The following is a 60,948-nucleotide window of genomic DNA, read 5'->3' on the forward strand; positions in this document are numbered from 1 at the left end:
CATGCCTGGTGATGGCTGAGGCAAACTAAATATTCTGATCGTCCCAGCATCCCCCTGCAAAGGCAACACAAAGACGTTGCAGCCGGTCACGAGGAGCCGCTGTCACCTGCCACAATCGCGCGAATATCGCTTAAATTTCGGTCAGACCTGAAAGTGATAGCGTTTTCGCATCGGCCAACCCCCTCCTCCTCCTCCTCCGACCCCCACACACCCCGGCCTCGGATGGATGGATGGATGGCGAGTCTAGCTGAAATTGGGGTGGGGGGCAGGGGGGTGGGGGGTTCCATTTTCAGTCCACGACCAGTGCAACCCCACCACAGCCCTTAAGCGCATCATAATAAAAAAACCCAATCCACACCACACCTCGGAATAAACTGACATAAAACAGCAAAAACATCTGGCAACACACACACTCCGACAAACAAAATACAACAGCCAGCCATATTCCCTGCAGGCTGCCACATTCTAGCATTTTTTAAGCGTTTGCACAGATGGGAGGTGTGAGACGAGCGGAATGAGGAAACTGGAATGACATTGCGCCTGCTTACTGTAAAATAAATTCCCTCGGGGGGGGATGGAGAGCCTCCGTTTCCCTCTTGACTCCCCTCCTTTCCGACGTGCGAATTTCCCGAAATTCAGACCATGCAAAACAGGTTAGTCAGTCATTCCGCCCTCCGAAGTATTTGGTCCAGCGCCGCGTGTGAAAGGGAGAAGGCGAGCCAGCAGCATCCGAGAGGAGAGAGCCAGCTGTGGGGAGGAAATGAGGAAGGAAGGAGCGGCCGGGCCGGAGCTCTGCGCACAGGAGAGGAGGCAGGGAGAGCGGCAGAGGTGCTCTCTCTCTCTCTCTCTCTCTCTCTCTCTCTCTCTCTCTCTCTCTCTCTCTCTCTCTCTAGTTCACAATACAACATCCCCCCAATCCCGCCAGACAGACTGACAGACTACTTGGGTACCAGTGTCAGCAGCGACACCCACCGGTGATGAGAGGAATTACGGTATGGGGGGTGATAAATGCCACAGAGCAGCAGCAGCAGCAGCAGCTGAGAAACTGAATGTGTTACTGCAGGTGCTTAAGCTCCAAACTAAAATCACTCTTTTTGCTGACAGAAATCACGTCAAACTGATTTTCAAATGCAATGTTTTGTTATTACTGAAAGGATGAATCAGGGTTTTTTAGGAGTACATTAACTAGGCTATGCTCTTTTAGCCTTTAAGCCTCTGAGTCAGCAGGCCAGTGGACATCTTTGATTGACAGAGGTGTTACACCAAATTCTGTGAGCCATCAGAGTATGTGAATCAAATTTGAATTTCAGCTATGTTGCTACAGAAAATGTTTTCCTCATACTGTATCACATTTATCTATAGCCCTCAGCAGCAATGACTTCATGAGCTTCATTACAGATAAAATTATTATTATAATTATTGTCACTATTAGAGAAAAAAATAATCACTGCCTGCCCTCAACAGGTACCAATGTCTCCTCACACAGGAATCTTAACAACTGTTATGCAAAAAGAAGTCTTACCCTTAGTTGGCACTTCTTTACTGGATATGATCAATCTGTCTTTATTGTCAGGCTATGTACCACAGTCCTTTAAAGTAGCAGTAATTAACCCATTTTAAAAAGCCCACCTTTGACCCAGGGGTGCCAACTATAGACCTATTTCTAACCTCTGCTTCCTCTCTAAGATTCTTGAGAAACATAGCAACAGCTTATTTGAGGATTTCACCAGTAAGGATTTAGAGTTCATCACAGCGCAGAGACAGCACTAGTGAAAGTTACTAACAACCTTTTAATTGCATCAGACAATAGACTTGTCTCATGCAGTAGTCTATTACAGAGACTTGAGCATCTAATTGGCATTAAAGGAACCGCACTAAGCTGGTTGAAGTCCTATTTATCAGTTCAATCTCAGTTTGTGCATGTTAACAATGAATACTCCATGCACACTAACGTCATGAAGTTCCACAAAGTTCTGTGCTTGGACCACTTCTATTCACTTTATATATTCTTCGCTTAGGCAACATTATTAGGAATCACTCCATTAACTTAATTAAGTACAATCATACCTTAAGGACATAAAAACCTGGGGATACCAGGCAATACCCGGGTCAATGTGCAATACACTTGATTATTATGTTATATTATAACACCATAATCTTAAAACTCATTACTATTTATTTAATTTCTGTCAGCAATACGGTGGAATATGTTTACACCTATGCTTGGATTTACATTTACTTTGTATATAGGCTCTTATTATCTTATTATATCTCTTAGGCTCTTATTATATTTCTATTTTCCATTTCTATTTTTCCATTTTACTATATGTATATAATTACTATTCTTTACCGTTATGTGAGTGGAACAACTGTAGAAAACAAATTTCACCCCAGGGCTCAATAAAGTATTTCTGATTTCTGAACCTGGATGAGCTGCAATTTTCTGATGTTAAACTCAGACAAAACTGAAGTTCTTGTACTTGGCCCCAAACACCTCAGAAACTCATTATCTAAAGATATAGTTACTCTAGATGGCACTACCGTGGCCTCTAGCTCCACCGGAATCTTGGAGTTATCTTTGATCAGGATATGTCCTTTAACTCCCACATAAAGCAAACCTCTGGGACTGCCTTATTTTTTCACTTACGTAACATTGTGAAAATCCAACACATCCTGTCACACACAGATGCAGAAAAACAAGTTCATGCATCTGTTACTTCTATGCTGGATTACTGCAATTCCTTATTATCAGGCTGCCCCCCTATGGTAAATGATAAATGGACCTGTACTTGTATAGGGCCTTTCTAGTCTTCCGACCACTCAAAGCGCTTTTACACTATGTGCCACATTCACCCTTTCACTCAGTGATGGCAAAGTCCATTGAACAGAAACTAACATTCATACACACTCCTGTGCATCAGGAGCAATTTGGGGTTCAGTATCTTGCTTAAGGACACTTCGACATGTGGTAACAGGAGCTGGGGATCGAACCCACAACCTTCCAATTAAGGAGCGACCCGCTCTGCCTCTGAGCCACAGCCGCCCCCTTATTGTTATTCATTCACCATTGTTGTGGATATTGGCGTTGTCGTCCATTGTCTCTGTCCCCTCCTTCCCTCTTTAGCACCCATCCCCTCACCCCTCTACGCCCCTTCACCTAAATTACAAAATAATAATAATCATTAATAATAATTTTGTTTGTGATGCCCACAGCTTTGAAGACCAGATATTTATGGAGTGGGCTTTCTTTAGGTGAGTCTCCTTTAACCAGCAACAGTGTCTATCAGCTATGTTGAATTGCAAAAGTCAACCTTTTTCAGCAAACTTTTCTTTTTAACACTCCTGATGGGAGCGATGTTTTAGCAAGCAAATGTTAGTTGTTTTCAAAATGAACCTTCTCTGCCTCCTGAACATATTCCACCCCACTCTGTGTCACACCCACCCAAACCTTCCCCCTTTGTGAAACTGACTAGAATAGAAGATACATATATATGCACAGACACACATGCCAAATCAGGACAAAGCCTTCACTAGAGGGAGTTAGGACACCAACAGAGACTGGAAAAAGTTTTTAACCCAGTTGAACTGAGCTCTGACTCTTTTCTATCTCTGGCTCTATCTATATTTGTCTCCCTCTCTTTCTGTGTCTGTCTTTCTTTCAGTTCCTCTTTGTCTAACATTTCTTTGTTCAGTCAACTGTAAGCTATTTCCAAATGCCACACTCAGTGGCATCAATGGCAGACTAAATCTTGCACACATTGTTCTCGCATGCACTGTTCGCTTCATTGCACAAGAAATGACTTTGGATGTTCAGATTATCTACACACATTGCAGCCAAAATGTCATACTTCAATTCAAGAATCAATTGTTTTGAAAATGTGACTATATAAAAACACATGCACGCACTCATGGTGTAACAATGCCCAATTTTAAGTTCCTTAATGTGTACTGTTAAAATGAAATTTGTGTTACCCTGTAAATCTGTGACTGTTTATTCATTTATTTGCTGTATCATACCCAGTATGCCCTGCTTGCACTGTTTCTGGCAGTAGAGTTCTATTCTTATCTGTAGCCTATCCTCTGCGGCTCTAATGACCTGACATCTCCACAGGGATCATTAAAGTTTCATCTGACCTAATCTAAAAATTTAAGTCCCCTTAAGCAAGGCACTTGTCTGCTCCAGTGAAGCTGCTCAGTGTCCATCAGTAGAAAATGTGTGTTGTACTGAGAAGCTGCTTGCAGGTGTCAGTGTGTGTGTATGTGTGTGTGTGTGTGTGTGTGTGTGTGTGTGTGTGCGTGTGTGCGTGTGTGTGTGTGTGTGTGTGTGTGTGTGTGTGTGCGTGCGTGTGTGTGTGTGTGCGTGTGTGTGAGTGTGAAGCACGATGCTGCAAGGAGGAACACATGCTCATTTAGGCCCATGTTAACACAAAGGAATATGTCAACCCGTGGCTACTGGATTGAAAGCAGCGAGTGGTGATGAGACAATGAGGTGATTATGCAGCAGTGGTGAGTTGTTATCTGCACAGTGCTGTCTGGCTTTTGCAACTGGCAACAAAAACAAACACAGCACCCACCTATTACACTGGTGCATGGTGATAAAAAAAGAAAGAGACAGAAAGAAAGAAAGAAGAGAGAGAGAGAGAGAGAGAGAGAGAGAGAGAGAGAGAGAGAGAGAGAGAAGCTGTGAAGTCAGGAGCTACAGCATCTGTCTGCACATCTATGAAACAAAGGCTGGGGATTAGGGTTTCATTTCTCTGTCATCCATTCATCTGTCCATTTACATCCATTGAGTGTAACCTAAGGAGATGAGAACCAAGGAAGTTAGCTGTGTGAAAGTAAGAAAGCATGGGCGTGGGTGCTAATGAAGCATGCACAAGCAAGGACACGCAAGACACGGATGTTAAACACTGTCCAGCCACAACTTAGCAACAACTCAGTGAGGTCTAAGTTAATCACAGCAGAAAGTCTTTTTGTCTGCGTTATCTTCCAAAGAGAAAAGAAATACTTGGGATTCCCTGGTATTTAATAAAATATATGTATTTGAAGGAAAGTAATGTAACTTTTATAGAAGTGGCTAATTTTTATTTAGAATGGAAAATATTAAGAACTGTATCAGATTGCATAAAAATCGCATCGAATTGTATCGAATCGCACCGTATTGTTTCATATTGAAATATATCGTCCCTAAATCGTATCGTAGCCCATGTGTCTAGATACGTATGAGATCGTCTTAGAAGAGAGAGATGCACACCCTTAGTATCTGGGTAATGATGTCTGATCACAGGCCTTTGCATTTCCTTGGTATTAATAAGCATGCTTGTTACCTCATTTATTAGCCACATTGTGATTGGATCTTAATCTGTAAATTAAGAGGACTAAAAACATGACACTAACCAGGTCAAGGGGAGGAGACTGCTGTATCGGCTCTGTTTATTTTACTTTTTTCAGCCATGCAAGCAGCTCAGCTCAAAGGATGAAATGTTGGTTGCTCAGTCCACCACTTTGGTCCAGACTGAAATAACTCAACAACTACTGGATGGATTGCCGTGGAGTTTTGTACAGAAATTAATGATCTCCAGAAGACGAATTACACTGACTTTTCTTATACCTGACTTTTCCTCTAGTGCCACCATGAGGTTTGCATGTATGGCATTGAGTGAAATGTCTCAACATGGATGGCTGGATTGCCATAAAATTCCATACACACATTCATGTCTACCTCCGGAGTAACTTTCAACTAGCATAGTAATAGTAATAATAGTAGCAACTACTTTGGTTTATGACAAAAATATCTACAAAGCTAATGACTAATTCCCATCAGCCTCAGCTGTACTTTTTGTTTAGTGCTAATTATCAAATGATAGCAGCTAACACGCTAAACTAAGATGGTGAACATGGTAAACAATATGCTGCTTATACCTGCATTGTCATTGTGATGATGCTGACAGTTGGCTTAATGTCAAAATCAATGCGGATGTCATTTATAATTAAAACGTTTTTGTATTAGATGAAGCTCCTAAAAACATAATGGAAGGAAAGACAGGGCATCATTTTGAGGCCGAGTAGAGGGGGAACTTTTCAGCCAATTACAACCGGCAAGCTTTGGTCCAAAATGTCACTCCATGTCCCTGATAACGCTGACTCCCAACTCTTGCCCAAATGCCTCTTGCATCTTAATAATCTCGAGCACTGGAGCTATGCTGCTGGTATCAGTAAGATTCCTTATGTATGAATATATATGTGTGTAAAAACCACTGTGCCTTTTGTGAGTTTGTCAGTTCCCACTGTAACATTTCAAAAACTGTGTCTGGTTTTATTGCAAGCTTTAGGAATATTTCTGATGTGATGAAATAAGAAAGCCTGTAGTGTTTGTCTGTGTTTTTAAAAATACGTCAATCAAATTTTTATCAAAAAAATCAGTTTTGAGCAGCAGGTTCCAGTCATGTGTACTGACACACCCTTTCATTTAAATTTTGATTACAGATTGCCAAATTAGCTGATCTGTTAACCTGCATCTGATATATTACTACATTATCTCTTGAGTTATAGTCCAACTTCACCATCCAACATTCCCTGTAAACTAACTGCTATAAAAAGTACAGCTTTTGGTCTTAATGAAACCTTGATAGACAAAGCCAGTCAGATTAATGCTGAGATTATTTCTTATCTCCGGAGCAGCTCCTCCTCTGATAAATTCTTGTGTAGACTCAGGTCTGCTCAGGTTACAGTTAACCACATCTTCTGTAGTGAATAAAACATAACACAGCCTTCACTGAGGTCTGAATCACGTTCTTTTCTGAAGAAGCTACTTGTTAAGAAATTCCTCCCTCTGACTGTTAATCTTCATCTAAAATCAGAGAAACAGGAAGAAGCTCTGGAGAGTGAAAACTGTTTATTGAAGATACTCTAGGAAGACAGTGCAGGTTTTATTGATCCACTTCTAACTGCCACAAACCATACCTCTATAACGAGATGTACAGCACTGTCAGCACAGGAACTACAGATCACCCTTGAAACCAGTGCATCCATACAGCTGCTTACATTCGCTGTCAGAAAAACATCCGGTGTCTCTTGTTCCCTTGAGTATCAGGTATTTTATCCATTGTTTGGGCGTGATCAGTCCAAACTGAACACATCTTTATAATTCACAGAGGAGCCTGTTAAAAAAAACGAAAACCAGTGGTGGAAGAAGTATTCAGATATTTTACCAAAGTAAAAGTTCAACTACAAGAATATAAAAAAGTCATGCATTGAGAGTACAGCAAAAGGTTCTTAGAGTATGGAAAGTAAAATGTCTTTTTCTGCAGTAAAATATGATATATGATATTTTTAATACTGATGCATTAGTGTGTAAGCAGCATTTCACTGTTGAATCTGGTCAAGGTGAAGCTAGTTTGCAGTGTTGCCCAGTGGATCTCTGACTGCTTCATCCTTACTTTATTGCTGCCGACATGGATTGCAGTGTTGCTAAAGCTAGTGGTGGTGTGTGTCTGGGTTCTCCCCGTGTGACACCAGTTTCCTCAGATTAGCCTCTAAGACAGAAGTTCTGCCCTCAGGCAACAGTGGCTATGCTAATCTAATGTTATGTAATGGCGTCCCCAATTGCTAGCTGGTGTTGTTTAACCCTGTCATTGGAGGTATAGGCCAACATGATCACCAGTGAGGCAGGCAAGATAAAAACGGGAACACGTGAACTGTGTTTTTTTTATGTAATACCTTAATCCGAATAGTAACTACTAACTACATAAGCCACACGAATACAGTGAAGTAAAAAGTACATAACAAAGCTATGAAATGTAGTGGAGTAGAAGTAGATAATAGTAGAGAGAAAGGGGGAAAAAACACTTGAAAGTGCTCTTTAACTACCTGATACATTTTAACAACAACTGCAATATAGAGTATGTTTAATTTATGACTAATAGTTAATATAATTTCATAATTCTGCCGCATTTATGGAGCAGTAATTGCAGTCTGTCTGATTGTGTGGAGCAGCCAATAGTGAAGAAATCAGTTACAGAGACAAAGTTGCAACTGGAAAAAAATAAAATAAAGGAAGATTACATAGAAGTGAAGCACAGCAGTACAGACAGCCAGTGAATAAGTGAGCTGTGCCTCTGTGGATCCTGTCACCAGCACAGATCTGAAGGTAAAGTGGCACTGCACGGCTTCTTAAGCTGGTGGGAGTGAGCTGATCTCAACTTGGCACTAATAATCAGATTCCTTTTTAAAACTTCCCGAGTGTGTCCTGCTGAAACCCTGTACAAAGAGGAGAGGATGTTTCCACAGCAACAGTCTAAGACGCTCATACTGGCCACTGTTGGAGCTGGAGTCGTGGGTGTTTAAATGTCAACACAGATAACATTTTTGTTTCTATATTGTACCTCTACCTGTTTTATATGCTTTTTTAATTCATGAGAAGGAAACTGAAATCATCTTTATTTTGTCTTTACAAGAGACAGGTGGATCTATCAGGAGGAAACTCTCACATTGTTGTTTTATATTTAATACACTCCCATAATCAAGTAGCTTTGTTGACTCACTCCAGCAGTGGAATAACAATTATTTCATTTATCTGAGTTGCTTTCTTTTTTTTTTTTCCAGATGCTTGCTGTCGACTATTTGACAGCAGCGCCATCTGGTGGTATGAAAAAGCATTTCAGCAGCACACAATCTCCTGGCACTATCTCGCTTCCAATCTGATTTCACATCACTCCACACTAATGCACTGTGTGTCACTGAGCACACAGCATCTCTTTTTATGCTATCACTCAATTTATAATGGGTATTTATAAAGAAATTCGGTCATGAAGCATGACAAAACATGTTTTCATCAGCCATTTTCTCCTTTATATTACGGAGCCAGACTTCTCACATTTAGTGCAATCCTTGGATGATGAATAAATGTACTTAAGAAAGAGTGCATATCAAAGTTAATTAATTCTATTCTCAATGTAAATTGTATTATAGATTATTTAACCTCCACGCCATCACATGATACTGTCAGGCATAACATACAAAAACATGAACTACAAACAATGATTGATGTTATTGTAGTTACCCGCAATGTTATATATATATATATATATATATATATATATATATCTAACGTAATGCAGTTGTTTGTATTATTATATTAATTACATTTTATTAATTTTGTCATTTTTTAATCTCTATTTCATCTTTTCAATATGTCATCTTCCCTGCTTTTATTTTTTCTTTTTCTTTTAGCCTCCACTGTAAAGCACATTGTGTTGCATGTTCTCAAATGTGTTATGTCTACATTAATTGACACTTATTGATTAACTAATTAATTAATGTGGACTTTGCCTGTCCCATATTTTCCAGCTACAGTCATGGTAATCCGCATTAGTCTGCTCACTGGGTGTATTTCTATCTGTATTAAGACTTATCTTAATGCCCAGTGACAACAGAGATGTTCAACCCAACAGAGGGAAGGTTTACTATGAGTACATGCAAGACATTTATAGTAAAGAATATTCACTTTCCTTTATGACACTGTTAGTGCATAAAGAAATCCCAAAAAACAGATTTGGATGATAGAATTAAACATTTCTTTAATTACAGATTATATTGTTAACAGATATAATAAAAAGAAGACTGTTACTGACTCCATTAAAGGTCCAGTGTGTAACATTTAGGAGGCTCTATTAGCAGAAACGGAATATAATATTCATAACCGTGTTTATAATAGTATAATGACATGAACATAAGCACAGTTGTGTTTTTATTACCTTAGAATGAGCCAGTTTTATCTACAAATGCCTCGGGTTGTCTTCCACAGAGACAGCCATGTGTCTACAGTAGGCCAGAACGGACAAACCAAACACTGGCTGTAGAGAGCGCCTTTTGTGTTTTTGTGAGTTTTTTGGGCACTGTAGTTTCTCCTCAGCCCATTCTCATTCTCAGGTCGTCAGATATAGACACCAGCAGTGTTTAATTTGTTGCAATGGACAACTTTACCGCCAGATACCACTAAATCCTACACACTGGTCCTTTGACTGAAAACCCATTTAAGCCAAACACATAAATATCCCAAATCTTCTACACACAGACATATGAATCTGAGCTTGAGCTGCTGTAGCTTAAAAAACAACCTGTAAACCTCAAAATCAAGTCTGAATTCTTCAGTTGGAAGATGATTTAAAGAAGTTAACAAAAGTTAAATTGTCTTTTCCTTTAAAATCCAAGTCCCGTGTTCTAAACTGAACTAATACACATCAATAACATCCTGAAATTAGATGAAATAAAGAATTTCATTTAACAAAGGTAAATTAAAATAGAAATGGCTTAGCACACAAAACACACAAACATTACTCACATTGATGAATAAAAACAAAACAATTGAATTGTCAGTCGTCCAAAACTGAAAATGATCTCATAAGATTTTTGTAATCTGCAGGCTTAAACTACTTATGTAAATGTGATGTTATTTAACTGCAGTGAGTTGTTTCTCTGATGAGCTGATGTTGATTTGGAAGTTCTTGATCAGTGCAGTCTGACAGAGGTGGAAGTTTCTCCGCAGTTTTCATAGTTCACCACGCCATCATTGTCATCATTATTCACCTGTGAAACACAACACCAACCACTCTTAACTGACAACTTTTACATCATTGACCAACATTTAACACAAGGGAATACAGACAACATCTGAACGCACCATCAGTCACTGTCTATCTGGATTCTTGGCTAATGGACAGCGACAGTTGAAGAAAGACGGGAAATGAGGGGCGAGAGAGAGGGGATAACACGCAGCAAAGGACCGGACCACAGGTGGATTCTGGGCTTCTCAACTGGCTGTCTTTTTACACATTTGCTACATTTCTGCCATGGCAGAGATCTGCAGATGTATGGAGTCACTTTAAATCATCTCGGTACTGTATTCCCTATCGCCAAACTCCATTGGTCTCAGTGGCCCCAGTCCTGGTCCTCATTCATATTTCAAGCTACTGTAACTGCTAATGAAGGAGTCATGTGTAAAAAGACAGCCAATTAAGAAGCCCACCTGAGTGCTGACTGATAACTTGTCTGTATTTCCAGCTCTTGGAAATTCTCTAACATACTTAGAGTTTTCAGCCAGTAATATGTATGTATACATTTACAGATTTCTCTACACATTACAAATCTCAATACACTTGCATGTTTGAATACAGATTTGGAGATCCTTTTACACATTTATAAATCTGATTACACACACAGGAACTGAGAGACAGTTGCACAACTTGCACTCACATCGGTAAATAGTTTTGCTACAATTATAGCCCCATAGTTCGGCATCTTACTGAGTTTAAAACCTGCACAAACACAGTGACATTCACAGTCCTGCATTACAGTAACAGTTATCAGCAGTTTATCACCATTTACACTTACAGTCCCTGATCATTCATATACATTAACTTCAGTTTTTATGTTCAACTCACAGACTTGTCATCAGGTGGTCTCTGGTTCCCTGGAAAATAAACCAGAGTAACATTTCAGCTCCAAATTCACAGTTTGTGTAAATCAATCTGACCAAATGTTGGTCTGAATGTTCTCACCTCGAGCTCTGATGAGAAGAACAGTAATCACAGTAATTAGGAGGAGTTCAGCCACGCGCATAACAAACATTATGCTGGTCAGAACAGAGCAATCTGTAAGAGTTGTGGAAAAGACATATAAAATATAGCTATTCTCAATACATGAATGAATCTGCCATTAAATGCACAGCTGACCCCATGACACATTTTGAATGACAACCCCCTGAAATGTACTGAAGTACGTTTGGGGAAATACATTTTTTAATTCTTACCTTCTTGTGTTGTTGATCTTGTTGCATCTACATCTGAAAAATTTTAAAAGAAAACCAACAAACTGTTAAGGGAGAAAACACTGTCATCCTAAAATTTTAAATCCATCAAATAATCAAAGGCAGTTTGTACAATGTCCCTGATGCATGTTCCATCTACGCACAAAGAGCTGTCAAACAGGATTCAGAGAAAGACAAACATGGGAGTTAAGTTATGGTGTTTGAGTCCTCTTTACTCTTCTTTTTTCTTTGTAAAACTGATATAAATACTGTTTTTGCACATTGTCTGTCATCCAGAACTGTTCATAAATTGTTTTTCTTTGTACTTTATTGAATATTTTAATGTTTTTGGATGAGTATTACCGTGGTTGGGATTATTAACTACACATAATGTATAAATACGGGTGTGTTTTTTTCATTTTTTTTTTCAGCTAATATCATGGAGTAAATAGACCTGCACAATGAATTGCAATATTATTGAAATTGCAATACAGCCAGTGCAATGTCCAAATGGTTAAATGTGTATTAAAATAGCCTTATGATTAAGTGTTGTAGTGCTGCAGTTCTATGGCCTACAGATCTTGTTCTCTAGATGTAGGAAAACATTTCTGTTTTGTTTTATTTATTTGTTTGGTATAGAACCCAACAAATTAACAAATCATCACAACTTTTAAATCTTTTTTTCGGTGAAACTTAAAATTGTGATGCAAAAATGATAATTCCTACTAACCCTGAATCATATGGCAATTGCAGTATTCGTCAAAATAATGGCAATGTGATTATTTTAACCATATCACGCAGCCCTAGGAAGAAAACACCTCTACCCAGGAACAAATAGGTGATGCATACCTCTACAAGACTTTTGGATTCACAGAGGATGACTATGAACGCATTATTGTAAGAGACTCTCTGTTTGACAATGGGACAGAATCAACAGATGGCCAATAGAAAAACCTTCAGCATCTTTACAACTGCAAAATTCACATTCATTTACACAACAAGCAGCAGGGGTTAAAGAAGAAAGGGTGAGGCACGGCCCCCAGCCTAGAAAGGTGTGCAGCTTGATTGGTGGGTTGTGAATTTATCTGAAACACATATTCCCAGCTGTGGCAGAATGACAACAGCATTGTTATAAAACCTTCTGATAAAGGCATAGTCAGATGTGAATTTCCATCAGAGAAACTGAACGGCAATTGTAAGATTTACTATGAAAACTTAGAAGAAGACCCAACTCTCAATTATAAGAAAGAACCTGATGAGAAATTCAGGAGAAATTACAAAAAAAGAATGTGAATGTATGAAGGTATCACATCCTATCAGTCCACTTGGTAGACCAATTGTTTCTGATACTTACTCACTAACTGAAAACATTTCTAGTTATGTAGGTTTCTTTATAAAGCCCTTTGTCATTACTCTTCCATGCCATGAGCAGGACTCGATGGACATGATTAACATCTTAAAGACAGTGCATGATCTGAGCAGTGATGCAGGCTTTACTATGTTTTTATTATGTTTTCATTGATGCTTTTTCTGACATCTTTACACCTATGTGATTTTCATATAATTACTTTCCTTATACTTAAATTCAGTAATCATCTTACAGTTACTGATCAAACAATTATGTTATTACTTGCGGTACATAACTTCATCAATAATCTACATAATGGGGTCCCAAAGAACAGGAATTTGAAGGCCACAGAATGTGTGCCATGACACCCTTTAATGTGTGTATGAGGCCAGAAAGCCTTTCTACCATGTGGCTAACATTGTGAAACAGTCGCAGTTTGGTTAGTTTTAGGCACCAAAACTACTTGGTTAGATTTAGGCACCACCTTTTTAGGTTTGGGAATAGATGATGGTTTTAGTTAGAATAACTACGTTACATAAATCCAGAGCTGGACCTAACACACACCCCACATTGTAGACCAACTGATAATTTTTTCCCTTATGTTAAATTTTTTAAAATATAAAAAAATAAAAAGTTGTCTATAGGAACCCCTGCGTAAGTCAGGTGATGTACGTCATGTAGCTTACATAACGTTAAAATTCAACTCAGCGTTAACTTAATGGTTTATGGTTTCACACGGGACACAAACCCTGGCCTCCTGGGTGAAAGTCCTCTGTTTGATTCCTCCTTCCTACGCGGAAAGCCCGGTGCATTGAGCGGAGTGTCAAAATGTTGGTATTTGATGAACTGGGAAAGGACTGGACTGTGATATTATAACATCTGAGTGATTTGTATCCACATATTTACCACTTCACTGTGTGTCTACACTGTCCAACTGTGCAGTTTATGTGTTTATATGTTGTGTTGATTATTCTCAACATTCTTATTCCATGTCAAAAACTGGCACCTACATTACCCACAATTCAACTCCACTGCAGACAGTGGTGGTTGGACGTTCAGGGTGTTATGCTAGTTGTGGTTTCCAGCACATCTAAACAAGTTGTTGTTGTGCATGCATGGCTGAAAATAAATGAATAAAATATTTGATAATTAGTTACAAAAAGTAAAATGTATGAATGCTTCTTCAGCTAAACCAGTGCAACCATTACTGCTTTCACTACTACGCTGATAGATAGTGACAGTGCTTCTGCTGTTACTACTATAATACTTGGATTGGACTGGTTTTCTTACCTGTAGCATTGACAGAAACATTTCCCATCTCTATTGTGCTCTCCACAATTTTTATCCATTCCCCTCCGGTTTCATGAGTCCATTCAGCTCCGTTGCATGCATAAACCCCTTCATCAGATGAATTCACTCTGGAAATCACTAATTCATACAATCCATAACTCACAGGAACCAATCGGATGCCTCCGTTGGCGAAGCGCCAAGCAAACTTCTGCCCCACAACTACGTCTAACTGTGGGCCAAATGTCAGAATTTCCTCTGGTGTTGCTCCCTTCTTCACCAACCAGGTGATGGACAGGTAGGTGTTATGGGTGAGTTCTTGCGTGACCTTGCAGGGCAGTGTGATGTCACTTCCTTCCAGGACAAATGAGGGTGGGGTCTGGGGGGAGACCCTGAGGGTGTTGGGCTTGACTGATGGGAAAAGCGACAAAACAAACATGCTTGGATTACATTAATAACACTGTAACACGGTGAATGTTACTCAATACAAATGTCAAAGCAACAACTTCAAGCTCAAGACACACACACACACACACACACACACACACACACACACACACACACACACAGAAAAAAATTTATTCATTAAATCATTAATTATTATGGAAGTCAACACTTACTTCAAGCACAAGACAGGGCATTTCTTTTCAGTATCTAACTACAACTGTGACATTTGCTCTATCTTAACAATAATGCTAGTGTAGAAGATGTGCAGTATCAGCACTGGGGTTAGGCAGGGTGGTATATTATCTCTGTACTTGTTTGACTGGTTGTGTTTTGGGGTAATCTTATTATCATTCATGCTTTGTATGCAGATGTTTTAGTTTAGTCTCTCTCTAGTCTCTTTGCTGTGCTGGTCTTACTCCCATTATGGTGCTGTATATTCAGATTTAATGTCATTTAATGTAAAGTGTTTTCTACTTAAAGGGTAAGGCAAGCAATTCCAGGTTATGTGATTCTTATGCAATACACTTCTTTTCAAAATTCACTGAATATCTCCTCACAGTCGGCTAGCTTTCCGGTCTGTGTGTCCGCTGACAAAAATCTGCTGTTTGTGATGTTTGGCTCTGTAAATGGGAAACAAATAAAGTGGCTTGGACTGAGCCATACAACACTAACTTTTTATGTCAGCCAGGATTTGTGTGTCAGGTAATATTACATTACTTTTCCATGGACACTCACTTTCTTTGGCAATAATGCAAAAAACATTAAATAATTAGTCCATAATTCCATTGTCTTATTATTATTTTAATAATAATAATAATCAATAAATAGTTTGAGTCCTTTTTAAAATAAAAATGTACTGCATTCACTTGATAAAAAGAAATCTGATCAGTTTTTCTGAATTAACAAGCTATCTGAATTGTTAAATTCCAACCAAAGCCAAGACCTGCACACCCAGGTGTGTGTAGACATGGGAGGACTGATTAGTTCAGAAAACTGTTTTAATGGACTGGATCTCTAGCCAATCTGCCTAATGAGGTCATTACTGTCACAGATACTGAAGCAGATCTGACACGTGCAACCCCAGTTACAAACAGCATACCATAAAACTTCAATTAATAGTCAATAGTTCAGTCACTGACCCTATTTGGGATATGGGACAGGCATTTAATTCCATTCTCACAAAACTCTTGCTCAGCAAAGGCGGGAAATACTTTATAATAATATAATTGTTTATTTATAACCAGTATGAATATTATTTTATTATTATTTACTTAAAAATGAGGGTACTGATTAACATATCGAGTATGAATTTGATTTAGCTCTGAGAGACAGCGCATCTAGGCCAATCTCATGCACATAGTGTGGGGGGGGGAATCAAAGACAGTCTACCTGAGAAAGGAAGAAAGCCAAAGGAAAGGGGGTGAAAACTGAGGGAGAACTGAGAAAGATGGGAAATATTTTATTTTGTAGCCAGCAAGGTAACGAAAGTATTGACTATTGGATATTTTTATCATTTTCAACAACAGACTTAAAAGGCTTCTATTTTGACAGGTTCAGTGTTTTCCTAAGACTGTTCTATTAGCTCTTTGGTCGTTGTTGTTTTCTAATGCAGGCTGTGGCTGTTTAGCAGGGAGTGAAGGCTCTGTGAATATAGCTTGTGCTCAGCTCTTCAAACTTTAAAAATAACAATTTACTTTTGTTTTCTTCACAGAAAGGAAGGAACTGCTGAGCTACTGTGTAGATTTCTAAAGTTTTCTTACACCCCTTAAAATCAAGAAGGCCTTGTTAAATTAAAATATTAAACGTGTCATATTCACATGCTAGTTAAACAGCTCTGTAATTGAAGGGAATTCTGAAACCTAAAAGCGAGATCATCGTGTAGAAAAGGTTGAGAAACCCTTAGTGGCCCAATCAGTCATAAAGTCAGAGTATAGCCCTAGTCAGAAGTTACAAATATTAGATAGTGGAAGATATTTCATTAAAAATGCAGATGTTTATTTTTGATAGGATGGAAGCCTCTGAATATAATGTATAAAGAGATATAAAGTCTGAATTGAAGCAGACACACACTTCTCCCATACCAATGAGTTGGACCTGAGCCTTATAATTGCCACTGATGAAGGAGTCAGTACTTGGCGTTTCACACCAGTAGAAACCAGAATCCAGCACCTTCACCTCCGCTATCTTCAGCTCCACCATGTTCTCCTGGAGCCGCACCATTGAGATGTTACCTATTTCAACTCTACTCTTGAGCAAGCTCGAGGTAAAACTGGCGTCAAAGGTGGAGATTATTTTTATCATCTTCCCGTTTGCATCCCTGGACATCATCCATTCAAAATCCTGCAGGACAAAGTCAAAAAGTAGTGCCATGCTGCTCATTGAGTAAATTAGAAATTCTTTTTGTATGTTTAATACAACAGGCTTGAGGTATAACTATTTTATGATCCATTTGGAGTTCCCTCCATGTTCTTTAAAGCAAAATAAAAAATAAAAAAGCCACATGACAACTCATATTGACATAACAATTAAACAGCTCTGTAATTACAGGGAATTCTGGGACCTAAAAGCAGAATGAGATGAGATGAGAGAGATGGACTAACGCATTGTTGGTTGGATCCTTTGAACATCTTCTTGTTTAAACTTCATACCACATGCACCCACATGTGATGAAGGTTTAAAGACACTTACCTGCTCACGAGGCCCACTGTACTCCTTAACTTCACATCTGATGGAGACCGGCTGACCCTCCACCCGAATTAATGGACCAGGAGACACTGTCACCACCCGTGCCATGCACCCACCTTCAGGGATGGAAAGAATATTAAAAAATACAAGAAAATAACTCAGTTCATTAAGGTTAACTAATGCAGCTAAACTGTGAGTTTCTATTGTTTTACAATCAGCGTTACGGGCTGAAACAAACCAGTGGACTGAGGCTGAATTTTTATGACTTCATGATTATTTTACAGACTTATTACATCCACACCCACATGAGAACAGCATAGCACCTCTACTGCAAATGCCAAATTGCATCTGCAAGAAAAATAAGCACCATCTATATTTCGACCACGATGCAATGGTGAGGGAGATAAACTCAGAACAAGAGGCAGCTTCCAACAGCAATCCCTGCTGCCTCATATGGCGACACTACCTAAAAAGAGCTCAGTAGAGTTGGTCAGTTTAGTGACATTTTCTTCCAGCAGGCCTCCACATTTCAACTTTGACCCTGACATGTGCAATTGGCTCAGCTAAAGATGAAGTGGGGATGCTACCTGCAGCTGGGATTGTATGTAAGAATGTAGTGTGAAGAATGTAAGTGATTGTAGCTATGGTTGTTATGATGCTGTACTACAGAAGCACTAATCCCGGTAAAGATTCTGATATTTCAATTCTGGTGCCAAATGCCGATACCAAAAAACAATGAGATAATACTAGTGCTCTCTTTCTACCCAAATTTAAAACCCTCACAGCAATTGGAATCCATTTTATGACAAGCTCTGGGGATTGTTGCGGCATGAAAAACTGAGTCAGCAGGCCATAGTGGTTGAACTGTATGAATGTCACTTCTATTTTTTTCATGTGTGTGACATATTCTACAGATATAGACACTGAAACTGTAGTGAAAGGTGTATCTGTTGTTGGTGCAATGTCGATATGACTCTGAACAAATCCGCTGGTGGAAGAAGTAGGCAAGACCTCGACTCTCTAGTGAATCGACACTGGAGCCGCCGCTGAGACATGCGTAAGACACACGGCTCATGTGGGCAGTATGGCTGCTCTAATCTGAAATAAAAAGCAAGACTTATTTCTAGAAGTCTGCAAAAAATAAAAATTAAATAAAGCACCTTAGGTTTAAGGTGCTTCATAAACATTTCCTGTGCTCTAGCTGTGGTGAGCCTTTTCTGCTTTAGAAAAAAAAACATAAAACCAACTTTATGTATCAATTCCTGTTTATTATTTCTGTCTGATGGGGTCCAGAATTTACTTAACCTTTAACTTCCTTTCAGACACGCCAGGGGCTTTGATAAAAAATGATATGGAAATGTTATTGTAAAAATGTGTTGCCATTACACATCAAATTATTATTTTTTTAAATGTGACGCCTTTCCTCTATACATTTTGAGATAAGTTTAGGAAATCCTCTCAGACAGATGCTTCTAAGCAGGATGTGGGAGTGGAGGAGGTGACAGAGTTTAAAATACTAAAAAGTGCCCTGGGATTATGGCACTTTTTGTGAGTGAAATATGAGATGTATTGAGCCCTGGCATTTTTGACAAGCAGCTGCTATTAATGCAAGAAATCCTTCAGAATTTGAAATGAGATCTGCAATTTATCTTGCTTCCAGCTCCGCTCTCCTTATTCCTATAGTACTGTTATTAAGCCACTGTGATCGTCCCTTTGTTGCTCCTATCCCCAGTTTCCCCTAAATACTCACTGATAATAACATACAGCTGAACATGAGAGTCTTCACTGTGTTTTTGTGTTGTTTTAAGCTGTCTGCATTAACGTCTTCAATTGTGACCAACTTTATAACCAGTAAACAGTTCTCTGTAACATGTCTGATTTCGATTTAGTGTTGTCACCAATCTGAAAGTACAACCACCTCTACTGCTGCTGTGCTGCCTGAACCACAGGAGGGTCCACTGGCACTGTCACAATGATCCTATTTATGTATTTATATAACCTGCTTACACAAGGCAAAGTGACTCCATCTTTAACTCTGGCAGTGACAAGAAGACAAACCTCCACTAACAGCTGTGGAGCAAGGGGGAAATCTTTTGAAATGATTTCAAATACGTTAAAATTAAGAATCTCATTTTCAAGGGAGACTTGGCCAAGGCGGTTAGCAGCATAAATAGAAACACATACGGAGACTAAATAGGGAGGTCACATTACAAAAAGTTTCTAAATATATACACCTCCTATGAGGAATCTGCCTCTTAATTATTTAATTCTGGATTTGAAAGTATTTAACAAAGTACATTAATTCAGTTTCAAGCTCTTCCGCAATCAACTCCATGCCGAAGGTGCAGAACTAATGCCCTGGTTCTGATTTCCTCATGGGCATTTGGGACAAGGAGCAGAAAAAAGTTCTGAGTTATAAAAACATGTAGGTAGTGTGTGAGCATATGTGCATTTCATTTGATATAAAGGAGTACCAATGTAAGTGTCTATGAGTGGCCAGAACAGGCCATCCTACCCAGCTCACATGACACTGTGCTACTAAAGTTTTAGATAGAAACTACAAAAATTCGGAACAGAAACATTCACAAAACTGTATTATTTTTTATGTTGTCCTACCTGTCATATGAAGCAGCAGTATCAGAAATATGGACATTTGAATGCATCTTAAATCAGACATCGTGCTCTCTCTGTCAGTGTCTAATGAACTAGGCTGCTCTTCCTCACGAATGCTTAAGCAGTGTTTCAGGAAGTGGTTTTGCAGTAACGTGCAAAAATTTAAAGATACATAAAAAAAAATCTGTGGTGTGCCAGTGGCTAGTGAGGTCTTAGTTACTTCTACCAGCTTTCCTTTGCATAGAGAGATTCATGTGAAGACATGTAAAGTGTGAATGGTATGGAGCCAGAACAGTCTCATAATGGACAAATGCACACAGAAATGAATAAATGCACGGAAAAGGACTCACAAATGTATTTGGGGAGTTGTATATATATATGACTCGATACACAAATGCATTTTCAATGCACACACAAATATGCTTATATATAAGTAAAAAAAAAATTCACATATAAAAATAAGATTTGTAAACATATTTGTCAATCAGCCAATCAGATGTCTCTAAGTGTAACAAAACCTTATGTTTCACTTACACTTAAATTGTCGCGGTTGCCGCTTCCAGACGCCATGTTTCCTTTTTTCGTGAGGCACTCATGTGATTGGCTGTAAAGGAGTGAGACATCTGATTGGCTGCAGACGACCCCCTTGTATATGTACCCCCATTTGTGTATCGGAGTCACTCTAGAAGAGTCTCAGAATTCCACACACAAATGCAGGGAGGTTTACAAATTAAAAGCACTGAGACAAATGCGCGTTTGACAATTCATATCTCAATGTCTCAGTGTGCATTTATCCATTATGAGACTGTTCTGGCTCCATAGGAATGGTGGTTTGTTCTTCTCATGATAAAAACTTCAACATCCGAAAGCATGCAAATATGCAAAGAAGTTGGCAAACAGTCAAACATGTCAAGATCACTGAAAAATAATATATTTACTTAAATGTGCCTTCTGCCTCATCTCAACTTTCTCACGGGCTTCATGTGTTGTAAGTGGAGCTGGTTCTGTATAAGGTGATCCTCAACTAGTTTCAGCTTCTCTAAAGCTGGATCTGTGTTCACCGGACATTTTTTCCACAAGGCTGAATCAAATCTTTAAGAGCTTGTATCTATTATGATAATCAATTGTCAGCCGATTATAATGCATTGTTTCAATATTTTGTAACTGTGTTCTCACTTTGCCACAATTAAGCTCATCATTCTATTCTAACTCTGCTTGCTTTGACCTCAAAATTCTAAATCTATCATTCAGATCCGGTCGGCCCTATACGCACACTACACAATCTGCATAGGGCATAGTTCAATGAGAAGATGAACGGAACAATCGGTCATGAAAAGAGAAAAAACATGAGAGTGAATTGTGGGAACAGGAATCAGTTTGATAAACGTCAACAGGCAACAGTGTTTATAGTCTGCATATGCACATGCACAAAATGAAACTCAGCTCAGCAGCAATGGTACTCCTCATAGCCACACATCCACTCTGTCAAGCATTCAGCCTGGCCACAGTAGTATTCAATGGTGTGACCATAGAATAGGCATCTCCAAATGAGAGTCATTAAACCGATTTTTTAAAGTGCATTTCCCACAATTCTATGATATTTAGGAAAATGTGCACATGTAGAATGTAGTTTTGAGGACTACATTGACATTTGAATTCACATTTAAAGGTATAGTCTCTGATGAGATAGTGGCTGGCCCTCCACTTCATTTCGTTTCGGTCAGGTGCTTACTGTGTTTACTGACTTTACCTACCAACTAGAATTATACATCTTCCAGTAGGAGCGAATGGGATAGCTTCCAGTGGGGGAAAATGATACAGTTTTGCCACTGGTGGCCTGAATGAGGTTGCTAGGAGAGTCTGAAAAGTCACCATGCTGGCAACACTCGAAGATTCTGGGTGCAACCAAGTCTCGTTCTCGAAATAAAGCGCTCAAAAAAAGAATAACATATTTCCTACTGTATATCGATTGGTACCTTTTTCAGTCTTGGTTGAGACATGTTCCCCCCTAAGAATGCATGGTTACGCCCTAGAGTATTTCATATTTGAAAATGTATAAAATGAAATATGAGGGATCCAGTTTGAACGGGCCTGTTGTAGCTGTTTTGAGACTTAAAGCTGCAGCCAGAGCCTATAGGCTTATGTTTACATCATATAGCCAAAGATAATTGTATAATACTGTGAGGACTGGACTAATTACCAGTTAGCAGAGCCAACACTCTGTGTTTGATTTTATTATATTTTAGATTTCACATTTTCTACAATTTCTACTTATGTTAATGTTAATATTCACTTATCTTAAGATTCTATAGGAGGACTGTAGTGGGAGCACTGGGGGGTCAGGTGTGTCGGACAATGGCAAATGGTCACAGTCTGATGCACCTGACACCCCAATGGCTTATGGGTCAGATAGGAGACCCTTTAGCAGAATTTTACTGAGGGCCCCAGGGAAGTCAGAACTGGCTCTGACACTTGCTGTGGTATCTATCTTTACCTATTTAATTTTATTTCTTACTTTTTATTTGTGCCATACATTCCTTCAGTTAGTAAGTAAATATCTCAACATTGGCTTTGGTGAATGGCATCGTATGTGAATTTCATAAGGTAGACATCTTAATAAGAAAGAAGAATTAACAACAGACATTTGGAAAAACAAACAACAACAAAAACAAAATAAACAAACAAACACAGACATAGCAACTTTATGTTTTAGATCCTTTTTTGACATGGCTCTTGGTTCCCATACGTCCATAACCCTGTCCATTTTTTGCTGCATTTTTGCTGTGACCGTTTCCATAATAAGAATCTCATCCACCTTTTGTTGCAGTTGTTTTATGTTTTATATGGGTTATGGCTGCCACCATAAGATTGTAATTGTAGTAACAGCCAACGACGCCGATAGATTGATAAATCAATATCTCAGTCTCGTCGTTGAGATTTACGAGGTTATCACGAATGCAGCATGAGCACTGGTGCTTCTCTCCTCTCATCCTTTTGTGTCTCCCGTCCAATCAGCGCTCGGATGCGGTTTGTTGGCTTCTCATTGGTCGGGAAGGAGGAAGATGCGACGGCCATGGAGAATGGACTGGGGACTTTTCAAACCATCCTACTGATGTGATTGATGTTCTGATGTGATTTGCAGGCATTGACTCGTCGCGGTATGTAGTGTGAGAGCCGCGGGTTGTTACGCACCGGACGCCGCTCGGTTTCGGGGTTTTTCTCTTGGGTCTTGTTTGTTTTGTTGGATCGTTTGATGTGATGTCGGGCCTGTCGCCCTGCCTTGAAGTCACTCCCTAGAAATGTAGCTTGGGGTTACAACACTGGTAAAGCTGTCACTGAAGGTAAGAAAGGGCTCAATGCGACATAGACATCATAAATGGCGTCGGTAGTTGTTATGGGAATCTCATTTGGCTTGTGGTCCCGGTTTTAGACCTGAGTCTTGACTTGTGGGCCTATCTGTGGACGGCCTGCCTTATTTAGCATGAGGGACTTCAGCCTGTAAAGCTGAAAATGAATGAACAGCAGAACTGTTCAGACTTGAGACATTAGAGTCATTCAGTTTGTAATAGTGGGTTAAAAAGGGTTCAAATGTAAAAATGTGCTCATATATATATATATATATATATATACATGCATGTATATAGAGAGAGTACCATGTAGCCTATAATAAATATAATAATATGTGTATGACATGTTCAATGTCATAGGAACTTGCAAGCAGCTTTAATGTCATATCACCAGTTTCACACTGTTTACAGAATACATCTAAAATTGATTTGCACTCTGATAGATGGAGCTTGTGTGTTGAGATGAAGCCTCATCTGCTCTTCTTGTAGGTATTGCTGTGTGGACGATGCACGAGCGATGTCTGATGTTGAGGCCACGTATGCAGACTTCATCGCCTCCGGCAGGACGGGACGCAGGAACGCCATGCACGACATCCTGCAGAGTCCCACCGATCCCGAGGGACGAGAGATGCCCCTCACCCTGTCTCTGTCCCAGCTGCACATCAACGCAGGAGGGGGAGGTAAACTGCTGCACTGGACTACTTCACTTTAGCTCTCATGTTAATCATTTATGTGTTGTACAAGCAGCAGAGAGGGCGAGGTATCCAAGACTGCTCTCCACAAACACGTCAAACTACCTCGTCTGAGAGGAGGGCCATTGTGTGTTTCACATTGTAATTTTAATCATAATAGTGTACTCTGAACCAAAATTGTGGTCCAATCTCAATCTCCTTCTCCTACTGTATGTGATATTAGAAGATGCTGCATGGTAGAATAGCTCTGTATAAAAAAAAATATTTACAGACAAGTAGTTCATTAAGGAAAATGTTCCTGACATAAAAAAAAGTTTTAGAAAGTAGTAAAAATATGCTCTCCAGGTTGCATCAACCATCATGTGGCCGTTTGCAAATTAGTGAGCTACAGTAGCAATAAATGCTTTACCGTCCATGCTCCAAAGTAACAGTAACTTAACACTGAATCCACTTTTTTTAGCTATTAAATTACATATACAGTCACGGTTGGACCATCTACTAATCCTGGTCCAATTTTGTTGGGTTTATCATTTCCCCCAGTAATTCTGTCCACTTTGTCAGGATTCAGAATACATTTTTGAATTTGAAATGGGTGCATGTCAAGTTGCTCTTTAACAGGGTTCCCAAGGCTGGAAATTCAGAGACTAGTTTTCCAGTCATGGAAGCGCCTGCAAATGGATTCAAATGAGCAAATATCCTAGAAACAATTGATATTGTCCTACAAATGTTTGTATTTTAGCCCCTCAATCAGATCGCCTATGTAAACCTATGTGCATATTTTGTTTGAAACTGGACTTTTGGTTGGATAAACTGTATGACACTTCAAAGAGGGTTCATCAGACGCAACGTGAGACAGACTTTCAGTGATGTATTTGGTATCGATTGGTAGTCTATTTCTTCCAGAGCTGCGAGCATAATTCTCTATTCTTCTATCTACATACATACAGTTTATAAATGATTACATTGCATCTTGTTGCTGTGGTTGATAAATACATGCACAGTGATGTTAATTGTACACGTAATGAACAATTAACTTGAAGAAAAATAAAATAAATTGTACTTAATTTGTGCTGTAACTTATGGGCTTTGGCCACATTAATGTAATCAATTTGCCTGAAACCGCAGCTTATGAGACCCTTTGCAATGCTGTCCTGTATCATCAAGAAAAAATCCTGGTAAATGTCCTGGAAAGGTCCTGGAAAATGATTTGTTAAAAAGAGCAGACCAAAAACAGAATATGAAAGTCTAAGCTGGCAGTGTTACCCTGGCTGTACACGATTCATCAGTGACCTGTAACATCTACACAACACAAACATAGCCCTTTTAGCTCCTACGCCAGATTTTCCTGAACAACAACTCTTTCACAGAGGGATTTTAGTCTTTTCTTGCACTTACATAATACAGTCAAAACTTCTGGACATGCAGGTTGGTGAATGATGATGGTCTTTTAGGTCTGATGAGAAAAATAGCACATTTTTGATTTGGAAAAGCAGTTCCTCTGAATTGCATCATTGTTGTGAATTGCTTCCTGCAGGATGGCATAAAGCGTTGCTCAATATAACAAGACTGACAACACTTCCTTACTGAAAGCAAGCAAGCAAACTCTAGCGGATGGAGCGCGAAAAAATGTCGAAATACACTATGAGCGATGTTGCAACAACCTTTTGCCAGCCCTGTTTCTATGTAGTTGAAAGACAGTTTACTTCTTTGTGACTCTCGGATTTCCTTCTACCTTCCATCATCTCTGGCAGAAAGCAAACTTCTCCCACATGCCCATGTTGACTGCGGACTAGTACTGCACAGCCAGACCTCCACACTTTGTTTTAGCAAGTCTGAGTGGAACAAGTGCGCAAAACTTTCCAAAACTCAAACACATCGCTCAGCTGTTCGCTGACGCACGGAGCAGATTAGGACATCTTGTTTGGCACAAACTGAACCAATCGGTTGTTTCCTCATTTGCTTGTTTCCAGTTAGGGAGCTGTTTAAGTGTCTACAGCCATGCTAGCAGCTCTGTTAGTGTCCGTGTGAGCCGTAGTAAGTGCTATCAGCTAAATGCTAACATTGAGAAACATGCTCACAATGACAGTGCTTATATACAAATGTTTAGTAGGTAATGTGTTCACTATATTAGCATGCTTACATTTTCTAAGTAGTACTAATGACAAAGAACAGCTGAGTCTGATGGGAATGTCATTAGCTTTGCATATATTTGGTCATAAAACAAAGTATCTGGCACAGTTCAGTAGCAATCTATGTAATATTTCTTGAGATATTTCAGTGGTGGACCAATGGACCAATCAATAGACAGACATTGCCCTAGAGCCACTCCACTTGCGAGGCTAAAAGTTAAGGATGACTGGGACCCAGGAGTATAGCCTAAAACATGCAAAAACACTGATATAATGCAAAAAGATATATGTCCTGTAAATATACATTTTCCTCCCCTTCCCCCTTTTTTTTCTGTAGATGGAGACGACACTGAGGACAGCCAGAGCTCCTCTTCCTCCTCAGCCCACAGGGGCGCTGAGCAGAGGAACAGCTAACCTTCCACACGCTCCTGCCAGTGGACAGAGAGGTGCCAGATGGATTCCAGCCGCCATCGCGATGAAGCCGTTTGTCCAAAGTGGGCTGGTAGTCGGAGGGTAGCAACACCATTGTTGAGGTGCCTATAAACAGGCGACTGACCCCCAAAAATCCACTGTAGAGGCGCTGTGCTGGGATGTGATCACACAGTTCTCCCATGTCCCTGTGGCCCTGCTGTGCACTAGAATAACAGACTGTTGGCAAGGGTGTATTTCAAAGTTGGAGTAAGCAGAGAGACACATTTGTAGCTCTTGTACAGCTGATTTTACTTTCAGTCGTAGTTACTAAACACACAGGCTGGAGGACTGGGATAAAAAGAGAAAATGGACAGAGATCCTATGTGAGTTTTGTAGTTGTGCAAGCAATTTGTAAGACCACTGAGACGTGCTGATATAATGCGTCACAGTGGGAGTAGCATGTTTGTAGTGATGCTGATAGAGATTATATTGCCAGCTAATGGCTTGTGCTTCCTTGACAATACTATTGACAATACTGTAGATGGAATTGGACTACTCAGCTGTAGTAGAGCTGGAAAACACCATGAGCAAAAACAGTGGGGCTTGGTTAGTTTATCTGTTGAAAGGTGTGTTCACTGATTCTGTTGGACTAAATCCAGTCATATGCTGAATGTGAAACTGGCCTATACTGTAAAAAATAACAGCAGAGAAGACATCAGCACTGGGATGGTGGTGTGACAGTGTTCTGTTGACACCAACAATACATAATAATACATTTACAGTGAGTATGGATGACATAGTTCAATGGCTCGTTGGTTAAAAAAATAAATGTGGATGATCTATTGTCTTTTAAAATGTTTATACTTTTGTTTTTTTACTTTTCTAATGATGCCATTATTATCACAACCTTCAAGGAGTAGTTTGAAATTTTGGGAAAATACCTTTATTTGCTTTATTGCTGAGTATTAACATGAGAGGATTGATAGCACTTTCATGTCTGTGCGCTGAATATGTAGCTGGAGTCAGCAGAAGGTTAGCTTAGCTTAGGATAAAAAGTGGGAACAGGGAAACAGCTAGCCTGGCTCCGTCCAAATGTAACAAAATCTGCCTACCAGCTCCTCTAAGGCTCACTAATGAATATGTTATTTCTTATTTGATGAATTTGTCCAAAAACTCGAATGTAGAAATTACAATTAGCCATTTTACAAGGGGGTCATATGTTGAACTAGTTCTCGTCTGGGACCAGTTGCCAGGCGGCCCTCGGATACTCCACGAAGGAATTGGTCTTTTTTGCAACACAGTTTTTGTACGGATTCAGCGAATGAGATGTAACATGTTAATTATTGAGCTTTAGAGGTTGTGGTTGGCAGATTTTGTTACCTTCGGACAGAGCCGTGGGCTAGCCCTGCTAAAAGCTGTAAAGGTGTGATATCAAAGAGTCTTTCGACACCTCACGACCTTTGACCTGCGATCTACTATTTTTAACTTTGTTATTATTAGCTCACGGAATAGTGTGTTCCTACTTCCTCTCTATGTTCATTCGTGTGCTTCCTGACTAACAACAACTAACAACTAACTTTTTTTTTTTTTTTTTGGATACGAGGTGTGGATTTATTATGACCTGTCTTAATAGATAAGCTAGTTAGTGAAGCAAACCGGCATCTGGCTCCAGCTACACATTCAGCATACAGACGTGAGAGGGGTATCAATCTTCTTATCTAACGCTCGGCAGTAACGTGAACAACTGTATTTCCCAAAATGTCAAACTATTCTTTAAATGTAGATATGCAATACTCAGTGGAGCTTCCAGTAAGTGTAATGTTTGTGTGAAAGTTTCTATCTCGAACGTTGAGGCTGAACTACATTCCTGCTTCTTTGTGTAGTAATGGATACACCCCATAATCATCATCCACAAAGACCACCACGCATGCTCTGTAAAAACTGTTTATTCTGTTATTTTATCCCAAGTATAATCTTACTGTAACACTGCAGCTTGACTGTGTCTCATTCTTATTCATACTGATGATAATAGGGCAACTATAGCTCTGTTTATAATACTCATTCAATCAGGTTTCCAAGTTGTAAACTGCCATGTGACTGTGTAGTGACTCACACCTGCGTCAACAACACTGTAAACCCAGCTGTTCATAATTCAGCATGTAGAAATATGGCAGGTGCATGATTCTGCTAAATGTGTAGGTGCTGGTCCGACTGTCTGTAAGCATATTTTCTACCCTATGTGTCAAAACAAAATAAATAACTGATGACAGTAAAATGGGACATTTCTTATCTTGTTGTATTTCTGCCATTTGGCCAACAGGTGGCACTGTGGGAGAATTTATAAAACTAAACACTAAAACATGCATGACACTTAAACTATGGTAAATACTGAACGGTATAAATGTTTAACACACATGCAACCATTATTAACAATGTCAAAATGAAGTATTTGATGAAAACAAATAAGCAAAAGTGATGACATTTTTTTTTACAGAATTCCTCAGTGGGATTCTGTTGGTTTATGTTTTTTATGACATATTGTAAAACTATTTTCTTCTTTAACAAATGTTAATACTTTATATACAGAAGTGTTACTGTATATAAAGACCTAAAAGACCATCTGTCTGCTGTGCCCCAGTGTGTGTGTGTGTGTGTGCGCGTGTGTGTCTGTGTGTGGTGCTGATTATGCAAATAATCATTAGACAATTGTACCAGGAAGTTTCAGTAAGAAAGAAAAATCCCCCGACTGGTTTCTCTTAAGTTCCTCATTCTGGTGGCTGAGAGTAACAGTCCTGTCTGTCGACCGGCTTCCCACTTGCCAAATACAGCCAGTCTGTCAGTCCACCAATCTGATGAAAAACACAGAGAAGAAAGCTGAGGACTAAAAACTGTTTCCTTATCCCGGGATATACACACTCAGAGAGGTAAGCACAAATGCGTGAATGACACCATTCAGAGATGTGCATCAGGTGAGTCTGTTCTTACTCACTCACCCACAACAGAAGGGTTAACTGAGTATAACCTGTAGGTAAAGGTACATTTTGACTGACTAGACTGGAAATTATTGGCTTATCTGTGATTTTTTAAATGTCGCAATCCATTTCAGAAAGTTACTCTGAATATAATTTATTCAAAAATCGTTTTGAGCTATTTTTGAATTTTCCTCAAACCTCACTATGGATGGCTTTATGGAACTTTAAGTATGGTTGTGTCATAGTTTTGACAAACACCTCTTATTAAAAGAATATTTAGTAAGTTGTAAGAAATCACCAGTTAAACTTTAATTGGTGTAGGTTTTAGGTGGCTATGCAGTATTTGTCATTATTTGTATTAGTTGCAGTGAAATTCTGCAGTGGTTCATCTCGTCTCTTAATCTTTCATTTCTTTACCACTCCCGTCTTTGGCTAAGTCCATTGTTTAAGGAGGAAGTTTTTATATTGGTCATGGCATAGCCCACTGAGTGTGTGTGTGCGTCGGCTCCTAATCTGTTCAGATTCTTGGTTCCGGCTGTTTGCTGACTGTCAGGTTAAAAATATAACAGAGGCACTGAACCAGTGAAACACATAAGCAATAACAAACTGCCAAACTGTTGGTTAGAAAACTTTTTTATGCACCTAACCCCAGCACCCATACTGATATTTATATTTAAACATTGATGGTGATGGTGTTTGAACCTTTTTTTGTTAACCTAATTGTTGTCCAAACAGTGAGATTCATTTCAGCCCCTGACCTAAATCTGACACCTGAATATCTTTGAGGACAATAACCACTTTTGTTTGCATGCCTCAAAACTCTATTATGTTATATGATATGCTGCTATTAGAGGTTTTAATGCTTTTCGTAAACTGTAAAACCTGACAACATATAATAGTAAAAGAAGAAGAAGTTCACATAAATTAATCCTCCAAACAAAACTGGACTCACTCATTCACTTGAATTAAACGGAAAAATGAATTGTTGAAACAACTCAGTTGTTTTGAGTGCATTTAAACGTGTGCAGTATTGGTGATATATTTCCCCTGACTCATTTTCATATAATTTCAAAAGTGTAATGTATGTCAGCTGTTTTGACAGGTAATGTAATAAGTTGCTTTAGTGGATGAAAACTTAAGTAAAACTTGTTGGTAACATTTGTATAAAGACGATGCATTTAAGTTACTTTATTCAGATAAATTATGTTCACACATTTTAAGTAAGTTTGGAAAAATGCTGCATATGAGTGTAACTTCAATTAACTCAATGGAATTGTTACAATTAACTTTACCCAAGTTACCTTAATAATAAATACTTGAGTTACTCATAATCTCAAAATCAAATCAAAACTTGAAATCAAATCAAAAATGTTATCATGCTTAAATTGAGTTAATAAAGTAAAACGGTTTGATACAATTGGTTTACTGAAACAGTTTGAGTTGAACCAACTCATCAGGTTTTACAGTATATTGAATGTAGGTGGCTAGTTTTTAGCCAGGCTAATGGTGTGGCTCTAGGTATAGCAATGTCAGTCAGTCCACCAATTTGGTCTGGACGGAAGTATCTCAACAAACACTCAGGATGACATTCATTTCAAAGTTTTCACTTAACAACAACTAAATAGATAGGCACAAAATGATGTAGGCCTACATACATTCATGGTTCCCAGTCGATGAATCCTTAAGACTTTGGTGGTCCCCTGACCTTTACCCTATAGAACCCAATGAGGTTTACATTTGAGTGAAATGTCAACAGCTTTAGATAGATTCCAATGAAAGTTGGTACACACATTCATGTCCCCCTTTGGGTTGCATTGTAATAACTCTGGGAATTCTGACTTTTCATCTAGTGCCATCATCAGGTCCAAATGTCATTCGTCCAATCCTTTGGATTATGATTAAAAACCTGCAAAACTAATAACATTCAACTTGTGTTTACTGCTCATTAGCAACTGTTGGCATGCTAAAGCCAAAAGCGTTATGTCTCCTAAACATCAGCAGCTTAGCTTTGTCATTGTGAGTGTGTTAGCATGCTGACTTAACTAAGGTGGGGGATATGGTAATCATTACAGCTGTTAACATCAGTATCTCAGCATTGTCAGAGAGAAAATGCTGCCATGCTAGCGTTAGTGTTAGGGTCAAAGTGCAGCCTCAGAGAGCTGCTTATATGGCTGAAAAGTCTTTGTTTGTCTTCCCTACCCTTGTTAAAGATTCATGTCATATTAAGGCCAGTCCAGTCCTGTTCTTCATTACTACACTTGCTCTTGCTACCTGAATCTCACGGAGGACCTTATTGTTGGATTACTCAAACATATATTACAAACTTAATTTCCATGGGAATAAAAGTACTGATCTTTATGATTTTTACTATGGATTGTTTGCGGTTGGTTTTTCTTCATAGGTAATTCCTCTTGACCTCTGACATGTGACCTACTTTGTTTTCTGACTTGCCAGACACAGCATTTACTTTAAGAGTCATTGTTCCCTTAACGTTCTAGTTGTCCTGCTGTTTTAAAGAGCATCCACTGGCCCACAGGACAAGCTCAGACTGTTCCTCTTGTCTCTGTTTGTGTCATTCAAGCATGCACTTTAGTTTCCTGTTTTATAAAACAGATGTTGCATTATAACCAACATGTACTTATGCTACAATGATGGCTCAGTTTCCCTGTATTGTATCAATACAGTTTATCTTGATAATCTACAATCTATAATCTTAATATTGCATTTAGCGATTAACAATGAGGAAGGAAATATTAAGTATTTAATCAACAGTATACTAATAAAGCTGAACTTGCAGCGTGGTTGAATATTCTCTAATGGGTCCAAAGTTTGAATAAATATGCCAGGTTTCACCAGGGAAGAAAACACATCCAACAGAAGCTGTGATGGATGTTTATGAGTCTGCACTGTTGAGAGCAGCCTTATCACATTTCCTTATAGCATAAGGACACTCACATGATCCCAGTAAATGTACCACAAAATATCTTTACAAATTATAAAAATGTGTAAACTATGCAACCTAGCAAGGTGTATGTGTGGGTGTGTGTTTCCCCCTTAAACAGCAGGTGACTTTTGGATGTGCACTAACGACTGTTCTGTCTTCCTTTTTTATGCTTTTTTAAAATGACACACCCACATGCTGTGAAGCTGCCAGTGTGGCTTAAAAAACAGAAGCCATAAACCATCCATTGTCAAAAGGCTATACACCATCACAGAGCTTCACAACAGTTTTCATGAAATACACCTCATTCACACACACATCATATACTACTCATCTACTACTACTACTACTGCTGCTGCTTCTACTACTACTACACTCTAATCATCGAGGTTATCTAGGTTGTGTTCATTTGTTCTTTTTTCTCTAGTGGCTCTTTACAGCTTCCCTTGTCATACAGGAATCATCTCTTGAGGTTTAAGTGCATGTTTTGGTAGGTCAGTGTTTGTGGGCTTCCTGTTGGTAAGCAGAAAACAGACCATCCCCAAGCCACAAGAATAAACCATATTACAGAAAACTGCAGCAATAAATCTTCTATTACACTGAATGGATGCCTACAGCAGACCAGAGCACAGTGAAGTAGCACTGATAATACTACAGTTTGATAACTACTGTTTCTTATGGATTAAATATTTGAGGACAGATTCTATTGACTATATTGCGCTTACACTGTTCAACTTTTAAGCCAAACATTAGGGTTTAGGTGTTTTTCACACCTGCTGCTGCTTGTTAGTTTCTAAGAGTATGGGCATTTCCTCTACGATTTTCTTTGAACACCAAATGATAAAAAAGGAAAAACTGAACATGTCACTGGTTTGGTTCTGTGTAATTTTTCCATGCAACAGCTGAAAGGTTACAGGTGTTTGGTACCAAATATTTTAAATGTTTGTTTCATCAGCTCTATGGTAAATGAGTAACCATCCAGTTCTCTCTTCCTTTTTCTCACTTCCTCATGCAGGCAGGATGGGCTGTATGAAGTCCACGCTGAGCGAAGGTCTGAGCGGAGTTGTGGAGGGGAAGATCAGCCAGCAGCCTGTACGTACTGAGCAAACGCACTATGTCAGAGACCCCACCTCCAATACAAAAAACAACATAGTAAGTAGTCAGACAGCTGCACTGAGCAAAACCAGAATTTCAGTAATAGACAATAAGACACTGATTTCTGCTCTCTGAGATAACTTATGTAAAGTGTTGTGGGGCTGATCTCAGCCCAGAGTGAAAATCAATGAAAAGTATAAAACAGCATAAAAACATGCATTTCGGGTTTTAAATGTGCCCTGGTGAATTAAAGATTGAACAAATGGAATAGTGAAAATGGATATACCCATAATCTGTGGAAAATTTAAATTCTAGTATTTATAATTCAGGTACGCCCTTTGATATTGATTATAGATACAGATACAGAACTTCCCTTTCTCACAATGACTTCTTGCTGGAAATGAAAAGATTGTGAAAGACTTCTCTCTGTTATCATATAACCTTTACATTGTTTCTAATAGAAAACTCTTGTTCCGCATTTGCAGAATACCTCCCTGTTACCCGGTCAGGTCTTCCAAAAGCTGGAAGGTATGCAACATTCTTTCTTTCATGATGTTTGTTTCATTCTCTCTTAGGCCTACTTACTTTGTGTTGTACTGGTATGAAAAAAACATTTTCCATCAGTAAAAGAAAAGTCAGGAAAGCTAAGTGAGTGCTATTCCAGAAGTAGTCTACCCTTGTTTGAACTATATGTTTAACATTTCTGCAAACACGTTACTACAGTTTATGACACCAGTGATGAGATTAAAATCAGGTCTGAAGCCTGCATGAGGTCACTGGCCTTGCTAGCTGGGTATTTGGTTGTCAATGTAGTATCATTTAGGGGTTTCCAGTCAAGAGTTTCAGGTCTATTTTAGTACTGTACACACATGCCCATATGTACAATGGAAGTGGCCCCTGTTATAATTTCTGCTCTCCATTTTGCATGTGAAGTAGCCTAATCTCTTCCCATCTTCCACATGCAGCAGTCTGAGTTTGCCAAATTAAGTGTGTATCTAAAGTCATTTTAGAAAATTCTCTGTGTGTGTCACTATTCTACCGTCAAGGGCTCAGCCAAACACTGTACAAAGGCCCACTTAAACTGGCTAATCCAGCACTGCTAAAGCCTCATGTTGTCTGAATTTTAGAATGCAGCGATCAACTCTTTGAATACAGGCTACATATGGGCATTGGGCATGTGAAGGATTCAACATTTGTGAACTTTTAATGTTACAACATTGTTAAATGCTACTAAATATCCAGTTAGCAAAGCTAGTGACCTAGTTAAACTACATATGCCAGACTAATGTTAGCTTAACGCAAACCAGTACTAGTTGGTCATGACTGCTGAGCTTTCTGTGTCTGATGTTTCTGAATGATGCACAGACTGTAGGATAAATAAGCCATGGGCCTGTTTATTATGTTGTACAGTATTTAACATATCAATATCTTTTTCTGTTTCCCCAATTAGAGCAAAAGGCGGTTGGTAAAATAATGGTCAGCCTTTACCCGTATGAAGCTGTGCATCCCCACGACTTAGGATTCAAGAAGGGAGAGAAGATGAAAATCTTAGAGGAGTGAGTGATACCATCTGATATTGATGGTAGCCTGATTCAACTTCAGGAAATGTTATTAATCATTTATATACTGCAGCATGATGGCAAGAACCAAAGATGAACGCTTACACAAGCGTTTTAACTGCAGTCGAGTACAGTTCACCGTAAACCCTTCAACCCGGATAGACCCACTGGTCCACCCGTCATTACAGACTCTTGCGTCACCAAAAGCTGTTCAAACTCACTGAACCTACTTTAGATTCTGGTGAAGGTCCTGATGTTTCAAGTGATGTTAAAATATTTCAGGCTGAATTTGAACTCATAAAATGATGCAAAAGACACAAGACAGGTTTCGATTTGATGAAGTGGTGCATCCATTAAAAAACGTAGTTCCTCTCACTGTGACAATGAAGCATTGAAACAAGCTTATGAATGGTATGTAAGAAAATTATTTGCTTCTACTTTAAAGCCATTTAAAGGTTATATACACAAGTTTCAGAATATTTCAGACTGAAACAAATGGAAGCTACAGCTCACCAGATCAGTAATTTTCTGGTCACTTCAAACTGGACAGAAACAAAATAATATCATCTTTGTTAGTCTTTCCCCTGTTCCAACAATCACCAATGCTGGTTTGGTCAAAATAAGCCCTTAATTCGCAAGGATGTGAAAATATTCTCAAAATAAGCTCAGGATGCCATCCCTCTACTATCATTACATAGAAAATAGTTGTTTGCTGCTATATTAATGTTCTAAATTTTGTATAACTTTTAGGAACGAGTCTAGCATTTCAGGAGGAGGTTTTACAGACGGTACTCTGTAAACACTGACAAGATAAACAATTATTGTGCTAAAATAAAAATATTTCCTGCAGGCATGGGGAGTGGTGGAAAGCAAGGTCATTGACAACCAACAAAGAAGGATTCATCCCATCCAATTATGTTGGCCAAGCTGACACCATGGAAACAGAAGAGTGAGTAGCTGCATCTCAATAAATTGCTCAGTAAACTGCTTTTGATTTGTTTTCTGAAAAAGGTTTGATGTTTGATTTATCATTTGGTTTCATGCTACAATTTACATCACATTTACATCATGTAGAAAAAGACTTCATCTACATGAATTACAGTGTGAACTATTGATTCTTTATTAACTTCCCATATTTAATCTACACCCACAAAGGAGGATTTTCATGAATATTTAAAATATGTCCATTTTGTTTATTCAGTGCATTTCCTTTTTAATGCAGGTGGTTTTTCAAGGACATCACGAGAAAGGATGCAGAGAGGCAGCTGTTGGCTCCTGCTAACAAACCAGGCTCTTATCTTATCAGGGAAAGTGAAACATCAAAAGGTATGGAAATCACAATAGCCCAGAGAGACAGAGGCACATTCACAAACATTCTCCGTTTTCACTATATGGAACCGCTAGTCATTTTCTTTCACTTGATGGTTCTTCCAAAGGAAGCTACTCATTGTCCATCAGAGACGTAGACTCTCAGGGGACAGATTCAGTCAAACACTATAAGATCAGGATGATGGATAATGGCGGCTTCTACATCTCTCCTAAAATCTCCTTCAATAACATCAGCGCTATGATCAAACATTACCACAGTGAGTATGACTGGGATGAATGAATGGTGCTTGATATCCTTTATTCAAACAAATGTCCCCCTACTCCTCCAATATGCTTGGTATACTTTGTTGATTTTGTTATTAGTTGTCTAAAGACCATTACTTAGAAATGTAGACTTCATGGCTAATGTTTTCTTCCTAAAATTGGAATTGGAATTATTTGAATATGCCATTTATGCATTACCACAAAATATTGAACACTAAAGTAAGGATGCCGTGGTTCTCAGTGTTTGTGTGTTTGTACCTTCTAGACAAAGCGGATGGCCTGTGTCGTAAACTGGACCGTCCCTGTGTAAAACCCAAAGCTCAGAAGCCGTGGGATAAAGACGCCTGGGAGATTTCCAAAGATTCTATTAAGATGGTGAAGAAACTTGGAGCTGGTCAGTTTGGAGAAGTCTGGATGGGTGAGTAAGGACAGAAATGTAACTAGGAAGAGCTTCTTCTGCCCAGGAGTGGATAGAGGGGTTGGTCTCAGTTAGGACATGTAACTAAAGACAGCACACTGGCCCCACAGGTTAGGGGGTTGGGCATGGTGATAATAACACCACAATGTGCTAATAACACCCCCACAACCTGCTAATAACACCACCCCACAACAAAAAAGGCTATTCTTATGGAATGCATATGGTATTATCCTGACCAGTGAAACATTGATGGCAGTGTATGAATGTTTGTGAATATGCACAGCATAAATGACACATTTTCTGTCATTATAATGACTTACAGAATCTTTTTTTTTTCCAAAGCAGAAATGGGCTTCCATACAGTTGAGCGCGTCTCTAAAATTTTTTGAATCACTGTTTCTTTTTTTCATTTAAAAAAATGTGAGGAAAGAAAAGGTGTATTTTTTTAAGTTTCTTTTTTATATTGATGACTTAATTTCAATACTTTTTTCAATTATTATGGTTTATTAACTTATATAACCTTTTGCTTAGGTTGTACAGATTTTAGGGATATGAATCATTTCAGGATACTCAAAGAAATTACATCACAATGAGGAAAACTATGTAGAAAAATGTAGGCACTGCCAGACCATTTCTATTGCAAAGGGCTTGTTGTTCAAAGGGCTACACATTACGAGAGCCTCTGGGTACTTTGGCCAAGTATATTTTACAAATCCATTTCCACTTACTTTTCTCTAAGACACCAATATGATTACCAAGAAGACAACATGTGTGTTAGTCTACATTTTACGTTGTGTCTGATTTCACAGACATTTCTGACACCAAAAAACAGGAAGAGGAATCGAGGTTTATCCTTTTAAAATTTTGGTTAAACAAATGAAATGATGATGTATAAATTACATTTACCCATTTTAGTAATGCTAAACCTTTCACTGAAGAGGCAAAAGATCGCAGCGCGGTTTATGTGAAATGCGGTCTTAATTTTTACGATTACAGTTATCTTTGGTGCGAGAAAGAAGCTTCCACACAGTTACACCGTACCCTCCCCAATGCATTTATATTAGCAGCTTTAAGATTCCTGCAAATACCTTGACTGGACTGAAAGGGAATGTGTCTTGTTCACTTGTGCAGGTTGGAGGATTTCCAATTCCATTCTTGTATTTACTGTAAATTCAGAAGTGAACAGTACGTGGAAGTTCCATTTCCCCCTAATTAAAACAAAAATGACTTCCTTCTTTTGTTACCCTTTAGGTGTATTACATAGTTGTAGGTCAGAACTGACTGCTGTCGTGTAAAACATACTCAGATGTTTCCATGCATGGCCCGGGAAGATCGGCGTTGTCAGTTTTATCATCTATGTAGGAAATGTGTGAGTCTGATTTGCATCAGACATTTTGGGAGTGGTGATGACACACACACACACACACACACACACACACACACACACACACACACACACACACACACCCACACGCACGCAAGCACACACACACACACACACACACACACACACACACACACACACACACACACACAGACAGACAGACAGACAGACAGACAGACAGACAGAGAGAGAGAGAGAGAAGAGAGAGAGAGAGAGAGAGTTACTGGAATGAAAGACTTTTTCACATTTGTTGTTTGTATCATATGTTTAGAAAACATATTCCTATAATGACCTATTAAGCAACTGCTGGTGAAATTCGTTGAAACAAGAGAGAAGTATGTGACAACATAGCGGTGACAATATGTCTTGTCTGTGGCTAGATAATGATGGGGAAGTTTAGGTCCAGGTTCCAGGTATGAGGTTTATACTGAAAAATACTGCATATTACAGTTCATTTGTGATAATGATATTATACAAACACACTGGTTATCGTTGTTAAATGGATCTTTTCAATCTTAAAAAGCTATATGTGAGAATATCATCAATGTGTATTCATTGTGGTGGAGCGATGTGTTTGGATTCTTTTCTTTTCACGGGCAGTATGTCATGAGTGGCTCAAACCCTGATCCACAATAAAAAAGTAAAAATAAAAATGATCTTACAGTATGAAGATACCAAAAAAACTAATCACAACTCACACAGTGTCTGTCAGTTTCATGAGTGTCCACCAGTGCCCCAGTGCCACCAACAGCCCAAACCCACACTGCCCTCTTCCCTTACTGTACTCCTTAATCCTGTCTGTCTCTGTCAGAATTTCTTTATATCACATTATTTTAGTTGCAAGAGTTGCATGCTTACTACCAGGCTTATACAGTGTCATGTTATTACTGCACTGACTGCAAAAACCTGTTTCTTTGTTCATACAGTGTTCAGTCGGCCCACAAAGCTACAGTACCATTCTAAAATTGTTGGGTTTTAATAGTTTTTAAAGGCCAGACTCTGTTGATATCTCTAGTGTTTCACAATGAACAGCAACAATAACAGAAGAGTCAGTTTTGTGTAATGAAATATGTATATGAAAGAAGAATTGAAACAATGCCAAGTCACACATGAAACACGAAAGGAAACGAAGCAAATGTCCCTCAAAGAGCTAGATGAGAAAATAAAAGAAGTAATCCAGAAATAACTCAAATCTTACTACGATACTCTATCTATAGAAGCTGGTCTGGTACTGACACCCTTTTCCAGCTGCTGCTATCTGCCATCAGCGAAAAATCCCCCTAAAAATTGAATGAAACAAGGTAATCATACTAGCATTTTTGCACTTAATTTGAATATTAAAGCTCCTATAAACCAATGGTGTGATCGCACAGATGCCTTCACTTGATGATCAGACTCACACGGAATCTGCTCCTCAGTAGATGTTCTGCTGATTTTTAAAATAATGCTAATAAAAATCACATGATGAATAATGACAGATGTACTCGTGGCTACTCAGTATGATATGATACCGTGCTGCATTATGGGAAATGTAAGATTCAGCGCTTTTGCAGCTTGACCCATAGGGGCTAAAAGTTAGTATATCTTAACATCTGCCTCTTTAATTCTGACCATTGTTTCCCCTATCTTTGTGGAAGTGCAACACTAAATTACTGGAGTGCATCTTTTAGTTCCTCAAACTGACAAGTTTGACACTGACTAACAAGATTGTGAACATTGTGCAATATTTCAGCTTCAGCTTTATTAAACTTCAGCAACAAGCAACACGCGCAAACTTGATTTATTTTTAAAGGGTTTGATATACTTTAGCATCATGCGTCAATGAATAAGTTGAGCAGTTTGTCAGCTGCTTTTCATAAATAGTAAATAGTGTTACTTCCTATGATTTGCATTTTTTGCGGATTCTATTATTATCACAATTTCCATGGGAAGTGGAATTATAATTGGTTTATAAAGTGTGATCTTGCATCTGAAAACAGTCAACTATCAAGTTTGTCATTTGTAAATGGTTTTACACTAGGGTTAAATAAATAATTGTAAAATAATATAATAAAACAGTTAAAAAATAAAAGAAATGTGAGTTTTCAGAGTTATAGCCTGTCTGGAACTGTCCAGTAGTCTTAGTAGCACAGAAGACACTGGAACCATGCAGCATGTCAGGCAGATGATCTCACGCTTTTGTGGAAATGTATTAATATTCTCCATTTCTCCAAATCTCTCTGTCACCCTCCTCCTTCAATCAGCTTACTATAACAACACAACCAAAGTAGCGGTGAAGACGCTGAAGCCAGGCACCATGACGGTTGAAGCATTTATGGATGAAGCTAACGTCATGAAGACGCTGCAGCACGACAGGCTGGTGCGGCTCTACGCTGTTGTCACCAAGATAGAACCCATCTACATCATCACTGAGTTTATGGCAAACGGTAAATGAGCTTTATTTTTAAAAGCTCATATTCTTATCTGAGTTTCAATTAGTATGTATTCAGAATAAGCATCCAGAAATAGGAAGTGCAAATATGTCAGCATCTTAGTATTGTGACATACAGTATTCATATGACCACACTTTATTCATCGTTCCTTGGACATATTTCACAAAAGAGGATTAGCCAGGTTGGAAGATAAGTGTTAAAAAAGTTAACCTAACAGTCCAAAAAGTTTTGTAGATTAGAGTCTCAGCTAACATCAGACATCTCCTGTTCTGTCTTTGCTTTAGGGAGCCTCCTGGACTTCTTGAAGAGCGACACAGGGTGCAAAGTGCAACTCCCCAAGCTCATCGATTTCTCAGCGCAGGTGATTTTCACACAGGCCACAATATGCTGCTTTTTCTCACAGCTCGCTGTCCTTTATGGTTGTGAAACGGATGTAATGTCACTGTTTCCACTGCTGAACTGAAAGGAGGAACACGAACCAGAAATAACAGAAATCTCACAGCTCACTGTTAAATCGAAACTCATGTATTGGTATGTGACAACAGCATGGGCAGGGTTGATGGTTCCACTCCAAACTGTGTTGGGTCAGTGAGTCTATGAGAGCCAAAGAAGACTGGTGTTAATAAATTATTCTTAAACTATTTGTAAAACCTCGCTGCAAGTTGTTCAGACTATGATATTATTTATTCTTATGATTTTATACATCTATGTAGGCAGGTGGTCCTACCTCAGAAATGGTCAAAATAGGTAGCCAAGAGTAATGAGGAACACAAATCACTATTTGAGTGTTTATTGTAGCAAAGACACGTCAACTTTTCTTTTCAATGAAAAACCTAATAAAGCACCAGATTTGTTGACTTCCTGATACTTATATTGCAACCCTCCTTCTTGTGCATTTGAGCCAGTTTCCTGGAAAGGACTATGTAAGGTCTACTGGTACACTTCCTCGAGAGTCTTCAGTCATTTAAATAGAACTGTTTCATCCAGAAAATTGCTATTTTTGCTATAATTATTACAACATTTTGCAGTTCTTTATGAGAAACGTCTTACAAAGTTATTAGGGAATTAGAGGCCTATAAAAAAAAACTTTGCTGTTAGTTTTTGTTCTCTTCTTTTTGTTTTTCTTCCCCTTTCCCTTACACAGTCTGCACAGTCTTTAACGATGGTGTAACTAAAGGTTGAATGAAAAATGTACCAATTGGCTAAGCTAACAGACTTCACCAGGGGTAGAAAAATCTTTTTTTATTTAATGATAAATCAGTCAATAAGATGTAAAAGAGAAAGAGAGAAATCCAAATGTAGTGTCTTATTTCACTTTTTACTCTGACCAAGTTATATATGTACTGTATGTGTATGTTCAGTTCACAGTGATTTTAAAGAGAGAGAGGCAAGCACTAGCAGTAGAAATGTTTCTGCCTGTAGGTTGTAGTTTGACACACTGATGACCAGTTCATAACATCAGTTACTCCATTAGGGCTTTACAGTCTGTTTGAATACACATGTGAATAATATATCATTTTTCTTCGCCTGTTTTATTGTTTGCTTTTTCAGTCCTGCTCTCTAGAATGAAATTTGGCGTAATGATCATTCATTAATGCCAGTCTCTCTCATGTTGTTGCAGATAGCAGAGGGCATGGCGTACATAGAGAAGAAGAATTATATTCACAGAGACCTGAGGGCGGCTAATGTCCTGGTGTCAGAGAGTCTGCTCTGTAAAATTGCAGATTTTGGACTGGCAAGAGTCATAGAGGACGACGAATACTCTGCCAGAGAGGGTAAACTTTTGTGTGTGTGTGTGTGTGTGTGTGTGTGTGTGTGTGTGTGTGTGTCCATCTTGCATTAGGGGGTTTTTCCCATCACAATTGAACTCCCTGACTGGATATTTGTGACGCATTAAAATAAAAAAAATCCCCTTTAGAGGGCCAGAAGCAGAATCAACAACTTATTTGGAACGATTGTGTCATGTGACAGGCCCGATTGTTGTTTCCCTTATTGCTTGCTCCCCTACTTTTTTATACTCAAATGAACTGCACCCATACCGCAATGACCAATGCCTCTGATAGCCTCAAACCACACACAGGCTCCATTTCCTTTCTTACTCTTACCAGTCTAATCACCGTCTAATCACAGTCTAGTAAACAACGCTTTATACAGAGAGATAAGTGGGAAAGAATGTATGTATGTCTGTATCATGAGATGAAGCCTGATTGATCACTGATCTGGAACCAAGAGACACTGAAGCTAGAGTAGTATACACATATATTACATACACAGTGTGGATGAGATTTGTGTACAGTACAAACAGTAGGGGAGTTGTCATTTACAGATTTCATTAATGGCATCTTTGCTTGTATAATTTAAGTCTAACCTTGTGGTGATATGAGCCTGTGTATGTGTGTGTGTAACTATGTGTGTTTGTGTCCTCTGCAGGAGCCAAATTCCCCATTAAGTGGACCGCTCCCGAGGCCATTAACTACGGCTCATTCACCATCAAGTCAGATATGTGGTCCTTTGGAGTTCTGCTCTATGAGATTATAACCTATGGGAAAATCCCATACCCAGGTAAACTTTCAGTGGACTACGTTTTTATGGTTGGGAGTCATTATTATTACCCTCATAGTGATCTCATCATCACCTCATCATAACGATCTTTATCTGATTGTGTGTGACTTTGTCTCTGGAGTCATTTCAAGGGTTAAGAACACTGTATTAGTTTAAGCAGTAGTGGTAGCAATGATGTAAACACATTATCAGCTGAAATAATGCAAAATAAAAGCACATATCCAGAGGGGGTTTCAGATGAGACTGAGCATAGAATAAGAGGAAACACAGATGTGGAATAGCACAGAATAGCTTTGAAAAATGTGGAATCCACTAAATAATAATATTTAATAATATAATATTCGAAAAATCCTTAACAAATATAAAATGGAGGTATAACACTAGTGTATTTTGGTTTGGGACTTTTGGGTATAATGTATAAAAATACATGTAGTCTTTTTTCAAGTGTAAAAATCCGAAGATATCCAAAAAGAGCCTACACCTTTTTGGCCACTTGGCTTGATTTGATTTGAGTTGAATAAGCTGAAAATAAACTAAATAATAAAAGTCTTATGATTAAATGTTGATACAGGGTCCCTCTTCAGTTCATAGCCTCAGGACTGGGTCATCAAACAGAAGGCCCTATCATATCATTTGGTATTGTGCCGTAGCAGTGGATATTCCCAAACAGAGGAACAATTGATCAAATGACCACAAACCGGTTGCCCCAAATGAACCTGGTGATTTTAGGGGCCTGGCTCGAGGGTCAGGGGGCAGTTGCCAGGTTTACTTGAATCAAGCCTTGTTTCAAGTAACCAAAATGAAATATAATATTGGGCTTGTAGTGTTATAGTGTTGTGAAGCATTGTACTGCTCTCTACTGGTGATTTGTATTTTATGCACTTTGTGATATAGTTCATTTGATACGCACATTCCATGTGTTATCATTAAAACTGCAACAACTACTATAATTACTGTAGAACTGCTGCTGCCACCATCGCAACCACCGTGGCCTTTGATTGGAAAACAGCAGCGACAAAAAGTTAAACAAAAGAAACAGCCTCTCACGTGTTGTAGAACACAGACAGTACACCTGTAGTTTGTGCCAGTACTGTTTCTGTAATAATTACATTTTTATGCAAATAAAAGTAATTGTATATGCATAAAAGAAGAAAAACAAAAATATTTGTGGAACTCAAATATTTATAGCTGTGTCCATTTTTTTTTGTAGTAGTTAAGTAAAATGTATAAAAAGTATACATTTCCTTCTGAAATAAGTGGAGAAGAAGAAGACAGTAGCACAAAATGGAAATACTGTATACTTAAGTACAGTACTTGAGTTACATTGCAGCACTGTTTCTAAGTCACTTAAACTGCTAGGTCTGAGACAATTACTGCTTCCATAGTAAGACTCTTACAGTGAAATTCACAGTGAGTTACTTGTCAATTTCCGCCAGTTAGTTACTGAGTACTACTACAGTTTGCATACTCTTATTCATGTCAGCTTGAGTATGTGTCTATATTAAGTGCATGTGTTGCATCTCATTAAATACTCCTATACTCCCACCTGTATGTCTGCCTGTGTTGTCCTCAGGTATGACTAAAGCAGAGGTGATGTCCTCGCTGCAGCGCGGCTACCGGATGCCTCAGCCCGACAACTGTCCTGCTGAGCTCTACGAGATCATGATGTCCTGCTGGAGGAACAAGCCTGAAGACAGGCCCACCTTTGATTACATGCAGAGTGTGCTGGATGACTTCTACACCGCCACAGAGGCACAATACCAGCAGCAACCATAGAGAAGGACACTGTCAATGGATAAAGACATTTTACATTCATTCCAGAGTATATTTGGAGCCACTTATGGTTTTGTAATATTTGTATATATGCACATTCTATATACCTTTATATACTGTACATCTTTAATATGTGCTTTTGAGAACATACAGTATGCAGGCTCCAAAATATATTCAGATACTCAAAATGTTATCTGTTTGTACAAATATTATATTTACGGCAGTTTAATCTCACTTGAAGCATACGCTGAGGTATAGAGAGGGATTTTGCACAAAATTGCGAAAAACAGATGAGCATTTATTTTTATTTTTACTTTTTGACACTAGAGTCTTGTGCCTAGACATTTCTATATTTGGAAATAAATGGTTACATTTAAATGATGTTTGCATAAAGAGGGACTGCATGAGCCTGCAAATGTAGGACAAAATTTTGGAAGGTTAGTGTATTGATTTCTGTACTAACAGCTGCCTCATAGAGACTGGGTCTGTGTAAATAAAGTGGCAACATGAAAAAGGGACATGCTGCATTAGGAATATAACTTTTAAAATAACTTACAGGTAAAGCAATGGCCTCTTTTATGCTGTAAAAAGCATAGATTTTAACGTGTCTGCAGACTGTAATAATAACATTTCTGTTTGGGGTAATAAGTATTAGGTATTAGGTATTAGAGCAAATTATGCTCTACAAAAATATATATATGTAAGCTCATGACTATCCATTTTACATTTCATGACTCATCATTTCATAAGCTGTTCTAACAATGGACAACAAAAATACAGTTTCATAACTGATTAGGACTACAAGTGAGTTGTTTCTGTTGCTTGCAATTTCATTGACCAGTTGAAGGGTTGATCACCTTTAAGTCCACTTCATATTGAAGTGCTGTAGCTCTTGCTTGTTTTGTTTGTCTGTTTGTTTTGTTTGGGCCATGTCATCATTTCAAATATGGTATTGTATAATCAAACATGTAATCTGGATTTTGAGGTTGCATTTGAGTAAAAATAACTTCAATTTAAACCTTAATTGTACAGAAGCATGATATACAATGACTTTACATGGACTATTTTGAACATTAGAACTCCGAGCTGTGTGTGTGTGTGTTTTTAATGATCATTTGAGTTGTGTACTCATTGCTATTTGAAACAAGAGCGTGTATATTTTGTATGGAGAAAAATTGGGTGCAGTAAATCTGATTCTGTGTTGGATTTCTTTGTACATTTAGTTCATATTTCACTCTTACTTTGAGAGACCAATCCTAAATTATTCAGTTGATTTTCTCAAAAACAATCTGATGATCACATCATCATGTGATCGTCACATCCTGGTCAAAAAGTACACCCAAAAGAAAGGATAATGCATTCACATTTTAGTAATTTAATATTTTATCTTTATATTCAGAATTCATTGTATAAAAATTGACTGTATATTCATTGCATACAATTTGAAAATGTAACATTAAAGGTGGATCTATGCTGATCTTTATTTAATATCTATATCTATCTATAATCTTAGGAAACAATATTTAGGTGACCAGACATCCCCGATTTCCGGGGACAGTCCCCGATTTTGGGTGACCTGTCCCCGGTCAAAGCTGTCCCCGAAAATGTCCCCGATTTTGACACTGAATGGGGGAAAATGCGTGCAGACTCAAACACCAGTTATTACGATAGCCATTTAACACATCGCCAAAGAAGACGTCGTATGACGTACAGACGCAGCAGCGTCAACAACAACAATCCAGAGGCGGCAAAAAGGAAAGAAAAGAAGACCAGCGGCCACGATAAATGTTATGTTGTGTATGAACTTATTTATTTTGTGTGAACTGGCAGTAGACTTGGCTGTGTGTGTGTGTGTGTGTGTGTGTGAAGTGATGTAACGTTAAAGTAAGTATGATTGTTTATCTGAACTGAAGACCTAACGTAAAGTTATAAAAGTCAGTGAACGTTAACATTATGACACACAAGAGATTACCAGGTGATGACATTGTATGTGGCTCTGTTTTGGAGGGGGGGTGGAGGACTGCTTTGGTAGCATATGATTTTCCTGTAGGCATAGGGACCTGAGACTCGGTTAAAATAATAAATGAAATAAAAATAATAAAATCGTTTTAAAATACAAAAATTAAAATTGAGATACAAGGCGTTTTTCTTTTTCATGGTCAAAAAGGGATGAGCGAAATTTAAAAAAATATTCGATTTTCATTTTCTATTTCATATAACAAAAAATAAAATCACTAGAAAACAGAAACAGAAAAAAGGCCTGTTTTTTCATATTCTCAGACCGGATGTTGTCATTTACAGGACGGTGCTGTGTAGAAGAAACAGTAGGCTAGTAGACTGCGGTCAATCCAGCCGTGAGTCCGATCTCCGTGGTCAAATCAGCCGCACTTAAATTCAGAGTGTACAAGTATTCTCAGCATTATGGTAAATGCGGAGAAACAGCGTATTTACTTCCGGTTTTCAAAATAAAGGTATTTAGAACAGTAAGCTATAATTAAAATATGTTACATTAAAGTGTTTCATGCGCCCCTGATGAATAAAAAAACTTTATATCAAGTATCTTAACTGCACCAGTGTGGAGAAATGCCAAAATAAAAGTCTCATATTTATGCCTCCAGAGATTGCATATTTGACCATATTTGAGGTACTGTAAAAACATATTGCTCAGTGTTTCCTGGCTACTGATGGTATATTTGACTTTTACACATATGAGACTACAAACATACTTAATATCAAGCATTTTTACTGTACCAATTTGGAGAAATTCAACAATAAAAGTCCATATTTGTACCTCCAAGTGGTATTTTCATATATTTGAGCTACTGTAAAAACACTTTGCTCAATAATTCCTGGCTATGGATGGTATATTTGACTTCTACACATCTAAGACTACAAGTATACTTAATATCAAGCATTTTTACTGTACCAATGTGGAGAAATTGAAGAATAAAAGTCCCACATTTATACCTCCAGATTCCATATTTTCTTATATTTGAGCTACTGTAAAAATGTAAACTGTATGTGGAACCACCTGCAACAGCTGTCACACTGAATAATATAAAAAATAATATGTGAGGAAGAGACAGTAGGTACAATGGTGTTTTGAAGTTAAAACTAATTATTTTTCCCTTTTACCTACAAATGGACACAGCAGAGCAGCAAAATAAGAAGAATGTGGACTGGCATTGCATTTTGTGTGAAAAGTAAACAAATTAGAATTGTGTAGGATTTTGTGTTTAGTGTTTAGTGTTTATATTATCAAGATGTTATTAAACATTTGTGTGAAATTTTGTCATGATTACTGCAGCATTATTGAAGTATAATGAAAATGCTTCACCCATAGCCTGGAGATATTGAGCAATATGTTTTTACAGTAGCTCAAAAATATAAGAAAATATGGAATCTGGAAGTATAAATATGGGACTTTTATTCTTAAATTTCTCCACATTGGTACAGTAAAAATGCTTGATATTAAGTATGTTTGTAGTCTCATATGTGTAAAAGTCAAATATACCATCAGTAGCCAGGAAACACTGAGCAATATGTTTTTACAGTACCTCAAATATGGTCAAATATGCAATCTCTGGAGGCATAAATATGAGACTTTTATTTTGGCATTTCTCCACACTGGTGCAGTTAAGTTAACTTGATATAAAGTTTTTTTTTATTCATCAGGGGCGCATGAAACACTTTAATGTAACATATTTTAATTATAGCTTACGGCTCTAAATACCTTTATTTTGAAAACCGGAAGTAAATACGCTGTTTCTCCGCATTTACCATAATGCTGAGAATACTTGTACACTCTGAATTTAAGTGCGGCTGATTTGACCACGGAGATCGGACTCACGGCTGGATTGACCGCAGTCTACTAGCCTACTGTTTCTTCTACACAGCACCGTCCTGTAAATGACAACATCCGGTCTGAGAATATGAAAAAACAGGCCTTTTTTCTGTTTCTGTTTTCTAGTGATTTTATTTTTTGTTATATGAAATAGAAAATGAAAATCGAATCATTTTTTTCATTTCGCTCATCCCTTTTTGACCATGAAAAAGAAAAACGCCTTGTATTTCAATTTTAATTTTTGTATTTTAAAACGAAAATCAAATAACCACTCGTTTTCTGTTTTTAATACCCGTTTCTGAAAGGAAAATCCAATGACCAAAACATACACGGACCGGAAAAGAGCAGGAGAATAGTGTGGAAAGGCAGAAATAAGGAAGGAAACAACAGAGTGAAGGAGAGAAGAGGAAGAAGAGTTTTTTATTTCATAATGATAATATTTAATAATGTCCCCGATTTTCATTTCAGAAATGTGCTCACCTTAAACAATATGTTATATATTATTATTATAACTATGATATTGATAAACCTGTTTTTGTCCTTAGCATAATATGTTATCCAATTGATCTTTTATAAGGAACAAAATGACAGTATATAACCGAACATACAGAAATGTTATAGAAGATCGTTTCCTGAGTTGGTCACGTGGTTTTCCAAGATGGCCGCACCCTGGAGCGATGGAGTTTAGCAGTATATAACAGAGCTGTGCAGGCAGGTTTTTAAAATTACAGTTGAGGAGCCGCAGGTCGCAACTGACATCTCCACACAGACACAGAGGAGCATCCGAGAAAGCCTGTCACCTCCTCAGCCCCGCCGACATGAGCAAGGACGCTTTAATCCTGTAAGTGCTTCTCTTGTTAGCTTGAAACTCACAGCATTTCATTAAGCTTCACGCTAACTGTCTGCTAACTGGGACAACAGAGGGACAACAGAGGGACAACAGGGGGACAACGGAGGGACAGCTTGTCTGTGTCAGCCTTATGGAAACATTTCTTTACACAACATGAATTAAACCCCTCATTGTGTTCAGCGTCCGTAGTCCTATCTTCACAACACATTAGCGACGTTCCCCGACAGCTCCTTCTTTTGTGGAAACTCATTCAGAAAACCAGCAATTTAACATTCTCTTGCTCACATTTGAAGTTGCACTCCCTTTGAAACAGGATTTTTTTGGTTTAACGAATCATTTGGGTCTCCTGATAAATTCGGCATATATAGAATTAGTCAAAGAGTAGTTATTTCTTTTCAAATGTAATCATTATCAGTATTATGTATTCTTTGCTGCTGTTTGAATGGGCTCAACCTCCATAGCGCTGTTTGGTGAGAAAACATATGTTGCGTGAATATTTATATTATATTTAGCGTTGTTGACGGATTGTTACTGGGTGAAAGCAGAATAAACAGTGGATCACAGCTTTTCCTGAATTATTCCAACTGAACTTATCTTAGTGAAGAGTCTAATAGCAGTTCTGAAAATATAAAAGCGTCATATATTCATTCAAGTGTCGGAAGGAAACTGAATTCAAGTTACAGTAAAGTTAACATAATGAGTTTTGTTTGAAGCCGTCAGTAGCCTGCTTTGGTCACTGGTTAACAGTTTTTTAGTGATCTATCTAACAGTTAGATTTATGTCAAAGTTTGAATTCAGTCCAGCTGTGATGCATCACTGACACATCCATTAACCGTTCTTTCAACTGCTGGAGGACGATAAGAGGGAAGAGGGGTGTTATCTCTCATAATCACTTAGTCATTGGCAGTTCTTCAGCTGAATGCCTTATATCATTGCTGGGGAAAGGGAGGGGTCTGCCTGTATGTTAGATAACATACCGTATTGTAGCTATAGTGATTAAGACACTGCCATCCAAACCCCATTCACACAAAGGGCAGTTATGTTTAGATCTGTAATGTCAGACGTATTCAGTAATCTCTAATGTCAGTACATATTGGGCTGTTAAGAGTTTTTTTCCACAGTAAAGTTCAGCGAAATGTTATGAGTATTGCAACATGTGGGAGTCAATGACTGTGACTTACTGTGCACCAAAAGAAGAGTCACATCCCTGTGTCTATCTTCCTGTCCAGCCCCAAGGACTTCCCCCAGCTCCGGAACGATACCTTCCTGCGAGCAGCCCGAGGAGAAGAAACTGAGCATGTCCCTGTCTGGTGTATGAGACAGGCTGGAAGATACCTGACAGGTACTGTGATCACTGCCTTTCCTGAAATACATTTTCTTTCCCTCACCTAAATACAGAGACTTTCTTTGCATCACCCTTTGACTTTGCTTTCAACAGTATAATTTTAGGAGAAACTACATTAAGACATCACAGAGACATTCATGCTTTGTTCAATCTATTTGCAGAGTTTCGTGAGTTCAGAGCAGGGAAGGACTTCTTTGAGACGTGTCAGTCACCAGAGGCCTGCTGTGAGCTCACTCTGCAGGTATAACAGTGCTTTTTAAACTCATTATGAAAGTTCAAATGTGACTGTTTTCATATGTTTTCAGACTTTTAACCTTTTAAGACTGTAGTGTCAGCATAACAAGATTCTATCTCCGGTATGAAAATACCCATTGTACATTGAATTAATCTAATTACTGAAAAAACTATGATCAGAAGCATTTGAAATATTTTCAGAATCTCTCCGGTTAAATAATACAAATCTTTAAACCATCACCAAGAAAATAAAACAAAAATAAAGCTTTTGAGATATTACTAGTGTCGTACTGTGTTGAGATGATGACAATAAAATATCCCTACGACGACAAACCACAAGTACATTCCTATGCAAGTTATCCATTTCTCTCTTTTTTTTCTTTCCACTTCCAGCCTCTAAGACGTTTTGGCTTCGATGCTGCCATCATCTTCTCTGACATCCTGGTCATCCCACAGGTAGGGCGATTAGGAACAGGCTCAATCATTAACATGTTGACTGCACAATATCATTCTGTGATATCTTTGGGGTAAGTGTCATAAATTAAACCTGAGTCAGTAATGGACTGTATTAGCCAGTGATGTGTGCTGGCTGTATCCGCTTGTTTTGATGTTTTTCTGCTGTTAAATGATGAACGCACTTTACCTGGTAATTGAAAACACAGTGAAATGAGTTCTGTGTGATTTTCTAACTATCTCTTGATGCCTGTCGAAGTATTTTTGAGTATTTACAGAACAAAGTCTTTCTCCTTTTTCTTCCCCTAAAAATATTTTTGATGACTCATATTTAACTTGGGAGTGGTTACGTAAATGTACCAAATGTGATTTGGTGTGAATCTGTCACATTACATAAACCACAAACTTTAAAGACACAAACGTTAATCTCTCAGTAAGGAGATACTTGATAGCAAAATCAGCCAAATAAAATCCTAAATGTAACAACAATATTTTTCAATTATTAGTAACATATAGCTGGGTTTGGTATTAGTAATGCACTGCTTTGAGCTTCCAGGCACTACTTTGCATGGAGGGATAAACCAGCTATAAAGAGTAACATATTTCTATTGTTAATTTAAAAAACTACAGGCCATATGATTTAAAAAAACCTTTAGTGGTTGATTTTGGTGTATGTGCTCTCCGCTCCTAACAAGAACGTTGACTATTGACACACTTCCTTCACAAACATTGTGCAATAAATCAGATTGCAGCTATCTGTCAAATATTCTGTTATGTTCTTTCATCTTTATTCATTCATCTCCCTCCCTCCAGGCCCTGGGTATGGATGTCCAGATGGTGGCAGGTAAAGGTCCTACATTCCCGGAGCCCCTGAAGGAGCCTGAAGACCTGCAGCGTCTCACGGCCAAAGTGGACGTGGGCAAAGAGCTGGGCTACGTCTTCAAAGCCATCACACTGACCAGACACAAGATAGAGGGCAAAGTGCCGCTCATAGGATTCTCTGGAGCTCCGGTTAGAGATGACACAGACACATTTAAAGATGTAGAGAAAATATTGTACAGCAGTGATCCACTAAACTGGAATTAAAATTTTGTTAAAAAATGCTGCCAAACTAAAAAAAAAAAAAAAAATTAAAGTCTAAATATTCTCTTCCCTCTTTACTGTGTCAGTGGACGCTGATGTCCTACATGATCGAAGGCGGAGGCTCCAACACCCACTCTAAAGCGAAGCGCTGGCTGTACCGACACCCAGAGGCCAGCCACATGCTGCTGACGATGCTTACAGATGTGATAGTGGAGTATCTGCTGGGACAGGTGGCAGCTGGAGCTCAGGTTAGACCCCCTGCTTTCAAATCTCTGGACTCACTCTTTTATTAACAATAAGATTAAAACGGGTTCAAAACCAGAGCTCAGAGATTCAGTATAAGACGCATTTCAGAGTTTGGACATCAACATTATTTGCTGATTGTGGCACACACTCCTTATGGAAACAAACCTACTTCTCAGTCTCAGCAGAAAAATTCAGTTGAGGCAGCATTTTTCACCCAAAAAGTTGACCACAGCCTGGATTATTACGCAAAGTCTAGACAATGTCACACCACTGGGGTGTGTTGCCATTTATACTGCAGTTGTCAGTATTTAGGGCAGCAGGATGGGTGGGAGTCTGTCCTTTTACCTGCTTTAAGCTCCTCTAGAGGTGTCAAACATCTTCTCTGCTGGTGTGTCCTTGACCTCTCACCTTTTGGCGCAGCAGCAGTGTGAGGAAAGACAATTATTTAACATGCCACAACATTTTTGAGATGATTAGTAAGCCTGCTATGACATACAGCACTTAAAGTAACTGGTGATGTAGTACAGTAAGAAGTGCAGCGTTTGTCCTAGTAATCTTTAAGGAATATGACTGTGAAGCCACCCTCATTAGGTATTTCTTTTATCTACTTTTTTTCCATTTAAAAAAGGATAAGGCTGCTACAGGTATCTTGTTCAGACCTGTTAGAAAAATCCTCAACTGGCTTCATTTAGTTTAAACCTGCTATAATCAATATTTGTAAATTAACAATGGATCAGATGACTGTGTAATGTGAAGGGGGTGGCTTGTAGTGACCACGGAGAATTATCACCTGATTCTACAGCTCTGTGGAGTGTTTTCAGCATCTTTTAGCTCATTGTTTTGGTTTTCCTGCCCCTCTACTGCTAAGTCTCCCTGCATGTATCTGCATTGTTTTTAAATGCAGTTGGTCACTATTTTTAGCTAAGAAGCTCTGATAAACACCAAAAAAACCTGCTCAACACCAAACAGCAGACACACAGTGCTCCCAGTCTGCAGGATGTTTAAACTGGCAAGTGTTTGCTCACTTAGTGATTATATGTCAGTGACGTGTTTACGGCTTGTTGCACTGCCCCAAAGGGCAAAAAAAGTGGTTACTGCTGGTTTTAAGTGTGTGTGTGTGTGTGTGTGTGTGTGTGTGTCTGTGTGTGTGTCTGTGTGTTCTCCAGGCTCTACAGGTATTTGAGTCCCACGCCGGCATTCTGGGGCCGGTTCACTTTAATGAGTACTCTCTGCCTTACCTGCGAGACATTGCTCGCCGCGTCAAAGATGAACTCAAGGAGGCGGGACAGGACGTTCCCATGGTGAGAGACAGCTGCACACATAAGTGTAACTGGGCTTAGGTCCAAATGTATAAATATCCCCAAATCCACAACAAACACACACTCAGAAACTTCTGCAGTATCTTTTTTTTTTATTTTATTTCTGTATATATTCTTGACAATGTTAGTAGCTAATGATGTACACATGCACATAATCTAAACTGCAAACGAGTCAACTGTGACAGCTCTATTTTTCTGCTGTATTTTTCCGTTTGTTCTCTTGTTATAATTACTTTCTATATTAGTTTCAGTACTGTTCTATTCTTATCATCACTCTGTTGCTTCAACAACACTGTTTCCCAGGAGAGATCATTAAGGTTCCATCTGGTCTAATATACAGTAAATAACTGTTCTGCTTGAGTACCAGAAGATGGCAGCATTTCACCAAAAATGGTTCATGTCGATTTGTGCTGAGGTTGCTTTTGAAATTGACTTGTCTTACTTTCCTGTGCCTGTGTGTCTTCCAGATTGTGTTTGCAAAGGATGCTCACTACGCTGTAGAGGATCTGTCTCAGTCTCATTATGACGTGGTTGGACTGGACTGGACCATTGACCCACAATCTGCACGGTAACACAAACACACACACACACACACACATGCACACACACACAAAAACAGAGCTGTTTGGACTGTTTACGTCTTCCCAATTATTGTGTACAAGGTTGGTTCTAAAATTACCAAAAACACAATAAAAACACCTAAGCATCTAAATACAAACTGCACCTTTCTTTGTTAAACATAAGCTCTAATGGTTCTAAAAACAAATCCAGAGCTGGCTCCTTTGATTGTAGTGTGTAAGGTTTACAGTGTTCTCTAGAATGTGAGCAGGAATAGAAAAGTATACACAAATCTCAAAAGCAGACACAGCTTCCAATTCCCCAATGAGACTGTAGAAAATTAACTTGAAGCTGAATGGAAGCTGAATACATCTCAGGGACAAAGCCAGTAATGTGTAGCACTAATCATGAAGCATACTGTCGTGTTTTCCTGAGGAGCAGGTTAACCATTAGTGACCTCTCCCTCGTCCCTGGGTTTTCACTGGGTGCAAGATTAAAGTCAACAAACGTCTGTGCTCCGCTCATCAAATACTTAACGTGTTGGTTAAAGGATTACCCTGTGTGTGTGTGTGTGTGTGTGTGTGTGTGTGTGTGTGTGTGTGTGTGTGTGTGTGTGTGTGTGTGTGTGTGTGTGTGTGTGTGTGTGTGTGTGTGTGTGTGTGTGTGTGTGTGTGTGTGTGTGTGTGTGTGTGTGTGTGTGTGTGTGTGTGTGTGTGTGTGTGTGTGTGTGTGTGTGTGTGTGTGTGTGTGTGTGTGTGTGTGTGTGTGTGTGTGTGTTTTCAGGGAGCGCACAGGAGGGAAGGTCAGCCTCCAGGGAAACATGGACCCATGTGCTCTCTACGCTCCAAAGGTAACTTCCACTCCCACCTTGGTTCAGCCTCTCAAATGGACAGAAACTTTTCCAGTTTTTTTTTTTTCTCATTTTGAAAAGACAAAATACCTTGAAGCATTTACAGAAACCCTCCTAGCCATCCCCAGTTACACAATAGTCTCTGTGAAAGGAGAAGCTGAACAAGAATTCAATATAAATTACAGAGGAAAACAATTACATTTAATATATAAAACAAATCAAATAAAGTAGCTAAATAAGTAAAGGCTGATTCTAGCGCCCCTAATGGCTTTTGCAAGAATCCACCAGAATGTTATTGGAGAGTAAAAAGAATTTCACACTGCGGAGCTTCTAGTCCTGCTGTTGGAGATCAGCAGACAAAGTTAACAGTGAGCAGTGGTGTTAGAGTGCCTGCAAATAATAATACAGCTGTTAATGACGTCATTAGAGCAGTGCTGTACTGTGACAGAAATAAAGATGACTTGATAAAAAGTTAGATGCTAAAAAACTTTTTAAAGCAAAGCGGTCCAAGACTGCTATGTGAGGTGATCATGTGACGGTCAAAGAATAAGATTATAGGTTACAGTAGGGGATGTTACACTGGAGGAGAGGATGAAACTGGACAGAGACCAGAGAAAGTTATGATGATGGTAGTATTAAAAAAAAGTTATACATTTTATTTTATTATCTAAATTCAGATGGTCAAACGAGTGCTTTTGTTTAGTATTGGTGGTTCCTGCATGAGGCCCTTCATCTGATCATACTATACTATATACTATACAGTCAGGTGTGACATGTAACATATCAAATATCCACAGCTTTACCTCATTACTTGCTGCGTGAGTCAGTTATTCATTACATTTGATAGTTGTCAGGAATATTGGGAACAAATGGGTGCATTTAACAGTGTGGCAGTTGAGGCCAGAAGAAATGTCTATATGAAATCCATGCAGATGGATAAAGTTTTCTGTACAACCTGCTGGTGATTTGTCATAACCCATGCCCAGCTGACCTCTGTCATGTGAAAGGTTTACTGAGAGTTGTTCAGTTGTAGACAATGAGGGCCCCAGAGATTAATTGTTTTTCATACAATAAAAAAAGAATGGAAAAACTCTACACTTTTCTGTAGTTCTTCTTTCTCAGCTGCTATTTTCAGCACCTGGTGAACATGCTGTGAATCCTATTCTTCTACAGTATTTCTATTCATATATTTCTACTTTAATTGAAGTGCTGCAGTTCATTCTGACAGACTGTTGTTTACACACTGTATGGCAATAATAATATGGCAACTCTTCACCAGAACTTCTAAAATTGTTCCTCCTGACCCAGTTGGAGTGTATTTCAAATACTACTACAAATATTCTAAAGGTGCAGGTGAACCATGACTGCCAGTCGATCTTCAACTTTAACCCTCTCTCTCTCTCTTCCTCCTTCAGGAACGCATTTCAGACATCGTGAAGAAGATGTTGGAGGGCTTCGGCACGAGGGGCTACATTGCCAACCTGGGCCACGGCGTTTACCCTGACATGGACCCGGAGAACGTGGGCGCCTTTGTTGAAGCAGTGCACCAACACTCTAAACAGATGATCAAAAAAATCTAAAGTTGGCTGTGTTTGTGTGAGGGAGTTTGTAAGCTGATGAAGATGTACAATAATGCATTATTTTATAAAACTGTAAAAGGTATTGGTGTTTGACGAGGAGAAAAAAATCCGTTTGAAGCAGTCCATTCCCTCACAGCAAGTCCATTCCCTCACATTTCCTAGGAGGAAAAAACAAAACACTGACCTCATTGATTTATGGGGGGGAATCTAATTCTTTATTGTACATTTACCTACATTCACCACATTCTCATCCAGTCTAGACTTTGATGAACAACAAGATGATGTTTTCTGTTCATCTATAATATGTTGATCTGACCCAGAGTGGATTATGTGTTGCCATTGTAAGGGATGACATCATTTCTGCCAGTACATGTACATTATGATATTTCAGCTGTATGGGATTTGTGTTAATATTCTATCTATTCAAAAATGCTCTAAACAGCTTTGACGTGTAGATGAAAAATATTTTTTACATATCTGTCATCCATCAAACAACCACCATGTTACTCCAGTTACTACTGATAGAGACAACCCTTTATAACCTCTTAATAGCTGTTCACATCTTCAATCAAAAGTGAGGTCTTCATCAGTAGCTTCTTTGTCAAAGATTGTGAAAACAAAAAACAATTTGGCAAAAAAAGTTTCAGCAAGAGACACACTACTGCCGTCCTAAAATCTGTTTTTAAAGAAAAATGTCAGCACGCAGCAGTTGATCATTGCACTACCTAACATCTTCACAGTGAACAAAATCCCCCGCTGGATCTCAGCATGAAGAGTTTTATTTTTACTCCTGCAGACAGAAAATCTTCTAAGAAATGCACATTCTACAAGAAGATGCTCTCTGCTGTTTTTGTCTTTTTTTTTATTTATTTCATCAACTCAGAATTTAGTGGCTTATCAAGTGAATCACATTGTAAGCATCCTGAGAGGTTGCATGTGATTGCAGTTTTCCAGAATTGTAAACCTCATGAATGTGTGTATCTGGCAGTTTTTTCCTCTAAATAAAGATTGATTTAATTTGAGTTAAATTGATATTGCTTTGTATTTTATATGATGTTATGTGATTTTCTTTCCTGTCACTCAGCCAATAAGCGTTGAGCAGGATGTTAATTGTTTGCTTTATGCTCTTAAAGGGACAGTTCACCCCAAAATCAAGTGTTTCTCCTCTTCTCTGCATTGCTATTTATGCATCTTGATTGTTTTGGTTCTGATTGGATGAGCTTTGGAGATATGGGCTGCAGAGATGTCTGCCTTTTCTCAAATATAATGGAATCAGATGGCACTCGGCTTGTGGTGCTCAAAGTGCTGCGGACTCCTTGTTGTCAGCAGTTTCATGAATGAAGTATTTTCTTTCTACTGAACTACACCCGCTATCTACCTAGCTAAGCTATCTCAGTGGTGCTGGGTGAACTGGGTAATGCTACAGCTCAGCCGAGGAGGACGCCATTATTGTTTACATCCTGTGCTCCATACACAAGCGCGAGCCTCATCCATTAGTGCACGCACACTAACCTCTGCGTGGTGATACACAGAAAGAAAATAGTTCCTGAATAGTACATGAAACTGCTCACAACAAGCTCTGTGCATTATCTTGAGGATCATGATTTCTCACTGAAATATTTCAACAACTTTTAGATGGATAGCCATGACATTTGGTACAGACATTCACGGTCCCCTCAGGATAAACTGTAAGAACCATGGTGATCCCTTAAAAGAGTACACCACCACTTTAAATTAATGTTTTAAAGAGTTTGGTCTAGACCTGCTCTATTTGAAAAGTGTCCTGAGATAACTTCTGTTATGAATTGGCGCTATACAAATGGAATTGAATTGAATTGAATTTAGCATCGCTTTCCTTTTACACTGTCGGACTTAGGGTGCACAATAAAAATAAAAATAAAAACACACCCAGAGATATCTTTTGAGGTTTGGTGAGCTATGCTAGCCACTAATGTACCTTTGAGCTGCTAGTCTCAAGCAGAGATGAGCAGTGGGCAACAGAGGTTTGATAACACACTTCTTTCTAACTTCACACCCCTAGATTTTTTTTTTTTTTTTACAAACTCGTAGTCCTCAGTCCCAACACTCAATCACTGAGTCAATGTATCAGACTTCACAGAGGTCCCTCTGGAGCAACAAAAGGCTGGCAGGCTGTTGACTGGTAGTCTTGTTCAAAATCGGTCTAACTACTAAAATAAATTCAATTCAATTCAATTCAATTTTATTTGTATAGCGCCAATTCATAACAGAAGTTATCTCAGGACACTTTTCAAATAGAGCAGGTCTAGACCGAACTCTTTAACATTATTTACAGAGACCCAACAGTACCACCATGAGCAAGACCTTGGCGACAAGGGCAAGGAAAAACTGCCTGTTAAAAGGCAGAAACCTAGGACAGATCCTCCGGCTCTAGGTGGGTGGTCCTCTGCCTCGACCAGTTGGGGTGAGAGAGAGAGAGAGAGAGAGAGAGAGAGAGAGAGAGAGAGACAGACAGACAGGTGCACAGCAACAACAGTATTGGCAATGGCAGTCAAGCAGGACCATGGCAGGAGGCTCCACCAGGATCCATGAGAACCTGCGAGACGAGAAAGCACAAGAACTTCGTGGAAGAAGTGGAGTTAGTAACATGCATTAATGGGACATGAATGAGTGCAGAAAGAGAGAGGAAGGGAGGAGCTCAGTGCACCATGGGAAATCCCCCGATAGTCTAGGCCTATAGCAGCATAACTAAGGGATGGTTCAGGACTCACCTGATCCAGCCCTAACTATAAGCTTTATCAAAGAGGAATGTCTTAAGCCTACTCTTCAATGTGGTGAGGGTGTCTGCCTCCGGAACCACAACTGGAAGCTGGTTCCACAGGAGAGGAGCTTGGTAACTGAAGGCTCTGGCTCCTGTTCTACTTTTAGAGACTATAGGAACCACAAGTAGCCCAGCATTCAAAGAACGTAGTGTTCTAGTGGGGTAATAGGGTACTATGAGCTCTTTAAGATATGAAGGGGCCTGACCATGAAGAGCTTTATAGGTGAGGAGGAGGATTTTAAATTCTATTCTACATTTTACAGGGAGCCAATGCAGAGAAGCTAGTACAGTGTTC

The 60,948-nt window shown here is 38.8% G+C and overlaps 5 protein-coding genes across 8 annotated transcripts in view; 3 read left to right on the forward strand and 2 right to left on the reverse strand.

Moving 5' to 3' along the window:
* Positions 1-848, reverse strand: part of ctnnd2b (catenin (cadherin-associated protein), delta 2b) — a 164,932-nt gene extending 164,084 nt beyond the window's left edge. The window contains exon 1 of one of the 2 annotated variants that reach the window (XM_051396501.1): positions 549-848. The gene's annotated coding sequence lies outside the window, so the exon portion shown is untranslated. The remainder of the gene's footprint in view (positions 1-548) is intronic. The other variant, XM_051396510.1, reaches the window with a different exon arrangement.
* Positions 849-9,549: 8,701 nt separating this feature from the next.
* On the reverse strand, positions 9,550-20,293 carry LOC127361809 (immunoglobulin superfamily member 8). The gene is made up of 8 exons (XM_051396795.1): positions 20,187-20,293; positions 17,574-17,686; positions 16,967-17,225; positions 14,442-14,849; positions 11,807-11,839; positions 11,556-11,648; positions 11,439-11,467; positions 9,550-10,584 (listed from the first exon to the last, which is right to left on the reverse strand). The coding sequence occupies exons 1-8, from the start codon at positions 20,245-20,247 to the stop codon at positions 10,507-10,509; spliced, it is 1,074 nt and encodes a 357-aa protein (XP_051252755.1). The 5' UTR covers positions 20,248-20,293; the 3' UTR covers positions 9,550-10,506.
* Positions 20,294-23,223: 2,930 nt separating this feature from the next.
* LOC127361875 (cAMP-dependent protein kinase inhibitor alpha-like) lies at positions 23,224-29,040 on the forward strand. 2 transcript variants are annotated; one of them, XM_051396945.1, is made up of 3 exons: positions 23,224-23,341; positions 24,020-24,210; positions 26,689-29,040. In XM_051396945.1, exons 2-3 carry the CDS (start codon positions 24,048-24,050, stop codon positions 26,763-26,765), a joined length of 240 nt encoding a protein of 79 aa, XP_051252905.1. In that variant the 5' UTR covers positions 23,224-23,341; positions 24,020-24,047; the 3' UTR covers positions 26,766-29,040. The 2 variants fall into 2 exon arrangements, with proteins under 2 accessions (XP_051252905.1, XP_051252896.1); XM_051396936.1 differs by having other exon boundaries at positions 23,248-23,524.
* A 477-nt stretch (positions 29,041-29,517) lies between these two features.
* lyn (LYN proto-oncogene, Src family tyrosine kinase) lies at positions 29,518-46,968 on the forward strand. Of its 2 annotated transcripts, none has more exons than XM_051396737.1 (13): positions 29,518-29,686; positions 33,691-33,827; positions 34,256-34,298; positions 35,221-35,326; positions 36,180-36,278; positions 36,552-36,655; positions 36,766-36,915; positions 37,188-37,340; positions 40,968-41,150; positions 41,441-41,517; positions 42,778-42,931; positions 43,587-43,718; positions 45,292-46,968. In XM_051396737.1, exons 2-13 carry the CDS (start codon positions 33,696-33,698, stop codon positions 45,492-45,494), a joined length of 1,536 nt encoding a protein of 511 aa, XP_051252697.1. In that variant the 5' UTR covers positions 29,518-29,686; positions 33,691-33,695; the 3' UTR covers positions 45,495-46,968. The 2 variants fall into 2 exon arrangements, with proteins under 2 accessions (XP_051252697.1, XP_051252708.1); XM_051396748.1 differs by having other exon boundaries at positions 33,691-33,767.
* A 2,994-nt stretch (positions 46,969-49,962) lies between these two features.
* urod (uroporphyrinogen decarboxylase) lies at positions 49,963-58,875 on the forward strand. The gene is made up of 10 exons (XM_051396780.1): positions 49,963-50,176; positions 51,415-51,527; positions 51,692-51,771; positions 52,158-52,220; positions 53,031-53,228; positions 53,387-53,548; positions 54,713-54,847; positions 55,333-55,433; positions 56,207-56,273; positions 57,689-58,875. The coding sequence occupies exons 1-10, from the start codon at positions 50,154-50,156 to the stop codon at positions 57,851-57,853; spliced, it is 1,107 nt and encodes a 368-aa protein (XP_051252740.1). The 5' UTR covers positions 49,963-50,153; the 3' UTR covers positions 57,854-58,875.
* The last annotated feature ends 2,073 nt before the right edge of the window (positions 58,876-60,948 follow it).

The sequence above is a fragment of the Dicentrarchus labrax genome, unplaced genomic scaffold, assembly GCF_905237075.1.
Source record: "Dicentrarchus labrax unplaced genomic scaffold, dlabrax2021, whole genome shotgun sequence".
NCBI lineage: Eukaryota > Metazoa > Chordata > Actinopteri > Moronidae > Dicentrarchus > Dicentrarchus labrax.

Excerpts from the sequence above, each read along its gene's own strand:
- LOC127361809 (XM_051396795.1), bottom strand. The coding sequence starts at position 20,247 with ATGTCTGATTTAAGATGCATTCAAATGTCCATATTTCTGATACTGCTG. Across the intron at positions 14,850-16,966 it reads GGCTCAGGTCCAACTCATTG|TCAAGCCCAACACCCTCAGG; the intron begins GTATGGGAGAAG and ends TTTTCCCATCAG. Across the intron at positions 10,585-11,438 it reads GACCACCTGATGACAAGTCT|GTGAATAATGATGACAATGA; the intron begins GTGAGTTGAACA and ends TGTGTTTCACAG.
- LOC127361875 (XM_051396945.1), top strand. The coding sequence starts at position 24,048 with ATGTCTGATGTTGAGGCCACGTATGCAGACTTCATCGCCTCCGGCAGG. Across the intron at positions 24,211-26,688 it reads CATCAACGCAGGAGGGGGAG|ATGGAGACGACACTGAGGAC; the intron begins GTAAACTGCTGC and ends TTTTTTCTGTAG.
- lyn (XM_051396737.1), top strand. The coding sequence starts at position 33,696 with ATGGGCTGTATGAAGTCCACGCTGAGCGAAGGTCTGAGCGGAGTTGTG. Across the intron at positions 34,299-35,220 it reads GGTCTTCCAAAAGCTGGAAG|AGCAAAAGGCGGTTGGTAAA; the intron begins GTATGCAACATT and ends TTCCCCAATTAG. Across the intron at positions 36,656-36,765 it reads GGAAAGTGAAACATCAAAAG|GAAGCTACTCATTGTCCATC; the intron begins GTATGGAAATCA and ends GTTCTTCCAAAG.
- urod (XM_051396780.1), top strand. The coding sequence starts at position 50,154 with ATGAGCAAGGACGCTTTAATCCT. Across the intron at positions 53,229-53,386 it reads TAGGATTCTCTGGAGCTCCG|TGGACGCTGATGTCCTACAT; the intron begins GTTAGAGATGAC and ends TTACTGTGTCAG. Across the intron at positions 54,848-55,332 it reads CGGGACAGGACGTTCCCATG|ATTGTGTTTGCAAAGGATGC; the intron begins GTGAGAGACAGC and ends TGTGTCTTCCAG.